General features: G+C 35.3%; 5 non-coding genes across 5 annotated transcripts; 3 read left to right on the top strand and 2 right to left on the bottom strand.

Moving 5' to 3' along the window:
* The first annotated feature begins 47201 nt into the window (after positions 1 to 47201).
* On the top strand, positions 47202 to 47274 carry TRNAT-CGU (transfer RNA threonine (anticodon CGU)). The gene has a single exon. It is a non-coding gene; the product is annotated as a tRNA-Thr (tRNA).
* A 113-nt stretch (positions 47275 to 47387) lies between these two features.
* TRNAT-CGU (transfer RNA threonine (anticodon CGU)) lies at positions 47388 to 47460 on the bottom strand. Its single transcript has one exon. It is a non-coding gene; the product is annotated as a tRNA-Thr (tRNA).
* A 493-nt stretch (positions 47461 to 47953) lies between these two features.
* Positions 47954 to 48026, top strand: TRNAT-CGU (transfer RNA threonine (anticodon CGU)). Its single transcript has one exon. It is a non-coding gene; the product is annotated as a tRNA-Thr (tRNA).
* A 2330-nt stretch (positions 48027 to 50356) lies between these two features.
* TRNAT-CGU (transfer RNA threonine (anticodon CGU)) lies at positions 50357 to 50429 on the bottom strand. The gene has a single exon. It is a non-coding gene; the product is annotated as a tRNA-Thr (tRNA).
* Positions 50430 to 56592: 6163 nt separating this feature from the next.
* On the top strand, positions 56593 to 56665 carry TRNAT-CGU (transfer RNA threonine (anticodon CGU)). Its single transcript has one exon. It is a non-coding gene; the product is annotated as a tRNA-Thr (tRNA).
* The last annotated feature ends 15424 nt before the right edge of the window (positions 56666 to 72089 follow it).

Below are 72089 nucleotides of genomic sequence, written 5' to 3'. Positions count from 1 at the left end.
TATTTTTCTATACCGCAGTTTTAAGACATTGATCTTTGAAAAATACGAAGATGAATCAGATCAATCCCGTCCAGGTAAATCTTCAACACGATACTTACATAACTCGAAAATTCGGATATTTCTCATTTCCACTTCGAAATATAGAAGGCGGATGTCAGCACCAGCTTAACGCTGGGAGTTACTGGGAGAAACAAAAGTTTAATAAAGTCGTCCCATATCTCCTGCTTATAGTGTAAAGCCTAAAAATAGGAAGGTGGGAAATATATGTTGTGTGAATTTCTGTCCATTCTTTGTTCAAGTACAAAGTAAAATTTGTAAAAGTACCTCAGATTTGTGTTTAAGCCGAGTTTTCCTGGGAGCAGGTTTTCTACGGTGTGTGTCAGCGTGAAACGCTGATTAGTCAATAAAACCTGAATTTCAGGTTTTTAACCAATCAGCGCTGCACCCGGCGCTGAAATTCTACTCCTAAGAAAACCCGGCTTTACGAGAGAAAAGTGTGAATATAAGCGCCATCCATCGATCAATTCATTAAAAATTAAAATTGGCACATGTCGAGTTTTTTTTTTACCTTGATGAGGAAATTTTTCGAATTTCAACTCACTATAACCGAATATTTTCTATTTTTAAATTAGCTTTCTCTGGCAATCACTCGCTACAGCGAGATTCTCGTTATAAGCCAAACTCGTTTTATCCGACTTTTACTGTATATTACCGTAATTTCTTGCGTAAGTCCACGGTGACGGCGTATAATGCGCATGTTGAATTAGCAGTAAAAATTAGTATTTGCAGATAAATTTTTTAAACAATTATTTCTATTCAAACCTCTCAAAAAAATAAAAAGCTGCCGGTAAGGTGAAATGATATACAGGGTGTTTCAAAAAAAATCACCCGATTTGAAGTGCGTATATTACGAAAAATATTGAACACATTTTAGTCTTTTACAAACCAAATTAAAGGTGCACAATATGTCCACCTTTTAACGCACGGCATATGTCTATACGGTAGTGAAATTCGTCCCAAACTTTTGCGAGCATGTTTGTATCCACTGCCTCCACGACTGCTGTTATGCGAATCTTCAGTTCGGCTAATTGTAGCTGGAAGGGGGAGGTACATAAACGTAGTCTTTTATAAACTCTCACAAGAAGAAATCGCACACTGTGAGGTCCGGCAATCTTAGAGACCAGTGATGTTTAACTGAATCGTCAGGTTCCGTAAGGCCGATCCATCGTTTAGGAATGCGATTGTTCAAAAATTCTCGAACGTCCAAGCTCCAGTGTGGTGGCTCCCCATCCTGCTGGAAAATGAAGTCATCCGAATCGGTTTCTAACTCTGGGAAATGCTAATCCTGACAAATATTGAAGTGGCGGCCAAAGGTAGAGCTACCTGTCGGCAACTGCGTGAAACTCGAGATGTCCCTCTTCCTACCCATACATTACGCGATCAAAACAGATTTAAAGCTGAATAGTTATGATTTATTTTTTAATCGGATGATTCTTTCTGAAATACCCTATATAATCTGCATTAAGACATTCCTATTGTGAGTTCGATTAGTTTTCTGTTAGCTCTAGTCCGATCAATTTCCGTGTTGTATTTTTAATCAAAACCCACTAACGTTCAAGCACGAAAATTTATACTATATACTGTATATATATTTACGATTTTGAAAGTTCTATTCATTTTTCCTCTCGGTTCAAAAATACATACGAAGATATTTATATGTCTTAGATTTCACAAGAATTCCCTCTTAAAAAATCACATTCGCAGAAGATGAAAATTTCGATAAAATTGCCTGAGAGAAATTCATTCCAGGTGATCTCTATATTCATACACTAGTGAAGCACAAGGCACCTATTTCATTTTTCAATTTCCCTCAAACCATTTGGGAAATATCCTAGAGTGGTGTTTTTCTAACCCGTTTTTTTCTTTTGCAAGTATGATAGGGACAAACCGTCAGTTGAAGATAACGAAAAAAAAATTGTGGGAAAAAAAACCGTACGGATAGGGTTACGTGACAGTGCATAGGAAAAGAAAAATGAATGAATTTTCTTCTTATCCATTTTTCTTGTTTGAGGTGAGACAGGAAAGAAATAACGCAAATCTGATCTCATAGACTGAGTGCCACACATACTGAATGTGACCACTGAGACTCTCTAAGAAAAATAATATCCTAAAGAAAACGGGCAAAAATCCAAATTTATCCGTGACTGGCAGAGAAATGAACATACTGCAGCTGATTCCCGTTTTAACGAATACCGTTATAGCGAAAATCTGGTTGTGACGAAAACTTTTCTAATTCCCCCAGATAAGTTTACATAGAAACAATGTAAACGTCTGGAATTCCTTTATAACGAAATTTCATTATTTAAATCACGAAGTGATTTCTCCGGTCTCTTGGAACTGACAGCCTTTATGTATATATTTTTTGTAATACTTTAATGGAAATAAAGTATTACAGGAACATTAAAATGAAAAGACGTTTACCACATTTTTATTTGAAAATATGGAAAGCAGATGCCAGCACCGGTATAACACGAAACAAGCGAAACTCTGACAACACACATAACATATAATTCATACACTCATTCCGGCATACATAAATTTGTTAGAAATTCTGAATGCTTAGGAGAAGAATGTACGGTTACGTAGTACATCCAAACCTCGTTAAGGGGCTGATGCACGCAAATTTTCTAAAAAAAAAAACATTTCCGAATTTTTCAATTTTCACATACCATAACATTTTCTGTGTCTAGCTGCGTTCGAGTTTTTGTTCCACTTGCAATATAAGTATTTCAAACATATTTTAATATAAACTGCTGGCAGGCTTAATACAGGTGCCCTGTAAGTGCTAGCGCGGCCTATTAGAGAAGATATTAGAGATTATTTTCCGATACCCCAGGGCAGTTCGTTTTATTTTATTGAGAAACACATTACAATAAGCAACTTCGAAACAATATAAAATATACTAACTAATCAGCAAGAGATATCAAACTGCCTGCATATCTCAATCGTTTTTTGCTTTACGACTCTATTCATATTCATAATTTTCGATGTTGTTGACACATGACATGTTCCCGAATATCATTCAATCTCTTTGTTTATCTTTCGTGAATGAGTTGCAGAGAGTTATCTCTGTATTTTTAGCATTTGATTGTGGGAAAATAATGAAATAATAGAAGACTCGCTCACAAAAATGTAACTGCCACGATGAACTTATTATTCATTGAATGCCGGTACCACGCTATGGCCATATTCCTACAAGAATGGAAGCATGTACATGTATTTAAATACAGTAGGTCTAGTGGTTGAGTAAAGAACCCAGTCTCCCTCTCACTGCAAACATACGAAACTCGCGGAGACTAATCAAAACATTGGTACGCGGTGGATAGACAGACATTCGTGAAAACACTTCAAAGGCGAAATACATTTCCAAGCAAACAACATCGCTGTTTACACTACGGTAATAAGAGGTGTACCAAAGAGAGAAAGGGGGGATTCACAATTAAATCTCCTTATCTTGAGAATTCAGCTATGGCCGACCTGGAGAAAGAGAGAGAGAACATCGAAAAGCTTTATCGATTTTGTCCTGATAGAGTCGATACATGGAAGTTTGAAAAGGAGAAGATACAAGAAGCAGTACTTTGGTGAGAAGTGGTTCTCCACGTACGTAAAACTAATGATTTCTAAAGGCTTCTTGTTGTTGCATTTTGTTGATAAGACCTCATTCATACATGAAGAGCCCGTGTTTTCATTTCTTTGGAGGTTTCCTCGATATCTCTAGACGGTCTTCATCAAATCTTGTTCCAGTATTAGAGAGAGATGATTACTCGAGAAAACCTTTTCCTTCATCTCACATTGGGGTATTCGAATTGCAAAGCGTGAAGTTCGCACTCAAAGTTGAGTAAACTGAAAGCACGCGTAAACTTCCAGTAATCTGAGTTATTGAGGATCGGAATGAACTCGTATTAAGGTAGAATTTTGAATTACGGGCATGGGTCTGAATGAGAAAACATGTACTGTATCTGAACTCTTATTATTGATTTCAAAAATTAAGGTAGCCGACTACGTTTAAGGGTGGATTCACATCTACGGATACTTACCGAGTCGTGTCAGACACGGCAAACATTCTCTAGCATAAAGCCATTGAATGTATTCATATCCATCGTATCGTGGCTGCGCAGACGCAGACAGATATTTTTATGTTAAAGAATGGTTGTCGTGTCTGACACGACACGGTGAGTGTCTGTAGATGTGAATTCACCCTTAAACGTCACTTTGGAATAAAATGTCGATTTTTATCTTATTTTATTTCTTTTTATGAAAGCCTCATTCCTTGTGATTTCAAAACAGGCCTTGTTTTACTTATTATGACGCTTAGAACCGAAGTCACGTCTACTTTAGTGTTGCGGTTTTACATACAAGTGACATCCGTGAATAAAAACTTCTAACGTGTTTTTACTCCGAATGATATTTTTATAACGTTTTACTTGAGTTTCAAACAAATTTCTAAAAATCTACCGCTTGCGTCATTATAAAATTTTGATACGATAGTTTGTCATATATTGTTAAGGTTCTGTACCAAAATCTAGGGTCTATCACATATATTTGTCTTATCACAGTGATGCCTCGATTAATGAAGATTTTTTCGTAATTTTTTTTTGCTTCGGCTAACGAACATTTTCGTTAATATAGATGAACATTGGCGTACGCAAAGGGGGGGAGGGTTTGGATTCAACCCCCCTCCCCCCTTGAGCCAAGAGTATCGTGTTATTTTGCGAGAAAAAAAGTAAACCCCCTCACAAGGAAAAAAAAATCTGAAACCCCCCCCCCCCACCCGAAAAAATTCTGCGTACACCTATACACGTGCTAACTTAAAACAGCCGCTTCGTGAGCTGAATTTTGGCGCAGATCATCAGAATTACTCTCACTTGAGTCCGATTAACTCATGTCCAACTCGGAATCTTTTTCCTAGAGACACCCTCTCTTTCTGTAAGTTTTTGAACCAATTTATGTAAAATAAAAGATTTAGCTAATAGAAAATGCTATAAAAAAAGTAGCCCATAATTTCAAAGCGCGCTTTCTTTCAGTACAAGGCTCTGGGCATCGAACTGAACTCTTTTAATTTCATTTTTAACATGTTTTGTAGCCTTTTAGTTATTTTTGTGCTCAAGTTATAAATTTGTAGCTCAGTTTTAAGTTTGTAAAAGCGGTTCATGTAATGAATGAGTAAAATATTATACATATTTATAACAGTTAAAATTTGTAGTGACAATAGAGCTTTTATTACATAGTTAGAGAATGTGTCCGGTTTTCCAATTATTGTGATTTTAGTGCCAGACTGCGTTTTTCTCGAAAAGTAAAAACACTCTAGCAGTTAACATGACTGCTAAGTCCTCACTTAAATCCAACCGAGAAGCTATGAAAATAGATAAACCCTTCAAGGGTTTCATAGATTTCACTGATCCGCTCTATAACTGGTGCTGCGGAAATAACCAAATCCTCTGTGGAACGCTACATTTTTTCAATAAGCCTTTCTTCCGATTTTGTGCACGTGAAACTGTTTTGTCCCTTGAACTCCGAGAATATTGAAGGACCGGACACACCCTGCTTCCCAGCTTAGGTATCGAAGCGTTCCCGAAGGATGGGTGTATCCGGGAACTTATTAATTTACGTGAAAGGGGTCATTTCTCTGGTGAATCATTGATCCTAGAGGTACACTTCCAATTAGCAAAACTTGCCAAATAAAGCGTAGGACTCAGATACGTCATTCATATTTCAAAGGATTATATAGTTATTAAAATAAAAACATTAACTTTTTATACCGTCTCCGTGTGGCTCAAAACCACAATAAGAAAGTTGTTGCCCTGTCTCTCCTGATGCCAACAAAAGAAATTTCATGTATCCAAGTGCAATATTCACTGAGATATTGGAGTTTGAAAAACGCAGGAATTGGGGGGGGGGGAACAGCGTTAAAAGTTGGTGAAATAGTTTTTCCACATTTTCAGAGCTGTTTTTCCCAACTTTCTTCCCTTTTTGGAATTAAAATATTTTAGCAAATATTGCACTTAGAGACATGGATTTTTTTTTTGCATCAAGAGGAGAGAGGGAAACAATTAATTGGGTTTTGGGGCACACGGGGACTGTATAAATCTCGGTTTTTTTTTAAATTTTAATAACTATACTACCTCTTGCAACGTGAATGACAAATCTGAGTACTACACGTTATTTGTAAACTTTTTCTAATTGGAAGTACTTCCAATTAACCGTTTGCCTTTAGGATCAACAGTTCTACAGTAAAATGTCATGCAACCACCCCTCCTCGTTTGCTATGCACCCTGCATATACGTATTTTTATATTTTTTTCTTCTATCTTTTTTTCGAGATCCCTTGTTGATAAATTTTCATGTTGTAGCTTTAGAATTTGTATTATGCGTATTATATTATGTGGATATTGTTGATAAAAACTGGAAACAACATCACAAAAAATAAAATCATTTGTTTATCCTCTTTGCTCCAGAGTAAGACATATGGGTACCTAATTCAAATGGTTCTAGTAAGGATATCGCCCAAAATTAATTAATGAAATAAAAAATTTCATTTTGATATACTCTACAATAAACACAAATAAATAAATTAAAACATTTTAGTAGTCAGTTTTGGCTCAGGTGTGAAGAGGATATACGAGTATATGCCTTGAAACATTGCAAAATAATTTTGTGCAAAAAAATCATTTTAGAAAGGCCTTTTTGAGAGTTTAAAATTTTTGGTATCTTTTAGAAAATTTTATTAGGAAATCTTTGAAATTTCGAATTACTATATGAGAATATAAGATAGCGCTGCGTTTTCTTAGTTCATACTGAAATTCAAAATATTATAAAGCCTTTTTATGCAGTCTTAGTACATTAACTCTATTTTCATATTTAATTTTTAATAATTATTGATTATAATCAATATGCAAACCTCAATGAAACAACGAGGTATTCGAAGTCTGATGAAAACAAATAGCCAAACCCATTATATCCCATTTTATATCGACATTTAATCCATGCGACAAATATCCCATTTTTATCGACTAGTTACCAAGTTCATCTGGTATGATTTAGTATTTTCTTGATATATTCTATGATATCCTTGTCCCTCTCACGACAGAAGCATGAATGTGCAAATTTTCACTTTTTTGGGTTTATCAGCTGGTTGAATCCCTTATTTTAATATTTAAGTCTTGTCAGAAACACGAATGTTTAACTCCTATTGAAATGCATATTACAAAGCATTATAGGGAAATGACACTCATAGAGTGACATGGGCAAAGGAAAACAACGTCAATTTCAAACGTCATTTCGCACGTTTTGGAAATTTGCAGTGTCATGCTTCTGGCATGAATGGGACGATATAATATTATCAATTTAATACATGTTTATTTTACATCAATTCATACGAAATGCGTAAAAAGCATATAATTTCAATACAAAGGAACTGCATTTGAAGATTCGTGGATCTAATATGATTCTCGTGCGCACACATTAATTCGGAAATGTGGTGACATGCCTGCTGCAGAGTTAGAGGTCAGCTATCAGAGGTTCTTTCCTGCATGAGATGTTACCGTATGATCAGCTGACTTTACAGTAATTTAATGTCAAACACAAGCGACTAGAGAGCAGAACATTAATGATCGTACATCTAGTATTCTACAAGCAGCTTTCAGCCTTGTACCGTATATACATAAACAAGCTCGAGGAAATCTCGCAAACGCGTAACAATCTCAACGCTGACTTCACAAAGATGTGCATCTATTCAATGTATGTTTTACGTTCCTTTAGTAATGAAACGTATGTTATTCTGTTTCAATGTTGCTCATCCTGTTTAGGGATCTATGTTATTAAGATCAGTCCAGATTCCCTATGACTAAGAACGCTTCTGTTCACTCGTGTCCTAGAACGTTGTTAGACAACATGAGGATGCGCAAACTATACATTCTCTCTCTCAGCATCACCAATTATTTCGTTCTCATAAGTGTGTGAACTCATTACATCAGGTCATCGAGAGAGTGTCTCGCTCAGTAAATTCGGCTCAAGACTACTCAGGATTAGGTTGAAGATGTTGTTACTATGTATTTCACTCCACCATTGATACACACCATAGCTTGTTTACTCTTGATTTAGGATTAATGTATTTTATTCCATAATTGACTGACCTTTTGTGTATACAGTTAAACTCGGTTACAACGACATCGAAGATTTCGCAAAATTTTGTCGTTATAACATAGGTGTCGTTACAATCAAGGGCGAGGTTTCAAAGACATTTTAAGTATTAAAAATATAATCAGATGCGATCGAAAAGAATAAAATTCCTCTTAATAGTCACCTCTCTTTTGCGGCCAAATATAATTTTCCTTGCATAATAAAAGTATGCATTTCAACCCCTGATTGAATACGGTCACCCCTCTTTTATAGACCGATTTTTTTTATCCCGCTGGTGTCTGCAAATGAGGGGGTTTCCAATGAACTATACAGAAATTTCTTATTTAATTATAATTTGAGTAACCAAATTTAACTAAACCCTTCAAGTGGTTTTAAAATTTCCCTAATCCGTATTATAACTGCCACAGTGGCATCGTTAAATGCCACCTGTTTTCAAGAAACATATCTTTTTCTGATCTTGACAGCTTATAAGTGCTTCCCCCCCCCCCAACACTGAAAATAATGATAAAATCAAAAATAAGGGAAACATTCTTTTTCTGTTTTTTATACTGTACACATATTCCTATACTACCTTGAAGGAAAAGGAAGAACACCATCTCTCTCTCTCTCTCTCTCTCTCTCTCTCTCTCTCTCTCTCTCTCTCTCTCTCTCTCTCTCTCTCTCTCTCTCTCTCTCTCACTCCATTCTGTTATCAAACTTTTGAGAAAAGCTCACTCCGCCACTGGCAGTTGATATCTGACAGGTTGCGGGGAGATGGAAAACAGGTTTGACAGAAAATTCCAAGTGCAATATCCGCTGGGACATTTAAATTCAAGAAACAGACAAAAGTTGGAGGAAAAATAGGATAGGGGGAGGGACTAAAAAACGCGTTTTACCCGTATTTATGCTGTTTTTTTACTGACTTTTCTCCGGTTTTTAGTAGATTTTTTTTTTTTTTTTGGTCTCAGCTGGAACAGGACAACAACTTTTCTATTGGGTTTTTGGGCACAGGGGGCTCGTACAGAAAGTTAATTTCCTTATTTTAATAACTGTACAACCCTCTGTAATATAAATGATGTATCTGAGGTCTGCACGTTATTTGGGTACTTTTTCTAATTGGACGGATGCTTCTGGATCAACGGTTCGCCAGTAATTTGTGGTGCGTGCTATTGCATCTTCTACGTACAATTTTTTTGCCCGCGGTCGGTAGAAATAGCGTATTTCTAACCCGTGGACTGAAAAAGTCAGTTGCACTCCTGGTATAACACCCTGTATAAGCTATAAATGTACGTATCATATTTTTCTGCGTATAATCAGCATTGTCAGAAAAAAAATTTACATTTGTTGATGTGGATCCTGCGTATTACTTCTTTTTGTGCCTGGGATGATTACGAAACAAAATAAATATTATAAAAAATAATTTTATGGATAGCGTAGATAGATGCTAGTGTAGAAGAGAATCGTCCTTTCTCTACAAAAACGTAACCAACATCCCGATCCATTATAAAAAATTCCATTATTGATTAATTAAATTCGTACATGGTGCTTATACTCCACTGCGGATAGTACGACATTTCTCCTAGCAGTAGAAAATTCGTAGCTGCAGACTATAAGCAAGAAAGTACGGTAACATTCTCATATCGTAACATTTCTCATATTTAAGGTAAATGAAATACATTAATAACATTTAAATTTTTAACAAAACATACTCAATTCTCAGAGCCACAATCAGCGAAAATCGACGAAGTATTTAATGATTAAGAGGAAAAAAATTGAATATTTTTACAAACAAAATTAATTTTTTTTTCTTATGTATATATTTTTTAAATTAATGTATTTGAGACGAATATTGATATTTCGAGAAGAAATTGCATGAAGATGAGTTGCAATCAAATTTCCCTTAAATCAATTATTACAACGCTCTTATAATTCGTCTATTCCTAATATTATTAAAAATTAAATGGAGAAGAGTATTCAATTAATGCCTTCCTCTATCGAATCTTAGCTAAGTTTGTATGCTTCCCTGAATGTTTATGAAATTCATCCCTGAAAATGACGTCAATAGTAAATTAAAGACGTCGGAACTTATTAAAAATGAGCGATCAGGCGCACCAAAAAAATAATCAATTTCTCTATATTTGAGTGATGAATGAAAGCATTTACGCAGATTAAATTGAATCCTAACAGCAATTCCCAGATTTCTGCAAATACCTTCCCTCCTATAATGACCTTCAAAAGATAATTACAATAATAATCTCTTTTTTTATTGTATTGATGAAACTACATTCGCCACATCATAGTGATTTTATAAGGGTATTTCTTAAAAACCAATGGTCTTAACCAGGGGCTCCGCGGTTGCTCTAGAAAAATAAAATAAATCAGTAAATTTGATAATAAATAAGAGAGGTGGGGCTCCGCCATAGAAATTATTTTCCAAAATTGCTCCGCGAGTCAAGAAAAGTTTGAGAACCTCTGGTCTAAACCATACAACCCATAGCCCGCGGGTTAAGTTTGGCCCTCTGGAACTGATTAGGATCGTGACTGCAAATCTTATTTTGCAAAAATGAACTTAGTGGTACATTTCCGCTTAAGTGACCTGCAGCATATGTACAAATCGCTAATTATATGGCTGGGTGGATAGATATAGATGGATGGCTGTTGTTTCTCTCTCTGCTGCTATATAAAAGGGGGGGGGGGTCCATGGCAGACACCAAGATTTCTGGGAGTTCATGACTAAAAGTGGAAGGTCAATGGCAGGCACTAAGTTTTTTTTTTTAATTGCAGTCGCATACAAAGTATACAAATAGAATACACAATGAGACGATACACAAATGCACAAATGAAATTGAGCGCATACACAAAAATGGCGTCTATGTGGCTCCAAGGAACTATTGTACTTCCAGGAAGCCTACAAGGTTGATATCTTCTCAGTTTACACAAGCAAGAGAAAGAGGAAAAATATTAAATTAACAAAAAATAAATAAAGTAATATATATATATATGTATTCTTTTGAATATTTCCATTTGTTTATACGGGGGGGAATCCCAGACTAAAAGTATTTGGAAACCACTGATTTAAATCATACTTAAAAGGTTGTAATTCACCGATTCTTTATCATTATATGCTCGCTAGTAATTTTATGGTAATGTTCTGAGCAAAACTGGGGCTACTATGCACCAATAAAAGTCATGTAAAGCAACCCCAAAGTAGTTTTTCACTTCGTTTTAGGCTTAACTAAGCACAGTATCAGTCATTGCACGTTCGAAATGAATATTGAAATATCGTATTTCGTTTGTCGTATAGTTTTTTTTTTTTTTTATGAAATACCAAATTTCATTCATACTAGTTGCTTTTTCCCCCATGTTAAATAAGATGAGGCACTATCCTCAATTTTGATTTTAAAAAAATTCCATTCCGGACTAAAACAATTCCTTCTCCTGTAAGTTTCTTTTCGTACCATGTGGTAACATAATAAATTGAATAAAAATGTTTTGGCCAATGTCAGTCGACAGTGGCCGAAAACATTGTTTTGTTAAGAAATAATCAATATAACATGGTGATTAAACTTAATTATACTTAATTAAACTTGCCGCATTTTACTATCGGACGACTGATCCTAAAGGCATACTTCCTAGTTAGAAAAATTACCCAAATAACGTGTAAAACACAGATACGCCATTCATGTTTCAAAGGGTTATATAGTTATTAAAATAAATAAAAAAACTTTTTATACGGACACCCTGTTCTTAAAAATCCAATTAGAATGCTGTTGCCAATCTTTCTTGAGGCCAAAATATAAAAAAAAAATTCTTCGTTTCCAAGTGCAATATTCACTGAGATATTTGAATTCCAAAATCGGAGGAAAGTTGGGGAAGAACAGCATAAACTAACGGAAAACGCTTCTTTCCCTTATTTATGCTGTTCTTTCACAGCTTTTCGCCTCAAGAAAAACGAGATAACTTTCTCATTTTATTTTCAAGAACAGGGTCTCCGTGTAAAAAGCTATTTTTTTATTTTTTTCATTTTAATAACTATGCAATCTTTTGCAAGCTGAGTTCAAAAAACTCGTTGTTTAGATAATTTTTCTATTTAGAAGTATACTTCTAGAATCAACGGTTCACCAGCAAAATGCGGCAAGTTTAATTAAGTAATCACCTGTATAAGGAAGTGCAAAGTAACCTGCTCCTATGGGTTGCTTTGCACTACTTTTAAAAAATTCATAAAAGTTTTGAAAAATATTGTGATGGCTTTTTTATTTCAGCAGACCTGTTCTTACATTGTTTAAGAATATATAAACATTATTTGCAAAAATCATTTTACATATTTGTACACCTCTAGCATGAGTTTTTCCTAATAAACTCTCAAAAAAGTGCGAAATAGCCCCGTCTTACGATACATGAATACGAATTTATCATTATATAATTTATAAAGTTACGAAAACTATCTTCATTCGCGATTTTAGAGATTACAAATTCAAATAAACTTCATGTCTGGTCCTTGGGATCAAAAAGGTTGTGAAACGCTGATCTAAACAAATTAGAATTAATGAAAGATAATGATGCGGCAACTAACCTATGTAAGTCGGTATCCAATTCATTAAAAGTAATCTTATCTAACTTCAATGAAAGATGTGTAGACAGAACATGCCCACAAAGAAATTTGTCCGAGAGACCCCTTATCTGGTAACAAGTCCAAGGTTGCATGTATCTGCTAGTAACATGGCCTCACTTGATTAATAATGTCTGGCTAAGTTGACGGATGACTAGAGATCTCTAGAGAGATAGAGATAGGAGAGGAAACGGTCCTCTCTCTCTCAATGTAAGATCCTGATGATGTATCTTATCATGAATCGCCTTCTGGAGGTGATCATTCATCAATTGATTTCTGTCGCGTAGAAGCTTCCGGAAAATTTCGAATTTTCTCCGTTAGGGTGTGATGGGCTGGAATCACTCGTGCTAAGAGGAAAAGGGCATTAGCGATAATGGAGTCGTCGTTGACTAATGAATACTCGTCATGATTGCCAATGGTCTACGAGTCTGTCTTTTCTCCAGAGGTTCCTCGGTCATCGCTTTCATCCACGTTCTCGAATGTCTGTGGCAATATTTTTATTCCAAATGAAGAGATTATGGATGGTTCTTATATACTCGAGTATGAGCAGGCGCTCTTTCCTTCAGCACTTTAGGACCATCAAAATGGATAAGAATTTAAATATCATGTGTAAGTTCATGCCCAAGAATTAGACACAGTTTAGAGAAAAGAGAATGTATCTTTCTAACAACGAAAGTAGTGGTTACAAGGTGTCGTCCTCAAAAATTTATGAAAAAATTGAAGTACATTCAACTCACCCAGAAACACATTAAAAAAGAAAAATTAGCGATGGAGTGCAATTATATTAAAGCTGCAAAAAATTATAAAAAATTACAATAGTTTGCTACTTATCGCCTCACGCGCTTCTTTGGCGATAGCTCTATAAAAACTTATTTTCTCACTCGCTCACACATTCTAGCTCTTTCCTCCTCTCCAGACTCTTTTTTCTAGAAATTATAGTTTTATTTCGCTTTTTTCTTTCCTTCTTTTTCTGCGCTGTAACTAACTAGCGATTTTTAAGCGATACAGGTATTCCTCACTTTACGCGATTTCGCTATAACGCTATTTTTAAAAGTTGATTTTTGGGATTCCAACCGGCGAAATTCGACATGGAGTTTAACTTTTATCGGGCTTGAAATGGGCTTGAAAACTGAATATGTGCTTGTGTGTGCGTGCGTGCGTGTGTCATACTTAAATCCTTTGACGAGACGATATAAGTTGGATTCGATGATTGTAGCTCAGAGAAATATGAGAGAAATTCTCACATACAACTCACCAGATCACACTGATGAACAACGTTTGGTAACGCATTTGCAATGCCATAAGAATATTTAATCGGAAGAAAAAAAACTGTTTCAATGAAACTAGAATTTTCATATTTGCGAGAAAAATACGTGGGGACTTTTATACTAAATTTTTTTATAAGGAGACGAAAAATGTTGCTTGTCAACGGAATCTCGGCTTTTTCATTAAAATCAGCCTATCATACTAGGATCTTCGGGAAAGTAAATTCACTAGAATCTATCAGAAGTAGTGAAGACAGAAAAAGTATTAATTCAATAGATTCATATCGCCGCCCAAATTCACGGGATTTATTCGTACAAGTTTGAATAATAAATTCATTAAAAAAATTGCTGTTGGGTTCATTTTTTTTAATATTTTTGAAGAAAACCGAACCCCCATCAATATCTCTACCCTGTTGAATTCAACTCACTTAACGCGATTTCGTCTTACGCGTACTAAGATAAAAAAAACTTAAAATGAAAAATATTTAAAACTTTCAAAATCTTTTTTCTCCTAACATCTGTTCGGCCGACACTTTATGAGATAGGTGTTGTTTCATTTGATCATTTTTGTCGCACCGCGGTCATTTTCTGCACTCGAGGGCTAATTAGACCGGGACCTACAATTGATTGCCGATTCCGAACGGCAGCCTTTTTTATACTAACCGAGAGGTTGGTGCGCTAACCCCTCGGTGTGGGACTCCCTGTGGTAGCAAGGAAAGTTTCTGACAAATATGAACCGGGTATCGAACTCGTGACACTTCTAAATATCCTTTGGTACTTTAGGCGAGTGTCTTAGCCACCTGGGCTACCGCACCCTATCATGTTGTGTGGATTGATAAAAACTTTTTTTAGAAACGCCTTCAACGTCATCTTTATGCATGGGCTCATCTGGTCAATGCACGAGAGCCTATTGGTGCATAGCAATTACCATAATAATTACCATCAATTGTGTTCAACTTGCAGTGGAACCCAAGTGCATTGCTGTGCCAGGAAGCCCCATAATGCTGCGAATTCTCATTTCCTCTCAAATGCCTCTATTCTCATTCATAGGCTGGAATCAATGCAGCACTGCATGGCACTGCAATATAGGTGAGGGGGTGTTCGTAAACACTCAATATAATACAAGATCACTAAAAAATGCAGATAAAAGTGTAGCTGTTAAATAAAAAAAAACATTAATGGATGTCAACAAAAATTCAGCAACCCAAAATATAAAAGCAATTTTCATTAAAAGAAACTTCAAAAACAAGAATAATCTCATGAAAAACAAATAATTTTCATGTAAAAAGCGGATTGGATTTTTTTTCCTGCATTATCGGATTCGGCAGTATTCCCATGGAATTCCATGTCTGTTCTTGATATTAGACGTCATGAAAAAATTACTTGTCCACTCAAATATAAAGAATTAAGTTAATTACATTTAAAACTCTATTTACAGCAGCGAAATTAATTTTTTTTAAAAGACGAACTAATTATACAAAGAAAAAAGTTATGAATGCTGTAATACAAGATAGAGCGTTTTAATTAACGCTAAAAAACCAATTTCATGTAAAAGCTTTTTTTGCATGTTTAAAGTATTTAAGTATATTGATTTTTCACTATATCACTATATATGTTTTTTTTAAACGTTAACTTCTCAGTAATTATTTCCACGAGTAATGTAAAGAAAAATATATATTTTCGGTTTAAAATACAGCACGTGTGAGAATCCCTTGTTTATGTTTTAAGGAAAGTGGAACACACTTTCTTGGACTTGAAGCTCGTAAAAATAATTCCAAGGAGCAAGAGGAGCGTTTAAACACGATCCAATTACCGAGTTTCAAATGATAATGAGAGAGTAAGTTTCAAGCTCGAAAAGAGATCTTCTAACAACGACTCGAAAATTTGTAACCAGAGAATTATTATTATTATTTTCTAGGAACAGGAAACTCGTGCTAAAAAAGGAAGGAGGAAAAGGATAGGAGCACACATATACACATAAGCGCGTTCGAATTACTTCGTGCGAGAAATGCTGAAATGTAATAAATTAACGGAGAGAAGGCTATTGCACATTGTTCCTAATGCGCTGTAATTGAAAGTCTAATTACAGATGTCACTTGGTAAATGTCCCGTTTTCAAGAGTTTCAAATGGTCGGCACAAAACTGAACTTTTAAAATTGAACTGTTTTACTCACTTTCCGTTTATTCCTGCGCTCTCTACATTTTGCATCTCAAATTACTATATCCTACAAATGTTAGGTATATAAATTAAGTATAAAATATTTATTTCTAATATTCCACCTTGAAAATGGATTCAAATTCGAATCAGCATGTTAAAATTTCATTTCAGGCTATTTTTAATTTAAGAATTTGAAATCCTCGTTAGTAGCATGCGTAGCATTTTTTGATACGTTAAGGGGGTCTCATAAATTTTAATATAGTGAAAAACTATGCTCCAGTAGAAATATTAAAATGCTTTAACCATTTATTTATTTCAATTTTTTTTACATATATTTTTGATTGTATATGCTATCCTGTGCCATTAGAACGTTTCACATATCTCTGATACTTAATTTTTTACCAATTTAAAAAAGCTGTGCGTAAGATAAATAGCATGGCATCGATGTAATTGAATAAACATTGATTCAAAGGAAACTGTTCAATTCTTGAAATGAAGCAAAAAATTGAGATTTAATTGCCTCAATATTTTGTTCTAAATTACGATTTTAAATTTTAAAATTCAAAAAAGTTTAAATTCAAAATTTAATTTCTATTAGGATTGAGGCAATGAAATCTCAATCTTTTGCTTCATTTCACGAACTGAACGGTTTCCTTTATATTTTGAATTTTTTTTTTTCAATTACATTGATGCTATGCTATTTATCATGCGCACAAGCTGTTTTTAATGCATTTATTTTTTTTAAATTGACAAGAAAATTAAGTGTCACAGATATGTGAAATGTTGTATTAGCATAGGGTAACATATACAATCGAAAGAATATGTAAACATTTTGAAATAAATCAATTGTTAAATAGTATTATTATTGATATTTCTACTAAAGCATATATGGGGGGGGGGGGGACTTCAACTTCTTATTTCTGTAAAAACGGCCTCTCTAAGCAAAAACATACTCAGTGGCATGGGAGGGGCACGTGACCTCTTAAAAACGATCAAAAATTGAAAATATTTTCAAATTGCAAGTTAGCATATAAATGTGCTTATGTTATTTCAGTATCTTAGTCAATTTTCTGTTGATTTAAAATGCTTTTTATGAAGGTTGGTAACTCGAAACTTCTCCAGAAAAAATCCTTGTGTCGAACTCCAAAGGTTAATTCTGCGGACGCCCCCGTCTGGGGTAAAACAATGAATGGAATTGCTAATAGCAGAAATCAGATGTTGAAGAAAGAAAAATTTTAAATAAAAAATTCAAAATAAAATAAGGGTTCAGTGATTAGGGTGCTTTATTTGCCCACCCTTCAACAGACAACACCGATCTCAATTATTATTACGTATTTGAAATTTTCATCGCGTTCAATTGGAAATTTTACATCATTTAATGCCATTGTGTGGCCGACGTTTATCAATAGGTTGAGTAGACTTGATCTACCTTCTTGGTGAGAAGACTCGTCGCAAACCATTCTCAGTTCTTCAACCGGTTTTATAAATTTTCCCGATCCGCATTATAACTGCCACAGTGGAAATCACTAAACCCTCTAGAAATTGCCACCTATTTTCAAGAATAATATTTTTTACGATTTCGTGTGATTATATTACTTTCTAGATAAAGTCTCGTCACTGCCGCTGTAAGGGCAAATTGTCGCGTTGAATTAATGAAATTTTGTCCCATCTGAAACATGTGAAGAAAATTTTCATCATTGAAGGGTAAAACCTCATTAAAATAAGATGTCTAAACCATTATCACCTCTTCTCTGACATTTGATAATTTGAAAAATAATCTTGGGATTATCAAGTCTATGATATACGCAAAATTATTAAAACATACGCAAAAATAAGTAGGTACAGAAAACATCGATTGAATAGATTTTTTGTAAACCATTATACTAAATCATATGTTTCGCCATATATACAAGGTGTCTGTAAGTGCTAGCACGGCCTTTATTTCATCAACCGCCCGTCATAGAGGTACGATTCCAGTTAAAAAAATGCTCAACAAGGCGTTCAAAATTACTCTGTACCAGTTTTGAGAATGAAAATAAGTCTGCCACAAAATGAAAACAAAATCTTAATTTTTAGACTGTTCTCCTTGTGCTTCAACTTCCAGTTAGAAAGTTGTAGCCATGTTTCTCCTAATGCCAACAAAAAAAATTCCATGTTTCCAAGTGCAATATTTACAGAGATATTCGTATTCGAAAAACGGAGGAAATTTGGGAAAGGACAACGTTAAATGCGGAAAAACCCTTTTACCTTCAATTAACGCTGTTCTTTCCCAAATTTTTCTTCCGTTCTTTCAATACAAATATCTGTGTGAACATTGCACTTAGAAATATGGAACTTTTTTTGAGTGGCATCAGGAGAGACAGGATAACGACTTTCTAATTGTAGGTTGAAGAACAGTATAAAAATTAAGATTTTTTTTTCATTTCGTGATACACTTTTTTGTATTTTCACTCTCAAAACTGGTGCAGTGTAATTTTTGAGCGCCTGTCGAGCATTTCTTAATTGGGACCCTAACTCTACGATGGACTGTTGATGAGATAAAAGCCGTGCTAGCACTTACAGGACACCCTGTATAGCTTGTCACGTCACATTACCATAGCTGAAATGAAATCTTTTGTTTTATGCGCTCCATTTAACCACTGGAATTGAGAAAATATGTAGGCTGAGTGCTTTGTTCCTGATGGATAAACGGTAGAAGGAAAAAACCTGAAACTTCAAGCTGACAAAAACAAATGACAACGGCGTACTGGCAACAGCCATGTAATAACAAGTTCACCCCATGACGAAGTCATCCATGAGACAACAAACTGAAAATACGTCAACCACGGAAAAAACATGTCAAGAACAAGAAGAGAGATAGAGTATGTACATCTTATCATTAGTGGTAACAGCATATAAAATATTTTGCCGCAACCAACAACAACCGACCATGCAATCCCCACCCCCTCCCACTCTGTCCCCATAAAGGCTATCAGCTGGTTATTCAAAAGAATATGAGTCATGGTGGAAAAAATCTGAAGATGTCCATATAGCCAGAGGAGCTCCCCAGCGCAGCCACAGACCCTTGTCTTCTATTACAAAATGCGATACTACCATCAAACTATGCAATACATAGAATATGCGATACATAAAATATGCAATACATAAAATGTGCAATACATGCACAATATCGCTTTCAGACCCTGGTGCTACAAATGTATATAGATTGCTTTTTCCTTGCTGTAGAATTTTTTTCTTCCGACATCAGGGAGTTAAGCCCTGACTTAAAGGATTGCGTAAGTTTTGATTTGGAAATATGTGAATATGAACTCTCGAAGAGGGTTTTTAAGATGGCTTCCAGAAGAAAGTGCCTCCCGGAAAAGTGTGATTTCTAATATAAAATTTAACAGTGAAATTCTAGAAAAAATGAATGTACCCTGCATTATCTTGGCTGAAAAAGTTTGAACGAAGTGAATTATTTCTTCACAAAAAAGGAAAAAAGTGGCAATTGAAAAAAAATTATGAAATTAAGATTTGATGGCATTCATTGTTTTAATGCATTTTTTGAGTATCAAAAATTCAAAAAAAAAATCTCGAAAATTCCAAAAAATGAATGCTCTGGTCTAAAATGGTTACGCAATACAAAATTTGCAATATCTAAAACACATAATACATACGCAATATGATGCAATATATAAAATACGATGCGATATCTTCAATAAAATATGTATGCGAGATTACCGATGACTGCTATTATATCCCTATTTCACCCCTATTACGCCGGAATTACACTATAAAAGTATTAAAAAAGTTCTTTTATAAAAACTTGAAAAATACAACCAATAAGCGTATCGGTTACATTCGAACGAATTTTACCGATAGGCTTATTGGTTGTTGTTTTTTTTTATCACTTTTTGTAAAGTATCTTTTATCAAACTTTTATACTCTTATATCTGTTATAATCAGTTATGATTGTTTTCGTGTTATACCGGTGCTTCCATCTGTCTGCCAAATTTGAAGTAGAAAATGGCAAATGCCCGATTATTATTTTTTTTTTTCCTGTTTTGTAAGTATTGCGTTAAAGGTCTGTAGCTCTCTGCGGAGAGATTTTTTTCGAATAGGAGAGCGACTCGGATGTTCAACGCGACTAGCAACTGCGGTCTTTCTAGTCGCTGATGCAGCAAAGTAAAAATATGTATTTTCCGATAGGAGGAAGCTGGAAAAGTATACGCACAAAAAAAGTTCACGGTTGCTGAAAATTTGTTTTCACTTTGGAATAAAAACATTTTCAAAAAACTCTCTCTCTGTCTCTCTCTTGAGGTTGAATTCTTGTTTTCGCCTACGGGGAGAAAAAAACTATTTTTGATCTTGAAGAGAAAACACATGTTACGTTTCTTTCAATAGTCACGTATGCAAAGGGGAAAAATAAAATTTTTTTGTGTGATATTATTTATCCGCTGAGAGGAAATGTTTTTCGATTTCTCTTACAATGACATCCGGAAACATATGAAAAACAAAACACTCTCTAGAGCAAAGGCACCCCTAACGCATCTTCCAAAAAATTCAACGAAAATACACAAAATGGAAAAAAACAACCACACACACACACACACCAAAAAATCGCTTATGCCTTCCGAATTTATGCAACATCGATATCCAGCCTTCGGCATTTTTGTTTTTATGAATCGATATGCGGGTTTGTAACCCTAATGTAAGTTTGGTTGATCTTGGGAATCAAAATGAAAAGCTTTCGGATGGTCGAACTTCGGAATCTGGTTTAAACGATGAAAAAATACAACCGACTTATAGTAATATACAATTGTATATATAATTTTTTTTTAAATTATAAGTCGATTTTCTCCAGGATGTACGTAATACAAAGTGGACGTCATGTAAAATTTTTCTCCGTAATTTCCACCATCTGTGCAAAAAGTTTTCGGGCACTTTTTTTGGGGTGGGGGACGGAAGACCTTGTTTGTTTCGTCACCTATCAAATACAAATGACACTCGGTCGATGAAAGTGCGGTATAGGCATGACTGACCCTAAAACATACATGCTCAACCCATGGCCTCCGGGCCAAATGTCAGCCTCGGAGTCATCTGATATGACTCGTGACCGCACCCTAATTTTGCATAAAATGAAGTAAGTGGCTCATTTATAGATCACTTAAGTGACCTGCGGCATATAATTCTAGAGCGCTCAAGTGCACATTTACAGAATACTCACGTGACTAACGACATATTTACTAACTGCTTTAGTGACCTGTGGCACAGTTGCCGAGCATTATGGTATAGTTACAGATCACTTGAGTGGCCCACGGCACAATTTCTGATCACTTAAGTGTCACGCGGAACATTTCCAGGTGGGTTGAGTTATCCGCGTCACATTTATAGGTGACTTGAGTGACCGACATTGTTGTTGTTGCAGATCACTCAAGTGGCCTGCGACACATTTTGAAATTAATGAAGTGGTGGCCCACCTAAAGTTGAACACCCTTTCGCCTAAATGTAAAGTAAAATGCAGTGTTCTCAGTAGAGGTCATTATTAGACCATTAGATTCATCACAGAGGAGCTAGATATCAGAAATGGTGCAAACAATCGCTCATGTGCTCGACAAGAAAATTAAGCGTAAAATTTTCTGGCTCATAGGAGAGAGCAAGGGTAAAATCCAATAAACCATCGGTATGGCACGTCATTTTACTGCATCTAATTTTTAAAATGAATTTATGAAAAGTACATCGGATAACTTGAAAATCGGTTAATCGTGACTCGGATAATCGGGGGAGGGGTCTTACGGTGCATGTAACAAAGAAATAACACTGGGAAAAAAGCCCATAAAAATATGGTTGTCGTGATGCCCCCCACAAGAGGGATGGGGTTGACAGGGCTTTAGCCTGGTGGCCCAAGACAATTACTGTCCCATCATTTTTGGTTTTTTTCATGCTATAAATTAACTATAAAAGAGCCCATGAACAATGTCTTGGAGTCCCGTCAAAGATCTCAGCTTGCCCCCCCCCCTTCTCCACGATTGGTGGCGGGGGGGGGGGGGGTAGGACAAGATTGTCATGCCCTAAATACAGTAATTTAGGAATAATTAAGGAAAGTAAAACTAACTAAAAGTGTAATAAACTGCCTAAAAATATGATTTTCGTTTATTTAAGTATGGATAGCTGCTCGATTTCTCCCATCAAACTTCTCATATTTCTTTTCAAAAGTGTCAGTATTCTGAAGAATATATACTGGAATTACAATAATTACTAATTCATTATAACTCCAAGCAAAATATTGCAGAGATTCAAATATTTTTCCTATTTTTCTAGTTTTTCCGGTGAATTTTTCGACCCTTGAACGACTTCAGAATATAGTTCAGTTTGTTTTCTCAACGTAATAGTCTAAGCTGAAACCCCTATGGGATAATTACAGAATTTATGAGACCAGCGGGTATCCATGATATTATATGGAGTCAGTAAATAAATATAAAATCCACACGCATATTGCAAACACAGTAATAACCATTTCCCTAGAGTACTGAGTCTTTTTTATGGTTAGCGGCATCTAATGAGATGGCCAAGCGCTGCTGCTGCTACGGATATGTACAAAAAAAAGTTCTACGTATCCCGCTATTTACTTCACGTTCATGATAATCTAATAACAAAATAGAGAAAATATTTGCTTTCATACAAAAAAAAAATTGGCATTTTCAGAAATGGTGAATGAAAATAATATCTTCAGGGAGGGAGAGAGAGAGGGGAAATTTTATGGCGATGTGTGTATTCTCTCTGCGTATTTTGCGGGTGATTCACAATTCAATTTATTATGTAAATAAATGAGAAAGAGAGAGAAAGAGTAGTTTCAGTATCAATTGTATACGTAACGTTTACGTATATATGTATAGGGTTACTAATCTTTTGCGGTCCTATGTCAAGTAAATAATATAAATCCAACGGTCTCCTACTCAAAAAGTCTCTCCGCAGAGAGCAGGAAGACCTACAACACGATACTGACATAACACGAAAATTCAAGCAATTCCAGCTTTACTTCAGAAAATGTGAGGCAGATGGCATCATGAACACGAAACAAGCGCAATTCGACAACATAAATACGTTAGGGCCACACATATACTCAGAACCCACATTCCGGCATGTGCCGATTCGTTAGAAATTCCGTACAGGAATGTGTACGAGTTGCATGTGCGGTTAAGTAGTAGTAGTGGTCCTATGTCGAGGCGGACTCTACATAATATAGCATAAGGAAACCGCTACTTCTTTATTATAACGGCCTTACGATAATAGGAAGGCTTCTTAGTAGAACTCATAAGCTATACAAAAACAGCAAAGGGAGAGACAAGCATTCAAGAGCCTTCCTCATTGCCGGGCAGTTGCTATAAAATACGAACTGTACCAACGAAGTGCCGAAATATCCTCTGGCCCACAAAAAGAAAAAAATGGGAGTTGCTTAAAATCCCGATTGAATTCATGAAAAAATATAAGAAAAAAATCAAGAAACATTTTATTCGAATGAGATTCACGACCGATTACCAAACAGCTTGTGTGACCCACGAAATATTACCAAACCATTTCAAGTTGCCCACCAATCGTTTCTAAAGCAATAAAGAGACCTTCGCTCTCCAAAAGTTTGAGCATCCTCGATGTGAGCCAGGTGTCTTCAAATCATGACCCGCGGACCAAATGTGGCCATCAGAGCTTTTATTTTCTGTGGCCCGCCGACCATTTTTTTTAAATATTTACTTTCCATAAAACGAATAAATTCCTAAAAAACAAAACAAAATCAAAGAGTTCTGGCCACTGAAATCTCTTACTCTCTCTGTACTCTCTCTCTCTCTCTCTCTCTACTGTATTTAGAACTCTGTGTCAAGTACTTTCCAAAATTAACGTAAGGCTATGTTATTTGATACATTAAAAGGGCCGTCGGGGACCCTGAGCCAAAACAGCTTTTCAGGTCTATGATTTGTTATAGGCTATATATTTGGTGACGCCGAATTCGGCATCCAAAAGGGGTCATTCAAGTATTACGTCAGCATCGAGGGGGGGAGGAGGTTTCGGATTTGCTGACTTTTGATGACAAGGGGGGTGGGGTTGAAGGTTGCTTACGTCATTAACCACCCCTTTTTGAAGATATGAAATATTCTAAGCTACTGACGGGGGGGGGGGGTGTGAAAATCTGCTTCCGTAATACTTGAATGGCCCCAAAGGTATACATAGTTATAGAATTAAATGCCAAAGAACACTCTTTAATGAAATTTGATCATTTTTGTCACACCATGGTCATTTTCTGCACACGAAGGCACAATTAGACCGCGATCTGCAATTTATTGCCGATTCCGAACGGCAGCTTATTTTATATTTACCAAGAGGTGGGTGCAGGAATCCCGGCGGTAGCAATATTTTCCTGTGGTCTTGTAACCTTGCGTCAGGAAAGTTTCTGAGAAGGACGAACCGGGTATCGAACTGGCGACACCTCTAAACATCCTTCGGTACTTTTGGCGAGTATTTCATCGACCTGGGCTACCTGGCACCAATTTTTTTCATGAAACAAATAGTTTTAGAACTATTGAAAAAAATAATTTCATAATAATGAAAATCTATAGTGTTAATCCAAAAATAGTTAAAGGATTACTGAAAGGAAATAATTGAACAGAACTACTGATAGAAATAATTTGAATTAATTGTTATTATTAATTATTCTGAAATTATTCAGAATTGTTAAAATTGAAAAAAATTAAGAATTTTGAAAGAAATATTTTCATATTTAATGAAGATTTAAAATTATTGAAAAAATAATTTCAGGTTTGTCGGGCGAATTTCAGATTTAATTTTAAAAAAAAACAATCAATTGCACAGAATTAATTAATTAATTATCGAGTTAATTAGTGAAAGGAAATTATTTGAAAAATAATAATTTTTTTTAATTTAATGAAAGAAATAAATTCAGAGTAAAAATGAAAGTGTTCAATAATTTGAGGAACACCCTGTTTAATAACCGAGAATACCGCGGTATGACTTGGTGGCCCGCGGGCTTCGTGGAAACTTTAATTTGTTCCTCCACGTCTGAGAGGTTGAAAACCCCTGGTGCAAGCCTTATACCGGGATTACACTATAAAAGTTTTATAAAAGTTCATTTTTTATAAAACTCGGAAAATTCAACCAATTAGGTTATCAGTTGAATTTTCTCGAATTTAACCGATAATCTTGGCAGTTCCAACATTTACACAGTTTTCGCGTACGAGCTACCGTTGCTAGTTTGTCATCCACTATTACGAAGGCTGAATTTTTCAAATTTTATAAATGAACTTTTATGAAATTTTTACAGTGTAATCCCGGCCTTAAACGCGTATTCGAAAATTAATACAGTTCTCAATGTTTCATATTCTACAATTATAATGATTTTTGTGATTTATCATTTTTCATATTACATGTCGTATACCGCACACACGTACGCCGCGATAAACTTCTCTTCCACTTCTAAACTTGAATAAACAGAAAATGTGCCGCAGGTCGTCGCTTAAGTTATCCAGAAAACGTCTACAGGCATAATTAACGTCCAAAGTAACTGAAATGATCTGAAAATGTGCCGTTTTATATATATGTACAGCCACCACGATATAATTCTTTTCCAGGGCCAGAGTGATCAGAAAATGTGCCGAAAGTTTGCCCTAATTTTGTTTATTTCCAGATTGTTTATCTGGAAATAGTTTTGGTTTAATGATTTTGGGGATTTTCCCGTTTTTGTACGACGCTAAGATGAACTTCTCTTCTAGGATCTTTTGAATGATGAGAAAACGCGCCGTAAGTCACTTGAGTGATCTGGAAGTGCCACGAGTAGTTTAAGTGATCTGGAAATGTGCCACGAGTAGTTTAAGTGATCTGGAAATGTGCCACGAGTAATTTAAGTGATCTGGAAATGTGCCACGAGTGATTTAAGTGATATAAAAACGTGCCACGAGTAATTTAAGTGATATAAAAACGTGCCACGAGTAATTTAAGTGATATAAAAACGTGCCACGAGTAGTTTAAGTGATCTGAAAATGTGCCACGAGTAGTTTAAATGATCTGAAAATGTGCCGTGACCAGTTTAATTGACCTGACAATGTGCCATGAGTAATTTAATTGATCTGAAAATGTGGCGCGAGTAGTTTGGGTGATTTGTAAATGGGCCGTTCCTATACACCACTACAATAAACTCTTCCAGGGACGCTCGAGTGATCTGGAAATATGCCGTGGACCATTCAAATAGTGTAGAAATGTGCCACGAGTAATTTAAGTGATATAAAAATGTGCCACGAGTAGTTTAAGTGATCTGAAAATGTGCACGAGTAGTTTAATTGATCTGAAAATGTGCCACGAGTAGTTTGGGTGATTTGTAAATGGGCCGTTCCTATACGGCACTGCGATAAACTCTTTCCAGGGACCCTCGAGCGACCTGGAAATATGCCGTGGATCGTTCAAATGGTATAGAAATGTGCTTCGGAAAGAGTCAAATTGATCTGGAAACGTGCAGCTTGTAGCATCTGAGTGGACCCTATTCATTAAGAATGATATCCGGGATTTCCGTTTTTTTAACACAGCGCCGCAATATGAACCTCTCTTCCACGATACTAATTTTTAATTGTCCGACAGATTAACGGTAATGTACATGGTCTGAAGGAAGTTTCAGCGGAAAAGAATTCAGGTCGATAAATTAGCGGGATACCGAGGTGACAGCAAGAGAAGAAGACATTTGCTCTGCGGCAATCCGCTGCTCCATCGCATCAAATCCCAAGTTCCTAATCAATGTTCTGTATCTTCTCAAATTACAACCTCTGCCCAACAATAAGCGTTCGTAAAGAAAGGAAAAAACCTGAAAGTGGAGGAGGCGTAACAGGATCTATAAGGGGGGGCTACCTTACATCACAGGCATTTCACTCTTTATTTTATTTTTTTAGGATCCGGGAGAAATTGCCCCCGTTACGCTCTCCGTCTTCCTCTCTTCTTAGGATCTGTCGAATTCGGGCAATGAATAGATACGGCTAACAGAGATCCGACCCTTCCCTGATACCTTGATGTTCTTCCGGACATTTGATGAATTGAGAGGGTTGCCGCCTAAAAGTTCTTTCTCGTAGGAGTATAAGTTGACTTACACAAACTGCGGAAAAAGTTTCTCTAACTTGTTTTCCACACTACTATAATAATAGAGTATTATATAAAGGAAAGTGTGATCCCTCTTATCCGATGCTTATGTATTTATGGTTTTTTTTCGTGATTTCAGTTTGATTGATGATGAATGTTTTTATTAACCAAATCCAAGTTCTTTGAAGTAAAATCTAGAAAATATTCGAAATTTTTAAACCTTGTCGTTCTTTAGCTTGTTGCCATTATTTCATCGATATACGTGAAACATTAGAGGAGAACAATCTGCGTTAATTGAGGAAACACGAATACATAATGAATTTCATAATTATATTTAGTCATTATGAACTTTTTTTTTCCGGTGTCCAAAAGAAATTTGGTGATTTTTTTTTTTTTTGTTAAAATCATCGATTTCAGACAGAATTTTGTAAAAGAAAAAAAATCAAAACAACATTGATTTCAAAAAATAAATTTTGTTAAAAAGAAGAAAGAAGCATTGGTTTTACATTGAGTTTTTTTTTGGAGGAGGAGGAGGAGAAATTGATTTCACAACAAATTTTGGAGGGGGGGGGGCATTGATTTTTTCACAAAACAAAACATGTTTTGGGGGGTTTTGGGGTAAAGGAGCATTGGTTTCACAACAAACTTTTGGAGAAGATAAGCATATTGATATCAAGTTTTTGGAGAAAATAAGCATTAGTTTCACAACAAAATTTTGAAGAAATGAATATTGGTTTCACAACAAACTTTAATTTATCTCAAATTTCATTTTTGTAAAAATAATATTGATTTTTTTTCTAGATATAAAATAATAGAAAATAGTAGTATACTGCATGTAAATTTTATTTAGGAAAATGTGCCAATCGCCTTCCGAAATTCCAAAATAGAATTTGCACAACTTTGCATGATTTGCAAAGAGTACTTACTCATTCGAAGCATAATGTGAATCAACGAAAATAATTAATCATTAAATTTATAAAATTATATAAAACGTTTATAAAATCTCATATCTCATTGATTCAAGGAAAAGCTTCACTGCTTTTAAATCGGCCATGAAGCTGAGTTTGTGGTAATTTATTTCCCTATACATGAACACCTTTACATTTCAATCCATTTTAATTTAAATTTTGAAAAGTAGCCAAACGGGAAGTGGGTTTTTCCCCACTGTAATCAATTAATTATATCCTAAAAGTTCTTTAATTATTTAAAGATTTAATCTTTCGTTCATTTTTCATGTGTAAAAAAATAAATATTTTGAAGGCATTAAATCTGTGTGTATTTTATCAAAAGCACGGTATTATAGAAATGTTATTAATCCTTTCCTTCAAACATTTTTTTTGTGCTGAAAATTCACGATAATTCACATTCTAATTTTCTAAATATTGTTTGTATCTGCATACCGAGTTATCATTAATTTAAATATCGGCCAACTAAATTGCTAAATATTACAGTTATCTCTTTTGTGGTAATTTCTTTTCTTATATAGGCCTACAGGACGTCCATAATTAAAAGACCCTATTTTAAAGTAGCCTACAGGCGAGACCAGTCGTCAGAAATTGTGAAATTTTGTGGAGGACTTCATGAAGTGCTGGGAATTTGTTTCAGGCGGAAAAAAATTAGTTGCACATGTCACCACCAGAGGGCGTTTCACTTTGAATACATGTAGTTAACATGTGAATTTATGTGATGTCACGCAGCAGCTGTTATAAAATCTAGAAACATTTGCGGAGATCTTGTTTCTCAATGTGTTTGCTGCTCACAATGTCGATAAGTTTACGAGATCGCGCTTTCTTGGTCAAATTCTTTTATCAAAACAGCAATGCCGCAGTAACTGTTCTACGGAAATATCGGACTTTAAAGAGGATTCGAAAAGATCCAATGTGAATGTTAAAAACTTCAAAGTATGATAACGAAATTGGAAACCACAGGATCGTTGGCTGTTCGTCCTTGAAGAGGAAGAAAACCCGTTTCTATAGACGCAGTACAGGAGGTCTCACTTCAGGTGGAAGAGGACAGAGCTTCAAATTTTCGTGGTAGGCGTGTAGCACAGGCGTTAGATAGGTCACGTTCAACTGTCCATAAGATCATGCGGAATATCCTCCGATATTATCCGTACAAATTTTCACTTCTGCAGCGGTTGCTTCCACATGATTATGACGCTCGACTCCTGTTCTCACTGCAGCTTCTAGCTCGCGTTGAGGTCGATTCAGAATGACCTTGGAATATCCTTTGGGCAGACGAAGCGCATTTTCTCTTGAATGGTGCAGTCAATACTCGCAACTGGCGAATTTGAGAACCAGAAAATCCGCACGCTATCTTAGAGGTTCCGTTGCATTTACCAAAGGTGACGGTATGGAGTGGGTTTACTGTATCATTTATTCTCGGTCCCTACTTCTACGAGAAGTTACGTTCTACAGGTCCAGTGACATGTTCGATCACCGGCAAGCGATAGGCATTGCTGTTACAGAACGAAATTGTTCCGGCTCTGCAAGCACGTCACTGCCTTGCAGACACAATCTTTATGCAAGACGGAGCTCCTCCACACATTGCAAGGTGTGTTAAGAGTGTTCTTAAAACACGTTTTAGAGAAGAACGTGTCATCAGCCGGCACTTCCCTAATCTATGGCCTCTCCGATCCCCGGACCTTATTCCATACGATTTTTTGGCTTTGGGCGCATTTGAAATGTCTGCTAAGTTGTGACAATCCAAGAACTTTGTCTGACCTTAAAGGCAGCATGTCACGCCATGCGCTGAACATTTCCCCGCACACACTTCGGTCAGTTGTAGAACGTGTCATCTTGCGATTTCACATGGTATCTGAAAATGATGGTCATCATGTGGAACATGTTTTGTTACAGTAACAATTGTAAAACTGTTTAACAATTGTTAAAAACAAATTCCCATCACTTAATGAAATCCTCCACAAAATTTCACAATTTTCTGATGACTGGTTTCGCTTGTAGGCTACTTTAAAATAGGGTCTTTTAATTATGGACTCCCTGTATTTAACACGATTTTGGAAATTAAGTAAAGATTTCCATTCGCCACATATCGGTATTTGAAGACAGAAAATACTGCGCCCATAAGGAAATTGTCCCAAGGTGATGTTTTCAAAAAGTTTTTAAAAAATTACCACTGATTAATTCTATTTATTTAAATATGCACAAAAGTATAAAAAAGAATCTAGCGGAATTACTAAAGGTCACTTATTAGAAAATTTGTAAATATTAATATTTTGAACTATAAAAGAGGCAAGAATGAATTTAAAATTCCCACAACTCTCTAAAGTGTTAGAGTGACATCATTAAAACAACACAGCACAGACAAAGGAAGGGGAAAAAAGAGAAATTACTAGTTTCCAGAAACAGAGAAGCTGAAGGAAAAAAGGAGAAAATAGTGAAAAGAACTTTTTTTATAGAATGTCGCCAAGCGCAAGAGGCGATTAGTAGCCAATTGTAATCATTTTCAACCATTTTTTGCAGCTTTAGTAATTGCAATCTCCAGCTAATATTTTTTTTATTATTTTTTTTATGTGTGTGTGTGTGTGCTTTTGGGGATGAGATAAATGTACTTATATTTTTTCATAATTTTTTGAAGCCAACACCTTGACACTTTCTTTGTAAGATATTTTATGAAATACTCCGAGAAAACAAAAGATGTACGAAATGATAAAGTTCTTTATGATTAAATTTAGGTATTGATATAATTTTTAAATCCACTTCATCGTGTATTTTACCGCCAGCGTGGATCAAAGTGATAAATGCGTTGCTAATATTACATGCCAATAAAATCTGATAATAGACATTAAATATGTTGAACAAGTTTTAATTCATATGTACTAATAATAATAATACTCTACACGCAACTCTAAACTCTACTAGGGGGAAACTGCTTAAATTCTCTGTACACGTAATAGAAATACGTAAACAGGCGTCGATTCATTGCTATATTTATATTTTCTACTAATGTTATAATTAATATCTAGCATATTAGCTCTCGAAAATTACGAGATTTGCCTTTTTAAATAACATTTTGGACGCATTAATCAAAAACCAGTGACTGTTTAGATGTTTCACATCGGTAATTAAGCCGAACGATGAATTTGTTTTGTTGAAGAGCTTAACATTTTGCTGACGATGCGAATACAGATTTATGATAGGTGAACGACGGTTGCTGTAGATGATGTGTACGAACAAAAAAAAAGACATTAAATACATTACAAAATTCATTTGGTGTCGTTTACGAATTCATTATGCTCGGGATGAATTATTCATGAAGTCTAGAAAATTGAGGAAAGCGAAGGTGTTTTTTTTTTTTTGGTTAAATGTGGAATTCTCGCTGTAACCATGAACGGATGTCCAATGAATTTCCGTAAAACTTTAGTATTTGTTGACATCATTTGTCACAATAATGAAATCATAAGTCAGCAAAGAGAGAAAAGAAGGAAATGATAAAACTCTTTCTGTTTGCTGATTCATCATTTTTCCTCAAGTATTACTGAAATAGTTCAACAACATTCGAGTACCACAAACAGTTTTTCACGATTACTTTGTGATTTATCACACAATAATTATTAATAGAATTCCGTGCTTTACATTTCGTTTCTGAAAATAATTATTTCTCACACTCACACATTCTAAATTACCTTGTTGAAGTCAATCAATCAGATGGTATGGTTGAATGCAAGCAGACGCATCCACACAGAATGTTTACGGAAGGTAATTGAATCATTCATTAATTTCTACTTTATCACCAGAATCAGTCTTAATAATGAATATTTGAATTTAATTAGTTATAGAGGAGAAGGATCAAATAGTTGCTAGCTGTTGAATGAGTTGGTAGAAGTTTCTGCAACTTGGTAATGACAGCGTGCAAGTACAGTCAAACCTCGTTAGTCTATTCACATCTGATCCACAACTGACTATTAAAAAAATTGCTTGATTGATTTTTGTTTGTTTTATGTCGAAATTCCCTTTAAAATGAAAAAAATGATTAAATAATTAATTTGGGTCATCTTTCCCAGGAACATTTGAGTCAGGTACACTTACTCATACCTGAGGTCTTGAAAAAAGAATCATTAAAAACCTTTTAAAACCGTTAAAAATGAGGTGTACCTCTGGAGCGAACAGGATGGCGACAATATTCAAAATACAAATACAACACCACAACAGGCAAAATGCCCAACGACGTGGCTGAGAAAAAGATGCCCATGAACAAATATGGATGTCATATATTTAAAAAATACAGCAACCCAATTAAAAACACCATCACAAAAATTATAAACAACATATATACACATGATAAAATATTATACAATGCCCATAAAGAATATTATGGTTGTCTTATTCTAAGTATGGATAGCTTCTCGATTTACCCCAACATGTTTATATATATCATATTTCTTTTTTAAACGATTTCTTTCAAAACGATGATTCAATGCAAGTATTCATTTAAAATATCAGCTTTAGTTCTTTGAATTGAAGTTTTAATTTGCATATAGAAACGTCCTCTCCACTTGTCAATACAAGATTCATCGAAAGAAAAACCAGTCTTTCGATGAATCTTGTATTGACAAGTGGAGAGGACGTTTCTATATGCATATGGCCATCTGGTTGGCCTTTGTCATTCACGAGCTATTAGTTGATTGTTGACGCCGTCCATGTACGGTGCCTTTCAACATATATATACGCTCCAAGGTTGAAATATTCTGTCTGCTTCCATAGCTTAGAGGGCAGAGCACTCGTCCGGCAAGCGAGAGAACGGAGTTCGAGTCCCCGTGTGGGCAGTGACGAATTTTCTTCCTTGTAATCTTCATCTCCACACATAACCAGGCTTTCGATGAATCTTGTAAGCTTTAATTTGTCATAAACGGGCTGATAAGATTACCAGTCAGCAGGATGTCACGTAACACTTGAAGGAAAAATAGAAGGCAAATGTGTGTGTGAAGGAAGGGAAAAAAAATGCATTTTTTTCCTAAGGTCAGACCTCAAAATGAAACATGTAAGCCATATTCAGACCTTTTCCTCTTATCTTAGTCCCGTTTTTTATTTCAAATGGTTTTTAAGACAAGGACGGCTAGTTCTGGCTTCCACCTGATAAATTAATAATATATCCAATTTGATATAAGTAAATACTGTCTCTCTATATTTGCTCAGAGACCTGCTGTAGGCTCATCTTCTCACTGTACTACACCGCAGCTACCGTATTTGTGCAGGTGTATTATGAAGGGGAATGACTCTCTTACTACCTGGAAAAAGCTTCGGAATGTTCCATATATTTTTTATAGAGAATACTTCATACTTCATGTAGCAACAAATTCGTTACATATAAATATATAAGAATAATAAGAAGAATGCATAAAAAAGAATTAATATATTTTCCATACATATAAATCCTTTTAAATTAAAAAAAGATTAAATTTAAAAGAAAACTGTTCAAATTTAATTTTAAATAAGACAGAGTCAATGAAATCATAACCTTTTGCTCTATTTTATGAACTGAACAGTTTCCTTCATATTTTGAATCAATTTTTATTCAATTACATTGATGTCATGGTATTTTATCAGGTGTGCAAGCTGTTTTTAATACATTTTTTTGAAAATTTACAAAAAATTAGGTACCAAAGATATGTAAAACTTAATACTAACATAGGATAGCACATATAATCAAGAACGTATGTTAAAAGTTTGATATAAATCAATTGTTAAATGATATTTTTTGATATTATTTCTATTAGAGCATAGTTTTCACCATGTTAAAGGGTACGAGGCCCCTTAAAATAAACATTATTCTTGGAACGGTGGTGATGATGATGGTTTTGCGTCATATATAGCCATTTCAAACTTCATTTTACTGCAGTGTATTCCTTAAATTACACATCCTAACGTTAAAAAAAAAAGGTACTCTTCCGGAATCAAACAGGCTAAAGTAAAATCGAAATAGATACTTGAAGGAGCAACGTTTTCTCAACTTATGTATATCGGAGAACATTTAACTTGGAAAGTGATCCCGCCATCGTCATTTAGACCACAATAAATATCCCAGACGTTATGATGGGTGGAAAAAAAAATTTACTGTGTATATATATATTCTAGAATGGTTAGTTTTCAAAAATTTCGAAATCATTTCCAGGGGATATGGAACCATAATTTTTCGTACTGGGAAAATGGGTTTTCCGTTAACAATCCCGCTATTGGAAATGATATTCTTGAAAAAAAATTATGAGTCGTCCTAGAGATTTATCGCTATCATGAAAGACGCATCGTAATGGATCGTCAATTCTGTATTTTTATGGGCTGGCCCTAAAGAGGGTAACTTTTCATCTAGATTGGATGTAAATTTTCCTCTCTCTCTCTCTCTCTCTCTCTCTCCCCCCTCTCTCATCTTTTTTTTTCCTAGTGATATTAATTCACGTATACTAAATATGCTCACGTATTCATGTTTTTGAGTGTGAAAATCCAAAATCTATGCCTTGTGTGAAGTTTTTGAATACTCAATATGTAGAATATTTCTCACAGTTGTTACTCTCATCTTAAAAAGTCGTGCACCTTTTAACCCTTTCACTACTGACGATAGTAAGTATCACTAATTTTTTAACCCCGTAATATCGCTTACATTCGTTGTTGGGTGTTAGTATTTTGAAGCATAAAGGTTCTATAACTTCTCTACGATATCCCGATTAGAGCATAAGTTTGGGACAGCTAGTTTTTCAAATATGTTAATTAAATAAAATTCGGTTAGATGATTCAACCCTGTAAAAGTGTTTACTGTATCACACTATCGTATGATGCAGCGAAACACTGATTTTACAAAATATGTCCTAGCAATTGTGTAAGACCGGAATAACACTATAAAAGTTTGATAGATCTTTTACAAAACTTGAAAAAAAATATATATCGGTTGCATTTGCTCGAATGTAACCGATGCGCTTATTGGTTGCATTTTTCGAGTTTTATAAAAAAACGTTTATCAAACTTTTATAGTGTAATCGTGGCGTAAAACAAGTAATGGTTTTTTTTTGTGTGGTAAACTATGTAAATATTTAGTCATACCACAATTTCTTCGATTTCTGTCAAAAATTCTTGGTTCTTGAATTCAACGCATTTGGGGCTACAGTTCATATGGAGACAATATTTTAATTATGTGATGTTACAAAAATCAAGTAAAAATATATTTTCTATATAAACCACATGTACCCAAGCTGAGCTGATTTTTGGGGTTCTGAAAGTAGAAACTTGTTAAGCAGCAAATTAAGAAAAGTAGGATATTTTTTTATGAGGTTTCGAAAATCAATTTGGACTTTCGAACCATTTGGAAGCACGCCTTGCATTTTTTGAAGAATGAAGAATGCTTTGGTCACCATTTAATACAATTTAATGCATTGAGTTCAAAAAATTATGCTTATTAATGTTTATTGGCAATGCAGCCGGTCAAGCACCTGCCACTTTAATTAATTTCACCACTTTCTTTGACTTTATACAAAGACACAAAAATGAATGACAAAATTATCCTGCTTCCACACAAGATGCTGATTTCTATCGATAGACCAAAGTGTTGACCAAATATTGCACTACACGTGACTTCCGTTTATACATATTTTGGAACAATTTAAAAATTATTAATTAGAATTTTTTAATTATATGTAGGATGTTTGCAATTTGCATGCATTTTTTTTTTTTTTTTTTCAAAGAGGTGATTTTGAGAAATATTGGCTCCAATTAATCACTATTTAAAGAATTTGTACACAAAATTGTACCGCGAATTCGACTTACGTGCTTATTGACGGTCCCACCTATCGCGTAAACTCCGGGGTATCATTTTATAATGCAGTATTCAACATATTTGAATTTTTATTTTTTATTTTCACTGTAAACATATAGTTCTGAAAAGTAGAAACTTCAAAGTACCATATTAGTTAACTCGTTGTGTACTAAATAAAAACGTTTTTAGAGTTTAATTGGAACTAAAGTTGCCTACCAAAAACTAAACATGATAATTATTTCAATTTTTCATAATGCAGTACCGAAAGGGTAGATCAAGAAGCCTTAAAAACTATGGCCTTGTTACGAAGTATAGATGACTGGATAATGGATATTTACATATTTTCATTAACTCTTTTTTTTTTGCCAGTTCTCGAACATTAAGGGAAAAAATGCGTTATCAAAATTATCAACACCTCATGTGCTTGATAAAATAGCGTGACATCGAATGCAATGGAATAAAAATTAATTGAAAATAAAGAGGAAACTGTTAAGTTCACAAAATGAGATAAAATATTTGGGATCCATTCATCCTGATTAATAAAAAAATTAATTTAACTTAATTAGTTTACTTAAAATTTCAATTTTTTAATATTTCATTCATTTCAAAAAATTCGAATTCTAAATAAGATTGAGTCAATGAAATCCCGATATTTTTTTGCCTCTTTTATCAATCGAATAGTTTTCGTTACTTTGAATCAATTCATTTTTTCAATTAAGTTCATGTTATTTTTTGAATGCTACTGTATTTTATCATGAGTGCAAGGTGTTGACAATGAATTTCTTTTTCTTAATATTTGAAAGTTTGCAAAAAAATAAATATTAACGATATCTAAAACATTTTATTGCATAGCATATAGCATATACAATCAAAAATATGTGTGAAAATTTGAAAAAATAAAAAATTAGATATTAATTTTAATGGCATATTTCTACTAGACTAGGGCATAGTTTTGAAGGCTTTTTGATCATGTCAGAGGGTATGAGTCGCTTTAATACAAGAAGCTCCTTTATCAGTGAAAAATGATCTGAGATATAGCGCAGAGCAGACCTGTCGCTAGAAAAAACATGATTGATATACAGACGCGTGGAAGGGGTGATGACGACAGAGAAAGATATAGCAATTTTAAGAATCCATCCCAAATATTGGGAAAATATGGAGTGCTGGAGATATCAACGCTTTGATTTTTATTTTGCTAAAATCATACAAAAATTTTCTTCAACTTCCCCAGGGTCGCAACTAGTGGGGGAGCAGGCGGATCTCGTGCCCCGGGCGCAAATTTCATTCAGAAACCTATCCTTCAACATTAAAAGGAGGCGTGAAAATTCGCACTTGCCTCGGGTAACCGAGCATCTAGTTGTGGCCCTGCTTCCCCCCCCCCCCCCAGACTTAGATTTCTTTGAAGCGCTTCACATCCGCGTAAAAATTCTTCTGCTTTGGCTAACTTCTCCAGCATTCCATATGCTTCTAATATTCCATTCATATGCCCATCCTGAAAATTATCCCTTCCTTCTCTCCATCGCCGATACACTCCACCTAAAAATCGTAATCGTGCCATCATTATCACTATCTCTTCCCCTGCCATCATCATCATCACCACCATCATGCGTCAGCCTTCTATCAACCATGTGTTCTATATTCTAGCGAGAGGTCTACGCTATATCAGACCATTTTCCACCCAAGAAGGTGCTATATCAGCCTTGAAACGACTGTTTATTGTTCAAATTTTGGTATTTTGAGCTTTCAACGTTGGGTTGTCATTAACATTATTCTACTGCGCTCAAAACGAATTTCCTTTCGCTAGTTTTTTACAGAGAAAAAAAAAATTATCCTCTGAGCTGAATAATGATTTTGATCGACAGTACACACATAGATAACTTGAAAAACACTTTGTAAAGAATTATCGAGATCATGTCTTATTGCGTTTTGCTTAGCTACAAGACTTCATATAGATACTTACTGAAGTATCTCCAACTTTACTGGCTTTTTTCTTCTTGTTCTCATTATTTTTTGTACCATTACTGCAGAGAGAAAACGGTGAGAAGACATCGCAAAAAAAACCAAGATTAATTGGAACCTTGGGATTAAGCCTAATACGAGGATAGGAAATATATATATATATATATAACTGATCGATACGTGGAATTTTTTTTTCATGTCATACTAACTATCGGTACTTTATCTCGTACGATACGTTCCATCTACTTTTTCCTGATACCATTTAGAAATAGATAGTCTGGGATGGATTTTTTTTCATTACAAAAAAAGTAAAAGTAATCATCACCTTTTTCTGAAATCACTCATGTAACAACTCAATCGATTGCCCTGTCATTACATTGGGTGTCCGAACTGAAGGTATCCAAAAGTAGAGGTTTATAGTTAAAGAAAAATGCGTATACAGCCGAACTTGGTTACTTCGGAAGTCCAAATTCACTGAGAAAAAAGTTCGAATTATCTAGTTAATCTATCCTGGATCCGTAAACTGCCTACAACTTAATCATCAACACCCACGCAGTATAATAATATGATCAATTATTGAAATTTTATCATCAGCTACGGAACTGTTTCACAAATTTTAATAATTCATAATTATAACTTTTGATCTTAGCTGCTACATTATTCCACTGTTCTGGAATCAGCATCACTGTAGAATATCTCGACCATGTTCAAAGAATGATTTATGGAAACAGTCTATGATCATCCGTTACGAAACTGTTTCCCAAATTTTGCTTATCATTATTATATGCTATCAAGGAAATATACTTTCATTAATGTATTACAAAAAAAATCTGAACTTTCCGATACTTACCATACTCTTTATGACGATAAAAAAGATTCTTATTTTGAATGTTACATTTTGAAAAGTATAATCGGTATCAAGTGGTACACAGTGTCGATGTGCACTCCAGCTGAACAATGTTAAAATGGATATTAAATTATCAAAAATAAAAGAGTAGAGAAAAACCAAAAACCAAATTTTAAAACTTTTATTTGTGTTTAAAGATTTGTTTTTTAATAATTTTGTCGAGAAAAACAAAGTTTGACTTGTAGAATTTTTTCAAACTGAATTTTCTCATACAAAAATCATGATTTTTTTTTTCCCCAACTTCCTATCCAAAACGTTCTAAAAATTTTCGAATTAAAAAAAAAATTTAACAATAAATTAAAAAAATCAAGGGAAGTTCGTAAAAGTTAGAATTAATCACGTGCGAATTAACCAAGTTCTACTGTATTAATAATAAATTTAATAAAATAAGTTGCATTGAAGTGTATTATGCTCTTGAAGAAGCTATTGAAGTGGGCAGTTCTTTGAGTTGAATGAAGTTCGATGTGAACACAATTATTCGCTCTGCGGCCAATTGAATTACGTATGTGTGTTATGTACCATTTGTTCCAAAAATACTGCCATTTGTTTTCCGAATTCGAAAGCAAACGACGCGGAAACTTACCCCATCGATCCATCTTGTTTGGAAGCGCCTTTTTGAAGGTTTAAAATTACGGGGTTACCAATTTAAAATATTTATAGTTCATCTGTTGTCCCGTCTTCTTGTAGTGTTACCAGCCCATTTCGGTTTCGAACGTTTAATTCCCTCCATAATATCGTATACTTTTGTGCGGCTCCTCATTCAAGTGATTAGTTTTCTGTCTCTCCTTGAGATGCCAAACATACATCTTCCATGCTCCTTTGTGTTGCCTGTAGCCTTTGTGAGTGTCCGTGTTTCATGTGAGCTTCATAAGTCAGCGCTGGTAGCACAAACTGGTTAAACACTTTTCTTTTCAGTCATGCTACTCGCATGCGGCTTTTCAGAATTACACAGATTTCGCCAAAAGTGCTCCATCCGATCCTGATTCTTCTGTTGGTAATGATGTTATCCGTGGTAATTTCTTTTCCTATGTATACGTAGTTTTGTATTTCTTTTATTTCTGTGCTGTTCAAACAAAATAATCTTCTTCAAAGCAAACGAGTTGAATAGAACTTTAGTTTTTTGCGGTTTTCAAACCCAACTTCTATACTTGCCTTCGCCAGTTCCTGCATCACTTCTTGTAGTTCATCTGGATTATTGATGGTAAGTAATAACAATGTCATCGGCAAAACGTAAATGTTTGAGAAATCCACATACTGTAAATAAGATTGATTTAATTTTGTCACATCTCATATAAGCTTTTTCTTTCATCTCAATAAATCTACTCTCATAGGTTTCATTTGATCAACCTTAATATTCTGACGCATTTTACATTCATTCACAGAAATCAAATGATTATTCCAAATTAAAAACAACACAAGTTATTTTTACAGTACACATGGGGTCGATCTTCACGTTTGGTTCGCAACATTTTACGGACATTCTGTCCTGTACCAATTCGTTAGAAGTTTCGTAGAGGAATGTGTACGAAGTGCATGTACGGTTAAATAGTAGCAGTATGCACATAGAGACATAATTTTAACATTCAGCATGCTCTTAACATGCACAGATGGCGTAAGAATATACATTCGGTTTTTGTTTTTTCATTATTTCTTTATTTTCTAACAGATATGCTTGTACTAGGGGTACTGCCGAGGGGTTCTCATTTGGTCCGCAAAAAGTGTTCCATAGAAAAGTATCAATACACATAACACGATAAATACCTAGGCTGACCATATTTCTTTCGTGAATACACGGGAAATCGTGATCCAAATCGAAACATCACCGGTTATCACCAAAACAATTATTGTCATATTTGCAAATAAAGTTAGTACTTGCAGCCAAAAAAGTTAGAAAAATTGCTATTTACTACCGAAAAAATTGTCGATAATAATCGAACTATAATATTACTATATAACACTAATAATTATATATTTTAAGTCATAAAAAAATAATCATTATTCTTGATTTCAAAATTTCAAGTAGGCTTCGTTGAAAATGGAGGAAAAAATGGGACATTTTGTAAAAATATGTTGGGACGAGCAAAATTACGGGAACATTTCGTAAAGTGCAAATCATATGGTTACTCTTCATATACAAGTTTCTACCCTGCAAGTGGCAGAAATATTGTAATTAATATACAAATATTGTATTGTATAAGCATGTGGCATCTGGCCAGCGGACTAAAAAGGTTGTGTGACCCCTGCTATATAGGATGGTTGTAAAGTAGTGGTTGTGCACCTGACTGCCACAATTTTGTCAGTGATTGTGGGTTCGAACGCAGATTGTTTGTTTGTATCACACCTTTTTTCGGTTGTATACTTGCAACGTATGAGTTTAAGTGCCATCTATCTTTCACAAAAGCAAACTAAAAAAAAAGGGAAACTTTTTTTTACTCTGCCGTTTCGAGAGAATCATTTCTCCGACTATTGTCGCAGCCCAAGAGTTAATAACTTTGTGTGTCTAAAACTGTGGATAAATTTTCACCAAAACAGCTATAATTCTTTATCGCATAAAGCATGCGTCGAAGAGTTTTACCGGAGTAGTTAATTTTTGTTGTAGCATAATACCGTATCAACTATACTCTGTTCACTGGATCTCACGCGACGGCGATGTACAAATTCTTTTGAAAAACTCCATTACGCACTCGTAACATCGTTTCTCCCCTCAACGATCTGAGAAAGTAGACGCTCTTCTTCGCTTCTCTCTCGGTAATTCAAAAATCCAAATTTATCATGATTTAGGAAAATGGTTTATGAAAACTGTCAAATTTCTCATTAAAATTATGTAAAGGCTAGCTTAACGGTGTGGAGTAATTCCGACAGTAATAAATGTCAGTTGCATTTGTCGCATCTTATCGTAATATGCTTCGAGTGTTTGGGGGGGTAGAAGAGAAGAATACGAAATTGGATAGTGGTATCGATAAGAGACTTAACACATAAATATTTATCGGAAACTGCCTTTGGTATATTATCTGTTACTGATTAAATTTTCACAAGATACCTTTACTATTCTTCGTTCTATCATTTACATACTTCGAAGCGCCAAGGGAAATACTTTTCACTGCTCAAAGAATATTACGTTATTAAAAATGACTTTTCTAAAGATTGAAACTTTAGAAACATATTTTTTTCAATTATACAGGGTGATTACTTAATTCCCCTTGCCGTATTTCTCCGGCGAACCATTGATCCTAGAGGCATACTTCCAATTACAAAAAGTAACCAAATAATGGACCTCAGATACATCATTCGTGTCGTAAGGAGTTGTATAGCTATTAAAATGAAAAAATAAAAATTAAGCTTCGTATACTAGCACCCTGTCCTCAGAAACCAAATTAGAAAGTTGTTGCTTTGTACCTTCTGTAGCCAACAAAGAAAATTCCACTCTTCTGAGTAAAATATGCTTGGGAAAGAACAGCACAAAATAACGAACAATGTTTCTTTCCCTGATTTATACTGCTTTCCCCTAACTGTCCTCCGATTTTTTTCAATAATCTCTGCGAATATTGCAAATATTGCACTTAGAGCAGTGGAAGATTTTTTTGTAGGCCTCAGGACACACACGCACAGAGACAGCCGGACAATTACTTTCTAATCAGGTTTTTGAGGGAAAAGGTGCCCGTATAAAAAAGTTTATTTTCTAATTTCTCATTAACTATACAATTCTTTGTAACGTGAGTGGCGTATCTGAGTTCTTCGTTATTTGAATGTTTTTTCTAATTGAACGTATGCGTCTAGGACAAAGGTCTTCAACATTTTTTCAGCCGCGAGCACTGCCTGTACCCATCATCAAAAGAAGAATACCCTTACGGAAAGTTTGACATACGAATGCATGAAAAATCAAGATGATTTCAATCTTTGAATGCAATTTTTACACACAAGGTGTTTAATTGCTTTAATTGGATCGTTGATCAAGCGCTCGTGAGCACGAAATCGGACACGAGCATCAAGCACTCTGGGTACTTCAGGGAGTACCGTGGCTCGCGAGCACCGTGGTGCTCGCGAGCGACGGGTTGAAGATGCCTGCTTTAGGATCAGCAGTTCGCCAGTAAACAGCGCCAAGGTGAATTAAGTAATCACCCTGTATATAGTAAAACTTCAATTTTTACGTCAATACAACGATACTATGTTGACAAAGAAAAAATATCGTTGTAGAGGGATTATCGTTATATCGAGAAATAACATTATCACAGGCACTGCCAAATTAATGCTGTTGTTGGCATCTCTTGTGAATTGTTGTTGTTAGTATCACTATAAAAGGCGTTATATTAAGCGTTTTGCGTTATATTATGTGTTTAATATTTACTCGCAGCAAAAAAAATTGCAATTGATTAGTTGATGAATAAAATTCAGCAAGTTGTTTCACTCCCTGTAAAGTAGTTTCGTTTGCATCACTTCGTGTACTATACAGAAAGTAGCTTCACAGCAACTTCATTAACACTTTCGGAGGGTAAATAGCTCAACATACTGATGTAATTAGACATCCCCGAAGAAAGAAAAACTAGTGAGGAATTTAAAAATATATTGAAGGTGATTTTCAGTGAAGTGTGAAAATTATCGTTGTTGAAGTTTCACAATCTCCGAAAAAATATCATTATAGAAAGATTTATCGTAAGTAGTAAAGGCTATCGTTGGACTATAGGACATATAGGACTATATGCCTATAGGACCCTATATGCCTATATGCCTATGTGTCCCAGCATAACTATAGGACAGGGTAGACGCGGACCCACGGTGATGTGTCCGGAAGTGCAGTTTATTGATTAGATTCTTCGGATACTCCTATATTTTATACAGACATATTTTTACCATATAATTTTGGATCTTCGGAGGAATTACCATTCCCCCCCCCCCTTCCTCTTCTGGATCCATGTTTGGCCCAAGGTTCCAGGAATCGATCTTATTCGTAAAAAAAAGAATTGTTCATTACAAATTTAGATTTTAATAAATTCAATTCAATAAGTAGAAAGGGTCTCACTTCTGAATTAGTGTAGAGGGGCTCTGGATAAGGTGGGGGGCCACATAAAGAAAATGCAGTGATGCCACGGCTAAGAAAGATAATTCGCTTCGGAATCAAGTTCATTAACCGAAACGCGATTTCCCATATGTTTCTATGGGAAATCGTTTAATTTCTTCCAGGTACTGCCCAAAATTTAAAGATAAGTTTTTCAAAACACACAGGAGGTATATAAAAAAGACAAAAAACCTATCAAAGGCTAAAATGAACAGCTTCAAAATTAAATAAATGAGAATTTACAAGAAGACGAGATATACTGTGAGATATATCTTTTCATTTTAAGCTACGTACACAAACCAGTTTTAGTCTACTAAAGCCGATGTTGACACAACCCAGTCAAATTAGCAGGTGTCCCCCATCTATTTGCGATTTGGTTAGCTCATTTCTTTGTCTGATACATACAGGCAGATGGAAACGATAATCTCCTAGAATGTCCAGACAGTTGAGTTTGATGCTAAGAGTCCCGCACCAAAAGAACACATGTTCTGAAAACATAGGCTTCTTTTTTTTCCAATGAGTTTTCTATTAGATGGAATCTCTTTCATTTCAAACGAAATAGTTCGAAAACTTTCAGAAAGAGAAGTGGAGATACATCTAGAAAAAGATTCCGAGGTAGACATGAATGAATCGGGCTCGAGTGACAGTAGTTCTGATGAAGATTAGCACTGAAATTCAGATGACGAGGCGGATATTTTATGTCAGCACATGCATTCATATAAACGAAAATGTTCTTAAGCCAAATCCATATTCGTTTGCAGTGGCAGAAAAGAGTCACCAAAAAAAAATCTTCGTTAGTCGAAAAATTCGTAAACCGAGGTGTTCGTTAGCCGAAGTATCATAAAAATAAGAATACTATTCTACGTCTACGCACCCCTCCCCCACTTTTGAAGGTTGAGAAACACTGATTTAAAACATAAATAATAAACGTGAATTACGTACTTGGAATAAGTATTTACGATTTATCAGTAAAGTTTTAGCTTGGATATAAAATCCATTTTTTAAGGGTTAAATAAATCGAATCCTGATAGGAATATATCAGTGAAGCAGAAAAGCGAAAAATGTAGATAAAAGTGAATCTCGGAATTTGTTTTCACACACACACACATTTTCTCTTGTTTTTTTTCCCGTAAATCGGAAAACATTTGTTTGACGAACGCTACCGATGCAGATAACGTGTGTACATGTGTTTTGCCTTTTTTTTTTTGTTACGTTTTGAAGCATTTGCTTTTAAGATAAATAGCACTGGGTTTCGAACGTGATCGCTCCCTTCTAAACCGTAACAGATGTTTCACCCGAAATAGTTTTTTTTTTCCTCTCTCATTTTTCTTTCAGATAAAAACAGCAAAAGTTTCTCACTTTCTGTTTGATTACACACACACATGAAATTTCCTGACATATTTTAGTTCTTTGAAGGGATATGCTCTAAGCCATGACAAGTCATATTCGCAGACATTGAACTCATCAGCGTCGTATTTTAATGTGGAATGATTCCCGAGATGATTAGTTAAAATTATAAATATTTTTATACCTCGATATATATGTCAAGTTTGACTTGAAATTCTTCGAGAGGATTCCAATTTTTACTCAATTCTTCTGCAGGCTCCAAGCTTCAAAGTTTAATTACGAACTGTTCATTTATTGGTGACGTACGTATCTTTTATCCGATATGTTAAACTGTTTTTATGTATTTTCTGAGGCTTTTTGTAGTTCTTATTCATTAATTAGCTATTGAATGGTATTGCTATCCAGAAAGATGATTATTTCTCACAGGCTTATAAAAATAAATATTCATATAAAAATAAATACTGTACATTATATATTGTTCTTCTGCTTAAATATATCCAAACCTGAGAGATTATTATATGTTAAATATATAAATCTGGTTTTTTTTTCTAAAGCCTTTTATTATACTTCTGGTATGACTCAAGGATCTATTCTTGGACCACTGCTTTTTCTTTTATTTAGCAATGACCTGGCTGATAGTTTGGATTATTGTTTACTTTTTTGCCGATGATTTAAATGTATTTCAATGTTTTTCCAATAGCAATGATTTCTATCTTTTACAATCGTGTTTAAATAAGTTGTATGACTGGTGCTGTGTTAATAAGCTTTTCCTCAATGTTCCTAAATGTTTCACTGTAACATTCGGTAGACCTGAAAATCCCTCTATTTATAACTACACGATGCGTGCCATTTTCCTCTGCAAGAGAAATGTTGGTTCGGTCTTGGGTATCACATACCATACAAACAGCTTCTGTTTCAATTTTTATATCAATAATAATATTGATATTGCGTATAAAAAGCTTGGTTTCATTAAAAGAATGAAAAGAAATTTCACAGATTATAATATTATTGTTTGATTTTTAATGTTTATGTTAGATCTATTCTCGACTATGGCTGTGTTGTTTGGAATCCTTTTACAATCCTCACTATAAAACGATGGAAAAGAGAAGGTTGAAAAAGTGCAATATAAATGAAATATGTATTACTTAAAAGTCTTGATTTTAATGAGCATTTTTCCACATCTATCGTACACTCGTCTCGCTTCCAATGATTTTACCCTTGAATGTAGAAGGAATTTTTTGATTTTTAAATTTTTTTACAAAATTTTATATAATGAAATTGATTACAGGCAGTTAACTCTCCTTTCATGTACCACATTACAGCCTACGTATAATCATGTCTCTCTTCCATTCCTTTTTTTTAATACAAATATTTTAAAAAAGCCAGTCGATTCTCTCAAGTTTTTCGCAATCTGCAACAGCATTGATTTAGATATTTTTTCGAATGAAGTTAATCTTTTTATATAAAAAATGTATTTATTTCTTGTTTTTAATTCTTATTTTCTTATTTACCAGTGCTTGTATGTTTTATCTTTATTATATCAATTTGTCTATTTCATTTTTATTTGATATTTCTTTTTTGTGTGTTTGTGTGTTACTTTTTGTTTGTTTTTCTAATTGGCCATGTGTTTTAACGCGCAATAAAAATTTCATTTATTCATTTTTACTCGTTTCAGCTGATTTGGAGATGGTTATCGCTTTGATGATTATATTAGTGTATAAGATCATTGTGGCGTGTAAACAATTTTTAATCAATGTTATAGGTAATATCTCACATGAAGACAAAAAAAGATGCATCTAAAAATGAAGTTTGCATCGATAATGATTTTTGAGCATTAACTTGTTGATCGCTATTGCTGTTGCCGCCATAGCTCAGTGGTTAGAGCACTGGTCTCGTAAACCAGGGGTCGTGAGTTCGAATCTCACTGGCGGCTGATGTTTTTTTTTTTTTCCCCGAAGCATATGATCGTTATGAATGCACTACTGAAGTATGTAATTATTATTAGACGAAAATACATAAGAGCATGTGCAAAAGAAACATCGTCAGAGCCGCCGGCGAGATTCGAACTCACGACTCCTGGTTTACGAGACCAGTGCTCTAACCATTGAGCTACGGTGGCAGCACCAGTCGTGCGCAAGAGCTAATGATCGAAAACCTTTTTAACGCGAACAAACAGTGAAACAAAGCTGCAAAAAATGAAGAAAACATACTGTATTCTAATTGCATACTGTATTGTATACTATATTTTAGTCATTCTTTATAGTTCGTACATATAAATGCATAAAATCATGGAAATTTTAGAATAAGTTTATAATATTTTCCACATTTGTTTACGAACTAACAAACTAATGTTTTTGTTTTTCTTGAAAAAAAGTAAATTTTCATCTTTTTAATTCTTCAAATTTAATCAAATTTCTTTAATTTTTTTCAGGAAAATATTTCACCTTTGAGTAGTGTAAGTTTTAAGCCATAATAATTTTTATGCATATATTTAATGCATATTTTGCACTTCTGAATGTGTTTTCTCTTCATTTTTGAGGCTTTTAGTTTTATTGCGTTTGTTTGCATTAAAAAAAGTTTTCGATCATTAGCTCTTGCTTATGGCCGTTGTTGCCGCCGTAGCTCAGTGGTTAGAGCACTGGTCTCGTAAACCAGGGGTCGTGAGTTCGAATCTCGAAGGCGGCTCTGACGGTTTTTCTTTTTTTCGGAAGCATATGATCATGATGGAAGCATTACTGAGTTATTATTAGAGCCGGATTTTTTTTATATATGCAAATGCATAAGAACATATGTAATTGCATATTTTAGTCATTTTTTTTATAATGGGTGCATATAAAGGCATAAAATCACCGAAATTTTCAAAGTGCCTATTTTTACATTTTTTTTCTATTGATCGTATCATGTTTTTTCAAAAAAGATTATTTTTATTTTCTTTTTCTTCACATTTAATCAAATTTCATTAATTTTTTTCATGAAAATATTTCACCATTGAGTATTTTAAATTTTACGGTATATTTTTAGTCATTTTTATAAATGCATCACGTTTAAATGTATGTTTTCTCCATTTTTGTGAATAGTTTTTAATATTTTACTACATTTTTTTCTTTTTTCCCATACTTTAATATTTTTAGTATGCTTTTTTTTTTCATTTTTTGAACACATTTTCCCTCTTTACGGAACTTCAGAATTTTCAAACGCAGATTTCTTCATTTTACGTACATTTTTCAATAATCGCAATATATGCTCTTTAGGGCAGATTTATTTATATTTTTAGGGCATTTTTTGCCATTTTAGCGTATATAATCCTGGTTCTAATTATTATAATTGTAGTAAACAAAGTATAGGGTGACGAACCACTATTCCGTGACGCATTTCATAATTAATATAAAATCAACCAATTTACGTATGTGAGTGCTGTTTGCTACAACTACTTGACCGTACGTGCATCTTGTACACATTCCTCTGCGGTATTTCTACCGAATCGGTATAAGTGCCAAGATATTTGTTCTCGGAAAATGTATAGATTCTAACGCAGTGTTTCCCAAAGTGGGCAATATCACCCCCCGGTGGGCGATGGAATGGTCCAGGGGGGCGATAAAAGCCACGGGTTTAACATAGGATCCTATGGGCTCGCTTGAGTAGGGGGGCGATGAGAGAGAGAAAAATTCTGAAGAAGGGGGCGATGGAACAACAAGTTTGGAAAACTATGTTCTAACGTAATTACGTTTTCAGAATTTTATTAGTGTTTTGTATTCTACTGCTGCTTCTCCATCTGTCTTCTGTAGTTTGAAGTGAAAAAGTGGCAAATGCCTGAATTTTCATGTTATGTTAGTCTTATGTTAAAGGTCTGCTTGCTCTCTGCGGAGAGACTTTTATAGGAGACTGGTCAACACCATCTATAGCAGAAGGCCTCCGAGTGAAGCTCGTGACGTCACTGAAGAAAGTCAGCTCACCTATAGCCATTGGATATACTACAAAAAAAGGTAAAGATGGCGCATGCTTCGACCTTCTATATTCAATGGCTACAGGTGAGATGACCTTCTTCAGTGACGTCATGACTTCGCGAGGCCTTCTGCTATAGAGGGTGCTGGACTGGCTCACATGTGCGTCTTGATGTTGGAAAATCTTGAAAAAAAATCAACTTTAGTGGAGAACTAATGAGACGCACACGGCGGTCGAACCTGGATCCTCGCGATGAGAGCCCAGCACGTTGCCCTGATGACCGCACAGTGGGCTGAGAGTAGTTTTCTGGAGCAATAAAAATCCTAGTTACGGTCCTGGTGCTGAAGACTACATAAACATACACGAAAATGTACAAACTGAACCTGACACGACAGATATTGAGACCCTCATTGACAATTTCAGAGAAAATCAAAAAGAACGTAAATGTAGTCATTTCAGATGAATGACAGTGTGGGGTGAAGTTTCATACAGATGCTAGGAAAACCTAAATGTTTAGAACAGTCGAATCCCGTTATAACGAATTCCAAGAGACCAGAGAAACCACTTCGTTATAACGAAATTTTGTTATAAAGGAATTCCAGATTTTTGCATTGTTACTGTGTAAACTAATCTGGAAAATTAGAACAGTTTTCGTTAAAACGAGATTTTTGCTACAACAGTATTCGTTAAAACGGGATTCAACTCTAATTATAGAGTTAATACATTATTTTATGTACATTTATATTAATTAGTTTATTTTCAAATGATTCATTTTTATTGTACTCTGTACTTCAATTACATACGAAATCGTTACATAATTTTACACATTATGTCAATTGAACCTCTATTATAAGCGGAAACCTGTGTTCAACGGAGATATATTTCGGTCCCTTGCGATTCCGTTGAAAGCGGGTTTTACTGTATAACGAATTTCCATAGAAATCTGTGGAAAATCCTGTTTCGGGGAACAAAGATTTCAGCTAACGAGCGTCGTTCTGGAACGATATTTTTTTCGTTTTAGCCTAGGTATCACTGTACTTCAATATAACTTTCTGGGGGGAAAAAAAAGCGTTAGCCGCCGGTGAGATTCGAACTCACGACCCCTGGTTTACGAGACCAGTGCTCTAACCACTGAGCCACAACGGCTTCATAGTTGAGAAATCGCGGAGAACCAACTTCCGTTGACTACCACTGGGCCGCCTGCAGGGTTCGAACCTGAGCCTTCACGGTGAGTCACACGAGTCCAAACGATGGTCCCTCACACCAATGCACAGCAACGGGTAGCAATCGCTAAATCTATGATTTCTGAAGCATCTCTCGTGAATAACTACAAACTACTACAAATACTACTAACTAAATACAATTTCAATTATTAATTTCTAAAAGTTTCAGAAAGTAATCATAAACATTTATGCGAATTCAACTCACAGAGATATCATACTGTTATGCATTTTTTGCATTATCTCAAATTAACACTAGTTTGACAAATTTTTTTTGTACAACCATCAGAAAATTGGGAAAACCGCTCTTATTGAGCTTCATAAATTCAATAACCGGATGATGTTGATTCAGAATAACGCGTTTAACGATTCACTTCCGAGCAATCTTTACGTCATTCGGATATGAATAATCTTCAGTATCGTTGTATACAGAGAAAAGAGAACCTCGTATCGGATTCCGTAATCACTTTCCTGAACTGTAACGACATGACATTTTTGCTCAATCACATGCGGTTCTTCCAAATTACCTCTTCGATTTATAACCTGTGGAAGAAAAGTTATTTCTTTTCGATCGTAAAATAAATGTATAGGCACGATTAAATGGGGAAAAAATACACACAGAAAGAAGGACTACGTACGTATATGTTACATTATTCTCTCACGACTTGGGACTAGGGTGACCATACGTCTTGTATTCCCCGGGACATTCACGTATTTTCATACAATTTAGGCCATCCTGATTTTTAAACCTGTCGATGAATTTCGTGGTGTAGCCAGCTTTTGTTAACATTTTGATAAGAAAAGAGGGAGACAGTGTTTGAAATATACCCGTTTTCCTCCAATGTTATATTGCATGGATATCCAACTCAAAAGTAGATCTGGGACTAATTACTTCATATTTAATTTTCTGGGCTTCGTATATCTCTTAGCGAACTCAATATTTCAAAAATCGAGTATTTAATACAATTTTTAAAATTATTGATGTGACAGAAAACACCACCAAATTTCCGCATTTCTACATTATAATCGGCAATTTTAACATTGATTTCTATGGAGATCATCCTTTGCCTGTCCCTCAAAGTGATGCTGATGATGGCGTCTATTCAAGAAGCTCCCAATCCTGGGAGTATTGAAAATGTGACAAACCATTATAAAGGCATAAATATTATACATATACTGACAGCGTTGAAGAAATGACAAACCATTGTAATGGCATATACATGTCTTAAACGCATTGCTAGGGAACCATGGTAACCAAAGTAAACATTCGGGAAGTGATTGTTGAGGCCCAAAAACCCTTGTTGCCCGACAGTTTTTTGCCCATTTGAGGCATTTGCCCTGCTCTGGCGAAATTTTAAAGTAACCTATCGTTCAAGTCGGGTCCCATTTGGTATACATGCAAAATTTGGTGACGATCGATCTAAAATTCTAGATCTGTATGGAGAACACACACACACACAGAGACAATTAATTTTATATATATAGATTGCCAGAGGTTTCCAGTTCATAAGGACAATGAGCCGATATTGCCATATGGTGATGTGGCCTGGGTATCTTTCGGTTTGACGGTGCCTAAATGAACATTCCTATAGATAACTCGGGAAAAATAATTTTCTTGTATGGTGGAAGGCTCTGGTTGCAACTAGTTTGTGCGAAGGTGGGACATAGAAAAGAAGCAAAAGTCTGTTGTATTCATTTACTATTCCATTGAAAAATTTGACCATGCATGGTGTGGGGCCAACTTGAGCACGAAAAAAATTGGTAATCATTAGCTAGTCAAGACCAGACATTCCACAATAATTCTATCAAATCGCATCGATAGCGCAGTAGAAAGAAATTATTTCAAATTCCTCATGTGGTTGCTTTTAACCCTTTCAGCGGAAATCCTGAGATATTTCGTCAAACTTGATCTGCTTTATTTCTATCACTCCAAGATATTTCACTTTCAAAGCAAGTAGAATCTTCTCAATCTGCTTTCCTCTAAGTAGGGAATATTTTATCTGTTTCCATAGCTTAGCGGTAGTGTACTCCTCCGGCATACGAGAGATCTGGGTTTGAGCCCCTTTGAGGGCAGAGATGAGAATTTTCCCTTTTCAAACATCAATATCTCTTCTTATGCCAGTTTTCCGTATATATTGTATTAGCAAGTAGAGAGGAAGTCCTTCTCTACATTTCAATATGATATTCTGCCATATATTGTTAAAGTTTTGGACCAAAATCTAAAGTTCATCACGAGTATTTGTTTAATTACTATGTTTTATACACAGCATGTTAAATGAAATTTCCAAAAATTCACATGTGTGTCAACAAATTTGGGTGTAACTTATGAGCATACTATACAATCCTTACAATCCTTCAAATTTTAGTTTATAACCTGCGTCATCACTGGCTGAACGAATAGTGAAAATAACAAAACATGTCATTCATAGAATTTTTTGCAATCATGTTTCGAATATTGCATGAATTCTACTTAAAATATGACATAAAAATGACTTTTTCCTATAGAAAATTACCATTAGTCTGAAATTCAATATTGTTTTCACCTTTTAGAGACACTTTCCATCAAAAAATGTCATTAAAGTTCACTCCAGTGTATCATTCTTAATAGAAAAGTGATAAGAAAGGTAGTTGGATACTTTGATGTAACAAAAATTTATACGTGGTTAATATATGAATGTGGTTCCAATGGTGCGTAAGCCATTATTATCTTTGAATGCCTCTAGCCTGGATAAACCCTGTATTTAATATACCAACTTCGTTCAAAACTTTCTATTTCCTTTAGCTATTCGCGTTTTATGATCAATGAAAACGGATGAATTGACGTATGAAGACGTCCATAGATTAATGTGCCGGAAGGTTTCAAAGAAATATTATTTGCCCACCTTCTTGACATTTTCCAAATTACGGTAAGTTTCTGGTTCAGCAGTTCAGAACAACTCGTTAAGTTTTGTTTACACAGTCTTCCCGAATAATATTCCTCCCTATTCATCAGTCTTAGCGTGGACGCGTCATAACTATAGACCGCGAAAGCCGCGAACACACAATTCTGGTTTAAAATTACTAAATACTCATACGTATGCCATAACGTATGACTAGCGAGTATGTTATTCATGGCCCCGCGAAAATACAATCGTTAAACTCGCAGGAGACGTATGCATATTATGAACTTGAAAGATTTTCCTTCCAGCAAGGAGATCCTGAAATATGTATAAGACTTGTCAAAGGAAGTGATTTCACTGCGCGATGAGGAGAATTCGTGGAGATTAATGCATATGGAAGATATACCATTTGGGTCACGGGTTGGAGAAGTAGGTGATGCGTTTTCCTCTGCAGCTATTTCCTCATCGACCATATCTAGAAGTTTCTGTTCCCGAAAGTGGTAGTCATTAAAAGTTATCATCTATCAAACTCGCAACAAACTAATGAGTTAGGAATGGATTCAAATGCCAAGGACCATCTTAAGGAACGCAGTCCATTACTCTGACACAGAGAGAATCGGGATTTTCCTCTCTTATCGTTTCCGTTATTATTCCCAGTAAATGTATGTACGATAAACATACGGTATATACTGTATTTATCCAATGGAATTCCAGAATACAGAGCATATTTTCTCTTCATACGCTAGGGGTCTCCACCTCTTAGCCGCTGGGCCACATTTGGCCCTCGGAGCGTTTTTTCGTGGCCAACCAATCATTTTCAGAAAATGTTTGAAAACATTGATAAACGATTAATTCTAGATTTAATAAAAGAAATAATTTCGGAATTGATGAATTGATAAATGAAATATAGTGTTTGAATAAAGGAATGAAATTACATATAATTCAGGAACAAATGAATGAACTAATTACGGAATCAATTGATGGAAATTCAGAATTAATGAATGAAATCATTTCAGAATTAGTGAAAAAAATAACTTATGAATCAATGTTTCAATTTCAATTTTATCGTCACATTATTATTGTTACAAAACCATTTGACGTTTTTCTAAAGGAAAACCATTTCACATCTCATCCCAAAATTTTATAACAATTTCCCAAACGACGTCCTCTGTTCTATATCTCTTCCTTTGTTAAAAAAAACGGCTCGAGAATTACCTATTTACCATAAACAACATCGAAGACCATTTTGGAAATCTCGGTGTATAGATATGTGTGTGTGTGCATATATACAGACGTAAACTGAAGAGCCAAAATAACTGGTACAGGCATGCGTATGCAAATAAAGAGATATGGAACTAATCAGAGTACGGCGCTGCGGTCGGCAACGCCTATATAACACAACAAGTGTCTGGCACAGTTGTTAGATCGGTTACTGTTGCTACAATGGCAGGTTATCGAGATTTAAGTGAGTTTGAACGTGGTGTTATAGTCGGCGCACGAGAGATGGGACATAGTATCTCCGAGGTAGCGATGAAATTTGCATTTTCACGTACGACCATTTCACGAGTGTACCGTGAATATCGGGAATCCGGTAAAAAATTAAATCTACGACATCGCTGCGGCCGGAAAAAGATCATGCAAGAACGGAACCAACGACGACTGACGAGCATCATTAAACGTGACGGACGTGCAACCCTTCCGCAAATTGCTGCAGATTTCAATGCTGGGCCATCAACAAGTGTCAGCATGCGAACCATTCAACGAAACATCATGGATATGGACTTTCGGAGCCGTTGGCCCACTCGTGTACCCTTGATGACTGCACGAAACAAAGCTTTACGCCTCGCCTGGGCCCGACAACACCGACATTAGACTGTTGAGGACTGGAAACACGTTGCCTGGTCTGACGAGTCTCGGTTCCAATTGCTTCGAGCTGATGGACGCGTACGGGTATGGAGACAACCTCATGAATCCATGGACCCTACATGTCAACAGGGGACTGTTCAAGCTGGTGGAGGCTCTGTGATGGTATGGGGCATGTGCAGTTGGCGTGATATGGGACCCCTGATACGTCTAGATACGACTCTGACAGGTACGTAAGCATCCTGTCTGATCACCTGCACCCATTTATGTCCATTGTGCATTCCGACGGACTTGGACAATTTCAGCAGGACAATGCGACACCCCACACGTCCAGAATTGCTACAAAGTGGCTCCAGGAACAGTCTTCTGACTTTAGACACTTCCGCTGGCCACCTAAATCCCCAGACATGAACATTAGTGAACATATCTGGGACGCCTTGCAACGTGCTGTTCAGAAGAGATCTCCACCCCCTCTTACTACTACGGATTTATGGACAGCCCTGCAGGATTCATAGTGTCAATTACCTCCAGCACTACTTCAGACATTAGTCGAGTCCATGCCACGTCGTGTTGCGGCACTTCTGCGGGCTCGCGGGGGCCCTACACGATATTAGGCAGGTTAACCAGTTTTTTTGGCACTTCAGTGTATATTGAGAAGGAAAATAATTTTTCAGAATTACCGAAATAAAATAATTACCGAATTATTTAAAGTTATTTCAAATTGAAATAATCTCAGACTTAATTAATTTGATCAGTAATTGATCAAAAACAATTTCAGAATTAATGGAAAAAAACTAGTTAAGACCTAATCTCTCGGTATTGATAATTAATAAAAGGACTAATTATAGAATAAACAAAAGTCTTCAATTATTTTTGTCCCTGTTCAACTCGGGGTTCTCATTGGCCCCCTTCTATTAAGATGTCAATTAATTGCACGAGTTGGTGGCCCGCGGTGTTTGTCAAGTTGAAGACTTCTGTGGCATATGCAACCCTTTTTTTTCATTCATTCATTGTTTCATTTTTTTTTATTAGCTGGTTGAATACCTTATTTTGCTATCTAAGTTTTGCCTGAAACACGAATGGTGTATCCCTATTGAAACACATACAGAACACACACATTTTGGGAAAATAACTTCCATAGAGTAGCATGGGTAGAGAGAAAGAGTGGGGAGGGAGAAAACATTCACACAAAATACGTCATTTCCCGCATTCTTTTTTTTTTTCCAAGGACATTGCACATTCGTGTTTCTAGTATGAGAGTGGGGAGACGATATCACAAAAACTCATCCAGAGCTTTTTTGCATTAAAAAGGTTTTCGAGCATTAGCTGTTGGCTAATCCTATTGCTGCCGCCGTAGCTCAGTGGTTAGAGCACTGGTCTCGTAAACCAGGGGTCGTGAGTTCGAATCTCATCGGCGGCTACCGCCATACTTTTTTTTTTTCTTTTCCGAAGCATGTAATGGGAGCACAAAATTTAATTGTGATAATTATAGTAGAAAGTATAGGAGGAGGTGATCTCTAAAATTTCGTTAGGCATTTTAGAATTAATTTAATATAAAGCAATTTGCGTATGTGTGTGAGTGATGTCTATATATACTATACAATCCCTTTACCGTACGGTTTTTTTTTCTTTATCTGTGCTATACTTGGTCACGTGTTGTTTGAATGACGCCACTCTGACACTCCAGGGTTGCAGAATTTTAAATTCATTCTTGGTGTTCAAAATATTAATATTTACAATATTTTTGGGTGACCTGTAATGATTCCGCCTGATTTTTTGTGCATATTTAAATGAGTAGAATCAAAGAGAGTGGCAATTTTTTTCAACACTTTTTTGAAGACGTCACCTTGGGACCCTTTCTTCGTTAGATAAAACAGCTATAGCTTTCTTTTATGGGCAGTTTATAATATTTTCATAATTGTTGTACGAGATAATGCGCTCTTTTATTGGGTTGCTGTTTAGATATACATGTGTTGTTTTGGTTTTTTTTTCTTTTTTTTGTATTTCTGTGAGCATCTCTTTTTAGCCACCTGTTTGGGAATTTCGCCTTTTGTGATCATTGTACAGGGTTACATGTTCTGGTTTGGTGGTGGCCATTGTACAGGACGATTATAATTAAAGTTCCCATTAAAGTATTTATTTAGCGACAGGAGGGGGCGAACAAACTAGAAAAGCATTTTTGTGTGTGTGATGCATGTTGCTTATATGTCGGAGTTTTGTTCTTGGTACGGCCCGCGACACTTCGTCTGACCAACATGTTGGCCCTCGAACAGAGAGAAGTTGAACATCCCTGATATAGCGTATACACCAAGTTTCAATGGAATACGTCCTCTAGAACGGGCGCTATATAGGTCAGACTAGTGTCAATATACTCACGGGTGCTACATTGGTCTGAGCAGTGTCAGTATACTTAAACTATTCAGTCCTGATATAGAGCGCCCGTTGTGGAGGACGTATTCTAATGAAACTTGGTATATACGTTGTATGCTCCACAGAAAAAAAGGGAAGTTCAATAAAATAGCGCCATTTTTTCACCTGGTGGTCAAAAATTGAACTTTTTTTTTATTTTTTTTATTTCATAAATCTCTCTCTCATGGTCTCATTAAGATATCCTAATAATTCGGCTATATTTGGATAAGCAGTTTTTGAGAACAACTATGGAGTAGGGGAATTTTAATTATAATCGCCTTGTATTTGTATTTGTACATATGCTCACACAACGATCTCCAGCATGCACCAATTCGTTAGAAATTTCTCGAAAGGAATGTTAACGAAAGAGATGTACAAGTACGATTTAGTTGTTGTAGTATGTTGGTTTTATTTTAATTTGCACTTATGTGAATTGTGGCATACAAGTGAATAATTTTCAATTAATCAAAAGCAATTTTTTAGGAATATATGAATGAATAAATAAAATATGAGCGAACACAATATCAACAAATACAATATCAATGCACCTATGCGCATGAACGCTGTTTTAAAAGATCGTAAAATTTTAAAATTTCAAGAAGATTGTGTTTGAAAAAAAAACGGTATCTCATTTTCACATATTACCGGATCAAATATTTTTACTTATTCTGAATTAACTTTTTCAATTTCTAATGCGATCTACTTTTTTTAAATTCTTTTTCTTTCTTTCTTTTTTTCATTCAACGTGAGTTCACCAATAAAAATCTCAAGTCATTTTATATTCATTCATCGATATAATTTTTAAAAAAATATCTTTCCATTAACGAATCGGCATATCAAAGGACAGATCAGCACCCCATTAGCTCATCCAATTTCTCCTGCTACACGTACAACTATAGATCATAAATGATCAACTTGATGTTCAGATATTTGCATATTTTTTGAATTTATGTAAGATTTCATATGTATACGTAATTTGGAATTTAAAAGTCCATTAAAATTGTAAAATAAAAATTGCAGGTTCTTATAAAATTTTTCTTCAATGGAAAGACATGCATTTCATGCATGTGAATGATGGTTTTTAAATTTTATTATTAAAGAAAATACTATTTTATAAAATCAGAAAAAAATTGATAACTCCGGTTTGATTCTCAGATTTTTAGTTATGTTACCCAAATGATACAGCGACATGATTTCAAAAATTAGGCATTTTATTACAGTAGAACCTCAATTATCCATGCTCGGATTAACCATGCTACGAAAATTTCAATTTCACGTTCAGCTCTTCCCTATCCATGTTGTTGTTGTCGTTTTCTCATTGGTTGTGAAGATTTTGTGAAAGTTTGTTATGAAAACAATCATTTCTCGATTTCGTACACTGGATTTCTTCATTTTTTTTATAGAATTCCCCCCTACATTCTCAGAGTTGAACCCCCATGTCAAGGTGTTGAAACGGCAGATCCCATATGTACACCTAAGAACCGGACATTGTCCTGGGGCGATCGGCACTTGAATGTTTACAAGTTAGAATCGAAATATATGTATTGTGTGTGTGCAACTGAAAGGTAAGACACAAAAGAATGGTGTAACCGCGGATACGGTCACGTGGCCGCGTGGTTCATTGGCTGTAGCAGCGCTACTTCTTGTTCGTGGCATTCTCGTAGTACATTTTATAATTGTGCAGAATGACTGCCAGGTAAAGGATAACCGTGTTTTTCGATTATCCATACTCTCCTTCCATCATTAGCCCGGATAATCGAAGTTACACTGTATATTTAAATATATGTCATGGTAGGTTTTTTTTTTCTTTTAAAGCTGAAATATTCACATAATAATTCAATGTTGAATGGTTAATAATAAGTTGGTTATGATATTATTTATTCCTTACATTAATGAACATTTAATGGCATTAATTAAGTAAAAAAATAGATGATAGGAAAGGGGTTGGAATCTTGATTTACGTGAAATCTTATATGAATGCTAGAGAGAGTAACGTGCAGAGAAATTATATTGAAACTACATGGATTGAGCTTGAAAACAATAATGTCATAAGCTTATACATAGTAGGAGGATCACCGAACATACAGGAGGAACATATCGAAGGATACCGACATGGTAGACCACCGAATCTGAATCCAAACTATACCTCAAAACGTTATGAAGAAATTTCGTACATGTGTAAACATAAGAGGGTAGTAACATTATGGAATTTTAATTATCCGGGTATCGATTTAGAGAACCTATCGGCTAGGGATCAATATGAAAGAGATTTCCTTAAGTTGGTGCTCCGTAATTTCTTGTGTCAGCAGGTATCAGAAGCTAACTAGGGTTATTTCTATTTTGGACATGATTCTCACAAGTTCCGAGGATCTTGTTGAACACGTTTCGGTTGGAGATTTTTATTTTATTTTTATTTTTTTTTATTTTTTTTTTATTTTATTTTATTTTTTTTTACTTTTATTCTAGTAATCATCGGGATATTAACCGTTTTTGTAGCTTCTTTGCGAATAAACCGAACAATAAAAGAATGGTTCCTTTTTCTAGAAGAACCAACTTCAAACTTTTGAAAGAAATCTTAGAGTTAGTTTTCAGACCCGTTGGTATCAGTGGGTGTGGTAAGTCAGCGGGAAGAATTCAGAACAAGACCCTTCTCTGTTTTGCACTATGTCATATCCTTTGTTCGTAAAAAGCGGGTTTATTTATCGCAACCCCTCTGGTTCATGGATAACATGTGTAATCTTTATCTTGAAAAAGGAAGGACATTCAAAGAATACAAAAGTGGAAGAGTTAACTTGACATCATTTGCTGTGGGAAAAAAAGGACATTGAAGAAAGCGATAATAGATAATAAAAAGGAAGTTGAATCTAGTTTGACAGAAGCATTGGCTCTGACCCAAAATCATTTTAATCAATAATTGAGGTAAGAGGACGGTTGCCCTCCCCCATCCCGATAGGAGGGTCTATGGTAGATAGCAATGTAGTCATGTGTAGTGCTTTCGATGACTTTTTCACATCAGTCTTTAATAGTGAATGCGTTATAGAAAGCACCGGTGTAGCATGGGGTAACAAAGTTCTCAACGAAATTCAAGTGGAACATGTGGAAGTCCGAAAACTTCTAAAAAATATATGTCCAAGCAAAGCAGCAGGACCAGATGATATCTATCCTCGGATCCTCAGGAAATGTACAAACGAATTGTTGGGGATACATATTTACAGGAGCAGTGTTGCTGAGGGTATCGTCCCAAGAGATTGGAAGCTCGCTAATGTAGTTGAGATATTTTAAAAGTGTAATAGAAAAGCAGTGCCCAGTTATCGTCCAGTGAGTTTGACGAGCTCCCTCGAAAATTGTGGAAATTATTATCTAAAGGCAAAATTAGTGAAGTGGATAGACGTGAATAATGTATTGTTGGACAATCGGCATGAAGAGAGACTTGATCTTTTGAAAATGTTTACATTGGAAAAGTGCAGGTGTCGAGGAGATATAATTGAAATGCTAAAAATTTTCAACGGGATGAACAAAATGGACCATGAGTTAATAATACACCGTCAATCAACTGCTTCGACAAGGGAACACCAGTATCGATTAGTAAGGGACAATTCTAGGTCTAATATATACAGTTCTAAATATATACAGTTCTAGATATATACAGTAACTGAAAGCTCTTTTCAGACCGACCTTTTATTGAATTTTGTGATGAGGCTATAAAAGACAATATGAATATTATTGCACCAATGTACTAATATATATATATACTGACAAACCGTTGGTCTTAGAGGCAACTAAATAACGCGTAGACCTTAAATACGTCATTCATATTAAAACAAGGAGTTGTGTAGTTATTAAAATAAAAAAGGACATCTTATACGAACACCCAGTACACAAACATCCAATTAGAAAGCCCTGACTCTCCTGAGGCCAAAAAAAATTTTCAACAAAAATATTCAAAAAATTAAATATTTTTAACTGCAATATTCGCTGAGATATTTGAATTCAAAATCGGGGGAAATGTAGGAAAGAAGTGTTGCCCGTTAGTCTATGTCATTCTTTCACACATTTTTTCTCCGATTTTGTAATTCAAATACCTCAACGAATGTTACACTTGGAAACGTGGATTTTTTTTTTTACCTCAATAGAAGAGACACCTTTTTGCGTGTAATTGGGTACAGGATAACCGAATAAAAAGTTAGTTTTTTATTTCAATAACTGTACTACCCCTTTCAATACGAAGGACCTATCTGACGTCTACACGGTATTTTGATACTTTTCTTAATTATACAAATACAACGCCACAACAAGCAAAATGCCCAACGAGGTGGCTGAGAATGCTTGGAAGTATGCTTCTAGGATCAACGGTTTGCCAGTGATTTGCGGCAAGGGGGAGTTATCTATTCACCCTGTATGTAAAAATTTACTTATCCACTTCATCATCCAATAATCTGTAATTGGAGAAATTCTTATATTATTTCCAGCACGCAGAAGAGTGAAGATCTGATTTAGCCTGGATATAACTAGATGTAGGCGTGTGATATATATATTACAGGAACACTCGAGCTCACATATTCTCTCAATTTAGTACAAAAACTTTTCCTCATAGAAAAACTATTTTACGAGCGGTTGCGATCGAATCAAACATTCAATTCATTACACGTTTTATTTACTCGGTCTTTTGAAGCGTGTGTGTATATATATATATATAAGAGGATTTTCAATGTAAGTGTTATAGATCAAAGAAATGAATTTTTAAAATTCGTGATATTTCATAGCGTATCCTTCACAAAAATCTTCAAAAGATGATTTATTTCACCATCTTCCTCTTTTATGGGAAAATTCTCGTATATTTATATCTCGTACTGCTGAATTAATATTTTTCCTTTCCAATTATACAACGGTACGCAATTTTAAATCTTCCCTAATCTTGCAGAAAAAAAAATGTGTGGGGAATGTTAAAAACTTATTCTCTTTGAAAAAGTTTCCCTTTTTTTCATGGAACTTAATTACTCTCTACGGATAGAAATATCTGATATCATTTTGAATATATTCATTTTTTCTTTTCTTTTACATCTCGAAAATATTCACGTTAAACTTATGAGAACATGAAACTTGGCCCTTTCCTTAGTACAAGTCTCGACGTAAAATGCACGCTCCAAACATGAAATTTCCTATGTTTATTGACAGATTTTAAAAATGTAATTTTATTACCCAAACGGGAAGTCATAATGCTCGTCTAAAATAGACACAAAATGGCTCCTCCCGTTATTCACAAGGGGAAAGGAGCCCATTAAGGGCCATTCCCGCCCCCCTGCTCCTGAAGTTTGCCATTACGGAAATATTGCGAAATGTCACATAACTATAAAAGCCATAAACAAGCCTCCATAATTATCTGCTGCCAGGTGAAGGCGTGTCGTTTCCTTGCCATTGCTATTTATCATACAATTTAGAAGCGTTGGAAGAGGTTTGGAGGGGAAAACGCGAAAAAGTTATGAGACTCGTGTATGTGCGTACATGGATTCGGCTTTTGAAAAGAGTCTTAATAAAGTGCTCGGGTTAATGGAAAGCCGTTGATTATGACTATGTCTGGCTGGCGAGTGGATATAATTATGGAGATGTAACTCTTACACGGCATCCGAAACCCATAAAAATGCTAACGTGACTAAAGTCGAGGTTTTGTATCCAGTGAAAACCAAAATCAAATGCTGTACATGCAATGATTAAAATACCCAATCTTAATACTTCTTGTTTATTCACTTCTAAAAGTTTCCATTAAAATAACTAAAACTCCCTATTTCAATATTAAAAAAGTGGATCAATAGATTTGGGCAGACGCACCGGTCCTGAATATTATCAACTAGGTAATGAAACATTACAGCAATTAGATACATGCGTAGTTGCAATGAGCCACATCCTGGATTTTGTTGATCATTATCATGGCATAGTCTGCAAAGCTAGTAGAACTTCATACATGTTATGTACGGCATACTGCAAACGTAATGCGCATACGTTGTTGTATGCTTTCTGTGTGTACGTTCGTCCGACTCTGGAGTTCTGTTCACACAAGTCTATGAAGCCTTTACAAAATTAAGGACATGAAGCTCCTCGAAAAACCTAAGAGGTCCCTTAACAAACGAATAGCTGGCATGAGTGACTGGTCTTATTGGGAGGGTCTTAGTATTATCAAGGATTATCGAATGCATTAAATTGCTCGTAGCAATATAGCTCTTCGTAATGGAGAGATTATGATTCTGATCCTTATAATGGGTGTTTTTCCATTTTATCCTATTGCGATGGATAGTTTTCCCATTTGGAGCCATTTTATTTGAATGGAATAACGCACACGTGGGCAAAAAACCTAATTCTCTTTTAACTTAAAACTCAACGTATAGTGACTTTTAACTTTAAATTTTAATTTCTCCGATGCCATCAACAATTTCGAATTCAATTTAAAAACTTATGGTTTTTGTTTTATTTACGAATACTGGATTTAAAATCATTACATTATTTGTACAGGATCCATAGCTAACAGCTGGCATGACAATTTACCAGCGAAACGTTGATCCTAGATGTATATTTCCAATTTGAAAAAGTATCTAAATAACGTGTGGACCGCAGATATGTCATTCGTATTCAAAGGGAATGTATGGTCTTTTGAAATAAAAAAACTAACTTTTTATATACGGAAACCCTGTGTTCAAAAACCCCATTAGAAAATTGTTGCTGACCTGTCTCCCTTGAGACCAATAAAAAAACGCCACATTTCCAAAGTCAATATTTTCTAAAATATTTGAATTCAAAAAAAGGAGAAAAATTAGAAAAAAACAGCATAAATGAGGGTGAAAAGCCTTTTCCATTAGTTTATATATACCGCTTACAACGTTTTTCAAAAAACCGTCACGGAAAACGTCTTAAACGGGAAATCGTAATGAGAATTATACTTGAAGATCAGACCACGAAAAAATGAGTCGTACCAAGTTTCAAAACGTTATAAACGGGAACGTTATAAACGAGATCGACTGTATATGCTGTTTTTTCGCAATTTTTCTCCATTTTATGAATTCAAATGTATTACAATTCAATTATCTCACTTGGAAACGTGGAATTTTCTTGCTGGCCTAAGGAGAGACATGGCAACAACATTCTAATTGGGTTTTGAGAACAGGGTGTTCGTATAAAAAGTTAATTTTTTCATTTCAATAACTAAAGAACATATTTTACAATACCAATGACGTATCTGAGGTCCACACATGTCCACAGTCCTTGTATCCAAGCTCATTTGGATCCCTTTTTTTCTAATTGGAAGTGTGACATCAACGGTTCACCAATAAATGCCAAAACAAATGGTGCCAGCTGTTAGTGATGTACCCTGTATAATCCTCCTAATTTTACATAAATAATATTTTTCTCAAAATAAATTATATGAATTTCGAGAAGAAATGTATAGAAAAATCTTCTCGTATAGTCTGTGTTGCGCTATTTCTCAGCTGATTCATCTGTTTCCTAGAAAATTCAATTAACTAACATGAAAAGAAAGAAAAAATTCATCAAGTTTCAAAAAACTTTCAGTAGTTATCGACCTCTCGAGACTTGTCTTATCGAAAATTGAGAAGAAAAAAAATATTTTATACCCTCCAAAAGTTGTTTCTTTATGTACCGTACTCCGTTCCGGTACATTTCTAATTCCTCGTTTTTTTTCTGAAACATTTAGTGCTGCGGTTCATAGCAAGTTCCGAAACATCGTGAAGAGTTTATTGCTTCAACAATAAAAATAATTCGCAACCATTATTCTTATGCATTAGAGATCTCCGTTTTATTTTTTTTTGTTTTCCCGAAACATCCCGAAGGTATTTTAGACAGAGGAAAAAATAAATTGTAAAAAGAACTCCACCCATTTGTGCTGTAAGCTACTTGAAGAGTAATCTCCTCTCTACAGTCTTCCAACAGCAAGAAGTGGTTCTGCTTCATCTATTCTTCCTGCTGTCTTTCGATGATTATGGTGCTGGTTATCCTTCTTTTCTTCCTAAGCGTTAAAAAAAATGAGTAAAAAAGTACAGTGTCGGCCCCGCTTAATTGGATAATGGATAAGATCCTCCGACACCAAAATTTCTCCCATAGAGACGATGTTATAGTTACCCGCTTAATATGATCATTTCAATGACTTTTCCCTGTGACCGTGACCGTTGAACGTTATACATAGCGCCGAGCTCAAAAGAGCCCTACTCTCCTTCATCTTGTAGTAACACAATATAACATTGGCGTAAAATGATAATATTTGAAGGACAAAAAAAAATGAGAAAATGATAATATTTGAAGGACAAAAAAAAATGAGAAAATGATAATATTTAAAGAAAAAAAATGAGAAAATGATAATATTTAAAGACAAAAAATGAGAAAAGAAAATAACATTATTTTTGTGTTACGGATTGCCTTATCCGCTAGTTCGTCACATATTTGATGTCTTCATTCGTGAGACTGTCTTAAACATTGTCTTGAAGGATGAACTAATGAATGGTTAAATATATACAAAAAATATATGTATATGTACACAAGCGCACGCTCGCACACACACACGTTTCAAAATTCGGACACATATTTTGTATGGAGTGTGTTTTTAGGCCTTAGATGTTTCAGAAACTCGCGAGTATCGTAAATGGAGATCTCAGATGTTGCTGGCATAACCTTTCTTGTTTTTCGAAGTAGTTCCGAACTAGTTATTTGATGTGTGAATACATAGACGATATCTTCAAATCTTTATATAGATCGGTGAAGCGGGAGAATTTTGGCGCTCCAGTGAAGCACCTGAGGAAGCGATTTTGGAATCGTAGTAATTTGTACATGTTGCTCTTGGATGCGAAAACCCAAGCTGGAGCACCATGTGTCAACACTGGGAGAATGATTTGTTCGTACATCAAAACTTTGTTCCTCAAACTGTGAGTTTGGACTGCGGATAGCAGAATCTCAACAGATTCTCTTGGATTTTGTTGAGCCTTTTTGATTTTGTTCTTGTCATGGCTCCTGAAGTTGAGTCTTTCATCCAGAATGACATCCAGATACCTAGTTTGAGTCGATGGCACGATATCTTGTCGCTCTATTATGATCTTCGTATTTGATGGATATCTTGGTTTGGGAGCCATATCATCACACATCAACTTGTCATTGTTGTATGTGTTACCGCTAAAACTCGAAAGCCGTTAATGTGCACATTACCTAGCTAATCTGCAGATTAACTGATTTGATACCTAGATAATCTGTAGAATAACTGATTTCTGCACGTTAGTGGTAACATGAATTCCATCTTTCGACATTTATGATCAGCTTCTGGAGGTTACTTAGCACCTTCAAGGGCTTCCTGTCGGTTGAAATTGATATAAAATCGTCAGCGTATAAACAAAGGATGCCCTTTGGTACCGTAAGATAATCATGCATAAAAATATTGTGGATCATCGGACTCAAGTAGGAACCTTGATTAATTATTACGGTTATACCTCTTTTTCTTGATAATGAGTCGTTTATCTTGACCTGAAAGGTCTGAAAAGATATATATGAACTCAAAAATTTGATTATGATTGAGGGGTAGCCCATATTTATCATTTTTTAAAACAGTCCTTCTCCTGCCAAATTTTATCAAAAGCCCAACTGTAACATCTAAAAGGGCTGCAACAGAGTAATCTTTATAATTTTTAGCTTCTTGAAGGCATTTCATCATCCTGAACCAGTTTCATTAACTTTGTATTAAATTGCCCCTTTCTTCAGATTTTTTTCCCTTCATCGCACCCCCCCCCCCCCTCCAGCTCAAATGAACCCATAGAATCCTTGTTGAACCCTGTTGAGTTCGTATCTTCCATCGCCCACTAGGAGGTGATATTGCCCACTTTGGAAAACACTTCCCTAAACGACTTTTCCCCGCTTAATCGAATATTACGCTTTACATGTCAACTGTTAATACACATCGACCACTATGTACATAATGTTTTTTATCGAATGAAAGATTTGAAAATGATGGAAAATGTTATATATCGTAGATCGTATCGTAGATCTTATATATCGTAGCATATATGTTACACAAAATTAATATTTAAAGATTTAAAGAAAAATCCTTTTGAGAGTAGGTACTGTCCTCCGAGTATATTCAAGTTTCTTCAATACGTACATTTGATTATTCTATTTTTATTGTCTGTTAAGCCAATAAACCAACGCTAACTTTCCTAATGAAAAGTAAGAATCTTAGGTATTGCGATCATAGTAACTAAATATAATTTTCATTTCATTTTTTATGTCTAATTTATTCGAAAAGTTTTATAAATATTGATCCTTCATGAGTTTTCAATATGCAAACTATACTAACGTTGTAAAGTAGGAATGGGATTGTTCCCCGCATAATCGAATATTGCGCGCTGGAATCGTTGATATCCGATTAAACGTGGCCGATTGTATGTGATAAAAGCAAAGAAACAAAATTAATGAATCCAAGCATCGGTTTGTTGCGTGAAGTAGATAAGTGGTTCTCGACCTAGGGTTTGAGGTAACGAAGTTGCTCCTTCACCGTCTTTTTCACTGCTTTTCTATTCATGTCATAATCTCGATTCGTGTCATAATCACAATATCCAGTAGGTATTTCAGACAAAAAAAAATCGCAGAAGAACTCTGTCCATTTGTGCTATAATCTAGTTGAAGATCTCTCTACAGTCATTAAAGATTTTTCAATTTCTGCTTCACTCCTTCAATTTTAGCTCCAAATTTCAAAAAATGTACATATACATTTTCGCAATTTAATTTCGCATTGAAATTTTGCTTAATTCGTTTCTTTTTGTTAGAATGTTCTTGCGGAAAATACAAATACAACGCCACAACAGGCAAAATGCCCAACTAGGTGGCTAAGACCACTTCGTTGGTCTACGCATGTGTCATACTGTTAAAATTAAATGACATAAGAAAACGAATGTCTTGATTGCTCATCATTGGTTTTTACACAGCCAAAATATACACGTCCTATCCAAAAAATTAGAACACCCTACTGCTTTATGAAAACTTTCTGTCACGTCGGCCAAAAAACCCGAAAACTTTGAATTTTACTCAACTTTCAAGGTGTTATTTTTTGAAACAAAGAGGGGAAAAAGTAATTTTTCATTTCAAAGATGCATTTAATCTACTTTATGCAAATTTTTTGCCGCCGATGTGCCCAAGAAGAACTTCTTGGAAGATGGAAATGCAAATTACAACTGCGGTGTTCTAATTTTTTGAAAAAGACGTGTATATGTATATATTTTTGTACAATTTTTTTGTACTTTCCCTCTTTTGTGCTTTCTCGTGCTAGATATTTTAAGCATTTAATCCATACATTCTTTTTCCGTAATTTTGGATTTTTGCATTTCTTCGTTGTTCGTATTCTTTTTTTTTTTCACGCTGCTTTCTTATTTTTGTATTTCTTCATTTTTTCAATTTTTTCATTTTTGTGCTATAATATTTTGCATATATGTAAATTCTACGTATGTGTACATTTGATTATATGTAATAAAGTTTTCTCCGGCACTGTCCCACCCCTTGACAGTGGTAATGACTAAAATCGGCTATAGCCAATAGAACATAGGCCGTGTTCGGTTTGAAAGAAAGAAACGTCCGTTCTATAAAACGATTCAAAATTCTCAATCCTTTGGTTTTTTGTTTGATTGTTTTCCACTTTGATTTTGTCTTATCCCACGGATTTTTGTTATTATTTTTCTTTCTCGCGTTTTTTAATGTATTTTGTAATGATCCCCAACACATACTTGTCTGACATTTTTCTTTTCCTTCCGAAAAGAAGTTAGGTGTTAGAGATTCCGCTTTACGAAAGCGAACTGATTTTTCTTTGAAGAGATTTATGTAATCCTTCACGGGTGTATACATAAATACCTTAGATAACGGACTTGTAACGAATTGCGGTGATCCATCACGAGCCGATAGTTACTCTAGATACAATAGTCTGGGGTTTGTAGCTATTTACCATTCCGTCACACACAACATTAACTGTCTAAAACCATCCGGATCTATTTCTATTCAAGTATACTCTCGATTCTTCGAAGGAGTAATGGAAAACACGGTCCCTCTTTCAATCCATTCAATTAGATCCTCGTGTAGTCTGGAGGATTAAGGAGATCGGATGTATTACAACTGGGTTAATGGTTGAGCTTTTTTTTTTCCCAGTCCTCTCAGACTTTATTCTATTCTTAAAGAGTTTTATTTCTCATACAGTATGGATGGACGATCAGGATGAAGTAACAGGAATAATTTTGGTTTCGTTTCTGTTCATTTCTTCAGTTCAGCATAAATCAAACGTATCCTTCGCTTGAACCTTTAAAAGAGTTCATTCACATTAGGGGCCAGAAGCGCAGTTATGGTTTTCCCGTCTGTGGGCTACGTGAATTTTGCCGCCCTCCTCTTCTTCTAGTCTACTTTTCTTGACTGCTCTTTCTTAGAATTCGCCTCCCTGTGCTATAAACCGCTTCACCTTCCCCCACTAATGCAAGTACACCTGTGTCCATAAAGTCACTCTTTCAGTCATTTACATGCTTGCACACTGCTTCGGTCACTCACATGTTTGTACACTGTTTCGATCGTACATGCTTGCGCACTGTTTCGGTCGCACATGCTTATGCACTGCGTCGGTCACACACATGCTTGCGCACTGTGTCGATCACACACATTCTCGCACACTGTTTCGATCACACACATGCTCGATCACTCACATGCTTGCACCCTGTTTCGGTCGCAATCGCTCACATGCTTGCACCCTGTTTCGGTCACTCACATGCTTGCACCCTGTTTCGGTCACTCACATACTTGCACACGCTCTAGGTCACTCACATACTTGCACACGCTCTAGGTCACTCACATACTTGCACACGCTCTAGGTCACTCACATACTTGCACACGCTCTAGGTCACTCACATACTTGCACACGCTCTAGGTCACTCACATACTTGCACACGCTCTAGGTCACTCACTGACCTGGTCCCTCGCTATGCAGGTCACTCGTTTGGCCATTCACATGTTTCCTTACGCTCTAAGTGACATTTTCGCTCACTCACGTGCTCTAGCAAACTCTCTAAGTCACTCTTTTGGTTATTCACTAACCTGGGCCCTTGCTGTATGAACAGAGGTTCACTTATCGAGGGTTATACAAATTTTGCCGCCCTTCTCTCATTCTACTAATAATTTTTGTTGCCTACTCATTCCACGAATTTGCATCCCTCTGAACTTGCACCCCCTGGGCTATAGTCCGCTACAGCGCCCCCCCCCCCCCCGTAAATACATCACCGCTCAGAGACACTCTATGAGGGGAAATCGAAAATAATCAGAAAATGGAAGAAATTGATGAAAATTTTCAGAATGAAAATTTCATGTTATGAAAATTTAGGAATTTATCAACAAAAAAAACAATTCCAGACACGTTCAGAATTTATGAAAGAAATAATTCCACAATTATTTCTTTCTGGATGAAAATACAGATTTACAGAATTTATGAAAGAAATCATCGCTATCGTAAATGCGTTGCCTGGGCAACCGCACCTGTCGCACACCCCTAAGGGCGGTTCTGCATTACCTTCCTGCATTTGTTAAATATTATTCTTATACATTGGTATTCAAAATCAAAAGACTGTGTTTAATTTCTGAAAAACTAATGTGTAGATTTTAATGCGATTTAGAATACATATAACACTCGTGACCGTCAATAAGGCTCATCAGCTCAGGTACAGTCGACATCGCTTATAGTAGTCACGGATAATGTTATATATAATTCGGGTATTGTTATCACTTGTGCAAAGAACGGAACGAACCAATATCATAACATGGGGAAAACGAATGATATGTTTTTTCTCCCGTCGAAAGTTCTTTTGAGCATTCTAAAGCTAAGGTCGAACCAAACTTACTTTTTTCCTGTAAGTTATCGTTATCACGCTGCAAGACTATATAGGAGGCTAAAAGGTGTTCGTTCTCCTTCACCCCCTTGTTGAGAAATATTTCCGTAAATGTCGTAATCAGTCTATAGTATTCACTGCAGCTTTACACGATGTACGTGGAAAGCTGCTTTTGCAATGGCCTATAGTGAAGGTAAATGTATGAAAAAAAGACCTCTTCTATTCAGTCCTTGATAAGTTTCTATCAGTTGACCAGATTCAAATTCTTTTTTCCTAGAGACTTTCTCAAGGGAATGTATGGAACTTGCCGTACAGTATAAAAAGCATTGTGATTCGTAGTACACACACAGGGCCGGGCTTAGGCAGGTGCGAAAGGCGCGGCCGCACCGGGCCGCTAAATTTTTTGGGCCGCAAAAGGGGATAAAAATGTTTTCATTACTTTTTGACTTCAACTTCTTAGCAAACCATTAGCTTAAAATTCAGTGCAAGATAGAGAGCCTCTAAGGTTGAATTCCTGGGTACATACTCGGTTTTCTACCCCGAGAACCC

This window comes from Pholcus phalangioides, unplaced genomic scaffold, assembly GCF_987345545.1.
Source record: "Pholcus phalangioides strain wild (caught in Gottingen) unplaced genomic scaffold, Ppha-v1.0 ptg000015l_1, whole genome shotgun sequence".
NCBI classification, from domain to species: domain Eukaryota; kingdom Metazoa; phylum Arthropoda; class Arachnida; order Araneae; family Pholcidae; genus Pholcus; species Pholcus phalangioides.
Note: the sequence above shows the minus strand (reverse complement) of the source record. Positions and strands in the feature narration are given on the sequence as shown.